Raw genomic sequence first — 72,089 nt, 5'->3', positions numbered from 1 at the left:
ATCCCATGAGCCTCTTGTTTTGTGCATCACACCACGACAAGGTGTAGTTCAAGGTGCTATCGTGTGATGAAGAAAAAGGAGGCCCTGTGAAAAAAAGTAATTGTCTAGGCTCACATAATGTGGTCGAGTGGAAGCCGGGATTCATGCAAGGTTACCGGGTTTCTTATGTTGGGCAATTCAGCCTCTACATGTCTATCTTTCTCTCTCTTCCATTTTAAAGCAAAGTACAATGCTTTGTGTTTAATTCTTTGAGTTACTAAATCAGTGCTCAGTGTTGCATTCATCTGTTTTACATAATCGGTGGTAATAGTGCTTTGGGAGGGTGATGTTGTTACGCAGGTCGCCTTGTGGGTGCACTGGGCTTCTAGACACAACCATTTAAGGGAAGCCAGGCCTAGTTTGATCTGATTGACTTTCCAGGCAGGTCAGTAATTGGCTGCATTCTGTGTACGTTTGGTCTTTGTGAGACCAGCAAATAATGCATTAGCATATTGAATTCTTGATATGACCCCGTCCATCAGATTGACTAAATACATCACTTAGGAACCTCTAGGGCAGAAGTCTTCTAACTGGGGGGTGGGGGAAGGGGCTTAATTGATCCCAAGGGGGTGACAGACACTGGTCAGGGAAAGCATCATGCTAATAACAGTACTTTGTAGTGAAAAAAAGAGCGTCAGTCAGCAAATGGGCGATTACTAACATCTTATGTCATTGATATCCTGGCTGGGGGTTGGTGTCAAAGGGGGAGGGCCTCAAACTCAGGGGTATATGTACAAGGACTTAACACCGCCATAGCGCCAATTATTAGACGTTGCGGCAGCTTTTTTTATCGCCTTATTTACAAGTTGCTGCTAACAGGAGTTATCGGCACTTTTCCTGGGAAAACGTGAATATTAAAGATAGGGACTTCTGTTAGCGAGAGTTAACGAAAATGAGATGCAAGGTGGGCGTTCCTCTGAAAAAACTGCAGCTAACCCCACTTTGCGATATTTACAAGGAATTCTTTGTATGGTGCAAAACCCCCAAAACTGCCTCTAAGTTCAGTATGAGGCAGTTTTTAAGACCAGAAAATAGCTGGTCTTAACATCGGTGCAAACACTTGGGGCCTCATTTCAGAGGTTTTGGTGCTGGACAGCGCACCAAAGAATATTGCTGCGCTGCACCGAGACAAAAGCTCAGGAATGCGCCCCACAATAAGATATTGCACAGTCCTGGGTCTCATTCATGAAAAGTGTTGCATCGCTGCAACAAAACAGTGTTGGCACACTTGTGCCTGTGCCCTCCTTGCGACACCATGGATGCGCCATATTTAATGTACGGCGCTCCATGTCACTAGTATTTACAGATGTCAGTATTACTGACCTTTTTTCACACACGGAGAGTGAGAGAATGAGTAGGACAGTTGCGTTCTCCCAAAACAAACCTTTTTATCACTAGAGGCAACTGTTGCCTGAAACTGTGAAACCTCCGGGGGCTACAGCTTTTTACGAGAAAATTCTTACAATATTATCTCGGTCAGGTGGAATATCAAAGATATTGAAGGAAAAGCCTCACTCACATAATAGTGACATGCTTCATCATAGGCGTTTCCTCCACACCCAGGTAAGATGGTACTACCTGGGCGGACTCAACCAAAGATCTAATGGGAGTTCTTATATAAGTAGGTTACTGGTTAAGCAGGGAACCAAAATTTTATATATATAAGCTAAAAATACCTACAAGTGTACCCCGTCTCAATCCTTTATTCTGAGGCACTTGTGGTATCCTTAAAATCCATATGTAAGGGTTGTTTTGAACATTAATATATTCAAATATACCCTCAGATAAATGCCAACATGTTTCGGCCCTCTTTAAATAGCCCACGCGGGTCTGGGGCCTTCGTCAGGGCGTTGTGTTTCTGTACCTTGATTTAAGGTCCCTGCTGTGGCTTATCGCATATACTTCATGCACACCATTTGTGAGGCCTAATGCACTCACCTGTATTTCTTGTGTTCGAACTCCAGTAGTAATTTTCTATAAGAGATAAAAACACGGGTATATCCTCTAGTGTATAGTTATATGCTACATTTCATCTGTGCCTATAACATGCTTTTGTTCACTATAATGGTGTTTGAGTGTATATATGCCACCCGACTCAGTGCTCACTATTGAAAAGGTTGTGGAATCTTTTATACCACTTCCTGTGTGCTCACCAAATAGCAAGTTTCTTTTCACCACATCCAGTGTTATCCAACTATAAGGTTTGTATGTTAGTTAAAGAGATTCTTTGTTGTTTATGAGCCATATAATTTGTATACCCATGGGTTCTTGCGTCGCTACTTCAAAAGTGTGAAGGACAATGTCTAATCCTGATTGGTAACAAATGCATTTGTGCTCTTTTTAAATTATATGGGTGATTTCCGTGCTCATCATAATCAAGCGCTGGTAAATCAAAATTGTGAAGGACAACGTGTGCTCCTATTTAGTATCAAAATGCATCCGTGCTCTTTCTTGAACTCTATAGGTGATTTCCGTGCTCATCATAATCCATTAGTAAATTTGATTGTATGGACCCCCTGATTATTTTTGTTTTCTCACCTACTGGTGGATGCTATTACGCATCATGCAGGAATCGTGTGTCAGAGGTGGCATCCTGTAGTCACACACTTAAATAAAATAAATGTTTTTTTGTCACAAACCAGGAACATGTCTGTTAAGTTCTATTGATATATATCTCTATGCAGGTCACAACTTGGTCATTTCAGCACAACGGGGGTTACATATTTCTATCTATGTTTCTCATTAGTGTCACTCCCGTATATTACTGATACTTATCCCTTTTTAATAAGCTACTTCTCCTATGCTCTTAAACATCACAAACGCTCTACCGGTTTTGTATGGGGAAGGCATTTCTTTTTTACCTACTCGTAACCGGGTTGTCGATGGGATCAATATTTGTCGTGTGCCCTTTCTAATCCCAACATCAGATTTTTGTATGTCCCCTCATGTTATTGTCTGGTTATCCATTTTCAGAAGAACAAGATCAATGGCGCACAAACCGTTGTTTTACATGCTCGTATTTACTCGGTTTTAGCCCGTCCCCGCCTTACTACTTCCCATTGTTTAGAAGTATAAGTTTTCCTCGGTAGAGTAATTCAGGGGTTGTTTCACATTGCATGCATACATATGAGCCCTACAATCTGTTGTTTGTCATTCCGCTGTCAATTATGTATTCATTTTTCCACTAAAACATGTGAGTGTAGATGCTATTGAGTGAAGTGTTCAGTTATGTCAGCGATGTCCATGGTATTTCTTCATTCAGGCCTTGTGTTGTACTAGAAAGGCGATAGATCCATCTTTGTTCCAATTTTAGTAGTTGGCTTTCAGTGCTGTTATTCGGTAATTTTTCAATTACTGTCCATGTGAAATCATTTTCACTATGATTGTTGGTTTGGAAATGGCGCATCATTTTCGTGATTGTTTTACCGCATCTGAAAGTGCTTCGATGTTCATTGATTCGAATTTTGACTTTGCGGGTGGTCATTCCTATATACATCCGTTTACAGGTGCAAGTCATCAAATAAACTACATTCTGGCTGTTGCAATTACTGAAGGTGCGTTGTTCCCAGGGAGTTTTTAGACCCACATCGATCGCTTTACTGGTTGTTGTTAGCCGGCATACGTTGCATGAACCACACGGGAAATGTCCCACTACCTCCGGTAAATTCCATAAGGTATTTTGTTGTCCTGTCTTTGTTTTTTTCTTTTTCGGACGAGTATGTACAACAGAGTCTTTGATCGATTTCCCTCTTTTGAAGGCGAACATAGGTTTCTCAAGGCCCAGGCCCCCTGAGTTCAAGGTTTTCCAATGTCGTAAGACGATGCTTTTTATTTTGTTGGGGACCTACATTCATAGTATTGGGTATGATCAAATTAAGGGTGAGTCACCGCATGTCATTGCATTGTCAGACTTTGTAATAATGGATCTCTCAATAAAGTTGAACAATTTTTTTTTTTAATAAAACCCTTTGCCTCGACACAACAAACTACAATACCCACAATTCTGTGGTATACGTAATGGAAACACCATTTTGTAGCCCACAATTCCCCAAAAGAACATTAGAGGCTTCACGCCAGTCTTCTGACAATTTGGATCGTCAGGCATTACTTCGCTATTTAACACGGCCAGCAGTACGTCACAACATTCGACGGCGGGCGATGTGTCGAGTAGGCGAACAAGCGGTGGCAGTACCTTGACGAAGTAAGTCAAACCCTCCCCCCCCCCCCCCCCCCCCCGTTTCAGGCACCCCCCTAATGGTGTAATGTGAAACAACCCCTGAATTACTCTACCGAGGAAAACTTATACTTCTAAACAATGGGAAGTAGTAAGGCGGGGACGGCCTAAAACCGAGTAAATACGAGCATGTAAAACAACGGTTTGTGCGCCATTGATCTTGTTCTTCTGAAAATGGATAACCAGACAATAACATGAGGGGACATACAAAAATCTGATGTTGGGATTACAAAGGGCACACGACAAATATTGATCCCATCGACAACCCGGTTACGAGTAGGTAAAAAAGAAATGCCTTCCCCATACAAAACCGGTAGAGCGTTTGTGATGTTTAAGAGCATAGCAGAAGTAGCTTATTAAAAAGGGATAAGTATCAGTAATATACGGGAGTGACACTAATGAGAAACATAGATAGAAATATGTAACCCCCGTTGTGCTGAAATGACCAAGTTGTGACCTGCATAGAGATATATATCAATAGAACTTAACAGACATGTTCCTGGTTTGTGACAAAAAAACATTTATTTTATTTAAGTGTGTGACTACAGGATGCCACCTCTGACACACGATTCCTGCATGATGCGTAATAGCATCCACCAGTAGGTGAGAAAACAAAAATAATCAGGGGGTCCATACAATCAAATTTACTAATGGATTAGGATGAGCACGGAAATCACCTATAGAGTTCAAGAAAGAGCACGGATGCATTTTGATACTAAATAGGAGCACACGTTGTCCTTCACAATTTTGATTTACCAGCGCTTGATTATGATGAGCACGGAAATCACCCATATAATTTAAAAAGAGCACGAATGCATTTGTTACCAATCAGGATTAGACATTGTCCTTCACAATTTTGAAGTAGCGACGCAAGAACCCATGGGTATACAAATAATATGGCTCATAAACAACAAAGAATCTCTTTAACTAACATACAAACCTTATAGTTGGATAACACTGGATGTGGTGAAAAGAAACTTGCTATTTGGTGAGCACACAGGAAGTGGTATAAAAGATTCCACGACCTTTTCAATAGTGAGCACTGAGTCGGGTGGCATATATACACTCAAACACCATTATAGTGAACAAAAGCATGTTATAGGCACAGATGAAATGTAGCATATAACTATACACTAGAGGATATACCCGTGTTTTTATCTCTTATAGAAAATTACTACTGGAGTTCGAACACAAGAAATACAGGTGAGTGCATTAGGCCTCACAAATGGTGTGCATGAAGTATATGCGATAAGCCACAGCAGGGACCTTAAATCAAGGTACAGAAACACAACGCCCTGACGAAGGCCCCAGACCCGCGTGGGCTATTTAAAGAGGGCCGAAACATGTTGGCATTTATCTGAGGGTATATTTGAATATATTAATGTTCAAAACAACCCTAACATATGGATTTTGAGGATACCACAAGTGCCTCAGAATAAAGGATTGAGACGGGGTACACTTGTAGGTATTTTTAGCTTATATATATAAAATTCTGGTTCCCTGCTTAACCAGTAACCTACTTATATAAGAACTCCCATTAGATCTTTGGTTGAGTCCGCCCAGGTAGTACCATCTTACCTGGGTGTGGAGGAAACGCCTATGATGAAGCATGTCACTATTATGTGAGTGAGGCTTTTCCTTCAATATCTTTGATATTCCACCTGACCGAGATAATATTGTAAGATTTTTCTCGTAAAAAGCTGTAGCCCCCGGAGGTTTCACAGTTTCAGGCAACAGTTGCCTCTAGTGATAAAAAAGTATTACTGACCTATCTGTTGACTCTAAAGTCACGCATTGCTGCAATTTTGTCGCAAGCATCACACAACTCCAGCAATGCATGTGGCAGGCCTAGCCCTATGGCACTGCCTCACCCTTACGCCCGCCATGAGGCAGGTGTAAGATTTTGACTCAGTGGTGTCCTAGAATTGTCGCAGTGAAATCTCAGAGATTTCACTGCGCCACTCCTACGAGGCTTTGTTGCGTGGGACGCCAACCCTGCATACATCCTACCTGACCAGGTATACTGTGGGATAGGGGTTCACAAGATCACGTATATGCCTAGATTTATCCCTTTGTACAGAGTCTAGTTTGGCATCCAGGGTGTCCGCTGTCACCTTCCCTGGTGGCCAGCATGTTGGCGCTGTTGGAGCTCGGCCGGTGGAGTTTGCGCACTGGGATGTTGGCGTTGGCAGACTGGTGGTGCTGAGGGAGTTGCTGAAAAGTTCTTTAATAGTCTTGATCCACCTGCGGCTGGGTGGGCGATGATGGCGGTGGTGTACAGTGGGAGTGGTGAAGGTGTGTTGTATACTATTATGGTTGGTCCAGGAGAATTCGTGGGTGTGGCTGTAGTTGAAGTTCCTGCTGGCGGAGAAGACAGGGTGGAGCATGTGTACGGCTATGTGGGTTGTTGCGGTGACTAGTTGTTTGAGTCCGATGTTGTAGAGGTTCACCAGGAGGGTGGTGGTGTTCTGGTCACTGGGGTAGTCCAAGTGGAATTTGAGGTGTCCGAGTAGGATGTAGTCAGTGGATGGGAGAGCCTGGGGTACAATGAGGTCTACAATGGCATTGGTGAATGGGGGTTTATGGACTGGGGGACCTGTAGACGAGGGTGCTGCGGAGGGTGGAGTTGCGGTTGGTCCGGATCTGGAAGTGGGCGTGTTCCATGATAGCCGTGGGATCATTAGAGTGCATGATCAGTCGAAGTGTGCTTTTTTAAACAATGGCAATGCCTCCTCCTGGGCACTCGCTGTGGTCCGTGCGATTGAATTTATAGCCGTCGTGGATTGTGATGGCGATGTCTGGTCTGGAGCAGAGGTTGGTCCAGGTTTCCATGAACAAGGTGATGTCTGAAGAGGTGGCGTTGAGAAGGTCCCAGAATTTCTGTTGCGTGTTTGTGAAGGGACCAGACATTGAGGAGGATGCAGTTAAGCCTGTTCACCTTCTGCGGTCAGCATTAATGATGTTTGAAAGGCTGGTTTTGATTTTCAGGTTGGTGTGCACTGCTGAAAAGTGGAATCTAGAGCAATGAGGGTCAGGTTCTTTTGACAATTCTACATTAGTGCAGTAGGACGTGCTCACAGTACTCACCTAAGTGATGTGTTGAGATTCCCACCTCAGTAGGCCCCAGACAATGCCCTGCATGCATTGAGCAGGTGGAGGCAGCATGGCAGGCAATGACTGTTGTCACAACATAGGGAGTTTTTGCTCTTCACCATCGTCCATGCACTTTATAGGTGCAGCAGTGAGACGAGTTTGCATACTGGGGGGTGCACTCTTTATGCCATGGGGTATCTCGAGGAGGGGCACAGTGCTGCCTGTATGGAAGCCACAAGGAGTACAGGATAAGGCTCTCTTGTGCTCTATCCCAGTCAAATACCGGTCTTAAAAAAAGTAAGTCTACTCCTGAATTGCAAATATTTCTACTATTGTTATTGTGCCCAGTAAGAATGTAGCCATGCACTCACCAATTCGTCCATCCATGCACTCACTCACCTATTCATTCATCCATGATTTGACTCACTTGTTCATTCAATCAACCATTCATTCATCCATCCATGTAGTCAATTCTTCACCCATCGATCCACCCACTGACTGATTTTTGCATTCCGCCACCCACCCATCCAACTGGCACCCATCACACAGATTGCGTTGTGTTATGACTTCTGTAGGTCCTGTAGTGGGGGCCCCTTTGGGTAGGTCCTAATTGGGAAGGCCTCACTCTGGCACAGTTAATGAATGGAAGCACCACGCACAGTGCTGGAAACGTGCAGTTACTGCGAGCGGTGGCCGCACATTTATTTATCCATTCAGGAGCGAGCCTGGCCCCAAAAGTGTAATCTGCAACATATTACAGTAGTGGCTAAATGGCTCACTACATACCTCATAACCTTTAATAATAATAATAATAACAAAAATAGTGGAATGACCACAAGAAATACAGAACAATGGGAGGGCCTGACACAGTCCCAGTAACGTCCATGGTCCTCAGCACATAAAGTCTTTCACCTCTGGCTAGGTCTGGGATTTTCTCTCAACTGATACAGATGTCCTCGCTGGATTGCAGGTACTCCTCCAGTTCTGGGCATGCTGACTGAGAGACTGGGGTGGCTTGCTTCAGCTTCCTCTGGATACTACTCATTTCACACTGTCTCCCCCTGGGCTGGGCATCTCCAGCTCTTCCTCCTCAAGACTGGGCTCCATCGGAAATGTCAGAGCCCCTGTGCTATTACTAGTATTGTGAGTCGATGTGATCTTTTTAAACCAGGAAGCATTCCTCAATATCAAGCGCTCGCATCTTTTGACAGATATTATTGTTACTTTCACGTTGACTCCTCCCCATGGCTTACGCTCAAAGGGTATCCTAAATTTCTACCCAGGATGCTATTCCTTTGATTAATACCTGGTCTCCTGAGCAGATTCCTACATCGTAAGCATTCCTGTTCCTGCTAGCCATGTCATTGTTCTTTTTCTCTTGGTCTGTGCAGCCACGCCATCCAACTCTCCTGGTACCCACTTGGCATTCACAGGAACTAGATCACATACGGGCCTCCTCATATTCAGCTCATATGGTGAACAACCAGTGGTACTATGCGGTGTTTGTCTGTATGCTCTCATGAATTGCTGAAGACACCCCTCCATATCCACACCTTGATCAATTCCAATCCGTAGTGCTTTTTAGAGTGTTCTCATGAATCTTTCAACCTCCCCATTGACTTACGGCCACTGGGGGTGGTCACTCGCCTATGTCGGATGTTTAGATGATGAAGATAGTCTCTAAATTCCTGGCCATGAAAGGGCGGACCATTATCCATCTTGATTTCAACCAGCAACCCTAAAATGGCAGAAATCTTGTCTAGAGCAGGCTTGACACACGCAAACGCAGTGGGACGGATTAGTTGCACGGCCGGAAACTTGGAGTACCTTTCAACCGTTACTATTGTAAGGCGAACATCCGGTAAACTCCCTAAGTCCATATTAATGGATGACCATAGTTTGGTGCTGGGATTTCTGTGATTACTGGGATCATTGGGGTCTCTCCCCCTGTAATTAGACAGGAGTGGCACCCCGCACCACTTCTTCAATCATACGGTCCACGCCTGGGAACCACACCTTGGCCCTTAACCTCCCTTTCTTTTTGGCCAGACCCTGATGACCCTGATGGTCGAGCTCGACAGTCTTCCTCCAGAGAGACTTTGATATCACAATTTGTTGGCCGTGTAGTACTAGCCCTGTCATGCCTTCGCTGAGTTCATCCCTGCACCACCATATGCTTGTTCTGGTCTCTCTATCTTGATCCATCGTACGACTTACTACTTACAAACAATTCTTCCACCGATGTTCCCTCAGAGCTTCTTTCACTTTACAAAGAAACTCATCCTTCGTGGTAGTTTAGACTAGTTCTTCGAGTGACAGAGCTCATGGACATGATATTTCAGTGATCAACTTCACGAAACACTCAACACCTCTGTCGATTTCCTGCTGTGCCCGGGGGTATGCTGTCAGAGGGTGATGCGACAGATAATCCATTGCGTTATTGATTCCTGGGCAGTACATCACTTTGAAGTCACACTGCTGAAGGTGTACCGCCCCCGTTCAATTTGGGGTGGCACATTCCTTGCTGTTCCTCTGAACAGCGGCAACAGTGGCTTGTGGTCCGTGATCTCTCTGAACTTGTGCCCACACTAATATATTTTGAAGTGTTGGCAGGCCCATCTGATGGCAAGCGCCTCTCGTTTGATTTGCGCATATCTGGTCTCAACCGCTGATAGAGCCCTGCTAGCATAAGTAATCAGTACCCATTCTCTGTGAGGTCTTGCTACAGCAGCACAGCTCCTAGCCCTACAGGGCTGGCATCTATTATGAGTTCTGTGGGACTTCTTGGACTGAAATATGCTACGGTCACTCCTTTTAACAGTGCCTGAAACACCTGAGACGCTCCACTTGACCATTGCCATGGGGTGTTTTCTTTTGTGAGGGCTGTCAGAGGTTCAGATATGGTTGCTAGATGCGGGATGAACATCCCACAAAAGTTTGTCATTCCAAGGAAGCTGTGCATCTCCGTGGGATTTTGGGGAATAGCCGCCACCCTGATGGCCTCTACTTTCTCTTGATCCACCTGCAATCCCTCCTGGGGTAATTTATACCTGAAGAATTCCACCTCATTAGTATAGAAATCAAACTTATCTGTATGTAGAGTCAGTCCTTGTTTGGCAAGTCTTTGCATGGTCACTCTTAATCTCACATGGTGCTCTTCCAAAGTCTGTGAGAATATTAGGACATCGTCACTGACATTTATGACTCCTACCAATCCAGACAGAGCCTCTCTTATAGCATTCTGGAATACCTCCACTGCCGAGGACACTCCAAAACTAGGCAGTTTGAAACGTCTCAACCCCTTGTGAGTTGAGAAGGTTGTTATATATCGACTTGATTCATTTAGCATGAGCTGGTGGTAGCCGGACTTAAGATCTACATTTCGCCCCATTAATGTTAGTGACAATTTCATCAATCGTGGGGGTAATGTGTCTTTCTCTGCGTATTGCTATATTCGGTAACCACATGTCCACACACAACCTGATCACTCCAGGCTGCTTTGGTTAGGGAGGTGGGCCCAACACTTTTTCAATTACCCCAGCCTTCTCCAGCCTCCCCAACTTGGCTTATACTAGGGGCTGTAGATGAAAAGGTAGCCGTCTATGTCAGAGGGCCACCGGTTTAACCGATCTTTCGATGTGCAGTTTCACCTTGATGCCCTTCAAACATCCGAGCACCTCGAACAGTTCAGGGAATTCCAACATGATCTCTTCAGCATGCGAATGGTGGACTTGTCGTGCATCCAGCACCAGGCCCAAGTCCTCAGCAAAATGACAGCCTAGCAGTATCAGCGTGCCTGAACTGTTCTGGGTGACATGAAATCTGATCTAAGATATTACTTTGCTGTGTGTGACTTCTACTTGGATGACTCCTTGCAAGGGAATGGGTTTAATTCCCACGTATGTGAATATTTTTGCTTTGGTGGCCATCAGTTTTGGACAGGGCTCTAATTGACCATAGTGTTCTGCATCAAGGATGTTTACAGTCGCCCCCATGTCCATGAGAGCAGTTACTTGATTCCCACCAATGTTGATTCTGCCAGCCTCTTTGTTGGGGCCTCACCAAGCGCAGCTCACATGGTGGAATTTTCACCAGCCACCTCACCTTGCTGCCCACATGCGGTGCCTCGGCCTCACCTCTCAAGCAGCACTCGAAGGCCTCCAGTGCGTGTGGGCAAACACCCACACCTTCTGCCGATCCGCAATCAGAGGTACCGCGACACGACCCATTGCAGTGGATCCTTGTTGCCAACAGCCACTGGGTTGCACCACGCAGCAGGGTCGGCCCCCTCATAGCCAATGTAGCGGTGGCCCCTTCAGGTAGGTCCTAATTGGGGAAGGCCTCACCTGGGCACAGCAAATTAATGGACACACCACACAGTGCTGGAAATGCACAGTTACCAAGAGAGGCGGCTGCACCTTTATTTATCCTCTTTGGACCAAGCTGGGCAGATGGCTCACAACAGGTTCATGAAGTCATGGAGCACAGACCAGCTTTCTACGAGTGAGTGTGGTTCAAAGTTGAGCCAGCGTGCCGCACCATATGTGGTGGGCTGTATGGCGAGAGCACCAGGTGTGGTGGGGCTGCAGGACGAGTGCACCAGTTGTGGTGGGGTTGCAGAACGAGTGCACCAGGTGTGGTGGGGCTGCAGAACGAGGGCACCAGGTGTGGTGGGGCTGCAGAATGAGGGCACCGCATTCTAGCTGACATGAATACATTGAAGCCTCACCCCCTCAAACCATGGTGCGGTAGTTGAAGACACCACACCACAGTTTTCGCTCTAAAAGCCAGACCTCTTGGCTTTGCCATTGCTTGTTCTGTAATGGCTTTGGTTTGCACATGTCTCAGGCCACTGTGGCACCATGCGCAGGTTGTTTGTAGTGTTTGTTGGGGTACGAGCCAAGGCTGGACGATGACACATGCATAAGGGGTTAGTTGGGGGATGGAAGCATGCCAGTCCTTGATCTACACGGGATAATGATGTACATTTCATTTTCAGAACAAGAATTGACTGGCAAGTGATTAGTGCCACTCACCAGCCCTCTTGCAGCAACATACGGGTAGCATAAATAAGCAGACAAGACAACTTTTGGTGGAGAAAATTGCTGCAGGTTTATTAGCATACCAAATATGCCAACATGGTGGGTTATCTTACAGGCGATCCAAAGGCAAGCCGGCCCTCGCGGCCTACCACCTGATGGGCCAACTTGCACCGTGGTCTTAGCCAATCGGTGCTTAGCGGTTGTGGTGAGGGGATAGCCCCTCCCCCTTCCGGTGACATCCTGTTCCACCATATAACTCACACTCCCCCCCACGAGGGGCGGAGCGTTCAAGCGACCCCCAGTTGTACAGGGTTCCAACCGCCCATAAGACAGATGGGGCGCCGTCGCACCCCAGGGTCCACCGCACAGACTTCCTGGGGATATTGGGCCTCAGCACCCTTTGTGCTCCAGAAGAGGGTTCCCCTGAGTACCTTTCCACCTCTGGATCGCCATGTAACTCCGCCTGCAACACAAATAAAAAGATTAGAACCTCCTTCCTCCCCTCACCCTGACACCCCGGGTAAGCGGTAGGGAGGGAGTTGGCGTCAGGCGAGGGAACAAAGAGGCCGCCAAGGGGGCGGGGGAGGACAATATACCTTTCCCCGACCCCCCACCAGCCAAAAATGACGTGCAGGGGACCCCAACCGGGGTCTCTGAAAAAGGCTAGACTGCCCAGTGTGCCATCTTGTGGCACTAAAGGAGCTGCCCTCTTATGAGGGTCCCCTGCGGGGACAGTCGGTCAGCCCGCATAGTGCCAATATCAGCCACACTCACCAGCCCTCTTGCAGCAACATACAGGTCGCAAAAATTAGCAGACAAGACAACTTTTGGTGGAGAAAATTGCTGCAGGTTTATTAGCATACCAAATATGCCAACATGGTGGGTTATCTTACAGGCGATCCAAAGGCAAGCCGCCCCTCGCGGCCTACCACCTGATGGGCCAACTTGCACCGTGGTCTTAGCCAATCGGTGCTGAGCGGTTGTGGTGAGGGGATAGCCCCTCCCCCTTCCAGTGAAATCTTGTTCCACCATATAACTCACGCCCCCCCTACGAGGGGCGGAGCATTCAAGCGACCCCCGGTTGTACAGGTTTCCAACCGCCCGTAGGACAGATGGGGCGCTGTCGCACCCCAGGGTCCACCGCACAGACTTCCTGGGGATATTGGGCCTCAGCACCCTTTGTGCTCCAGAAGAGGGTACCCCTGAGTACCTTTCCACCTCTGGATCGCCATGTAACTCCGCCACAGCCCTGGGTGTGGGGACCGTCGCAGCCAGGGCCCCCCACCAAGGCCGGCGCTCCTATTTGCATCCCGCTATTTCTAGGGCCTCCCCTAGGTCAAGGAGGAACAAGTCCATGCCTATTCTGGAGAGATGTTCCCCATCGTCCTCGAAACACCCTATGGATTTCACATGAAGCAAACCATGCCTTATGAATCTGAACCCCATTTGTTCGGTGAATTTACGCATCGCGCAATTGACTCTCCTGCGCGCAGCCTCCATTGCTTCCCCAGATCGCGCTCCCTGTCACAGGAGCTGTGGGGTGATCTCCGACCACCACAGTTTACCTGTCCCTAACTTATTGCTTAATTGGCAAAGAGTGGCTTTCATATCTTGAAGCAATGTCCTCTTGCCTAGCGCCATCAGGTCGTTACCCCCCAGGTGAATGACCAGCACGTTTGGGGGACTCGGCACTCCCCCCAGTCTCTGTTGAAATTTGTACAAACAACCCATTCCATCCATGCCCTGGTAACCCAGCTAAGTTATCTCGGTGTTGAAAAGCCATGCCTCCACTTCCTGCTCGCAGCCCACTGTGCCAATCTGCTGACGCCAGAATGGCCAATCACCCAGACCTTTGTTCCTGGTAAATAAAGAAATGTGATGTTGCAAAACGTTTATTACCAACACAGCACGCCATAATGAAACATGTAAATTACACTAACACCACACTCCTGCCATTACCCGGGAAACCGGTTCCTGCAGGCAAACCAAATAACGTGGCTCATGGCCATACACAATTGCAAACAGAAACTTAAAAACCACACCATGCCTCCGACACTCGCCATGACCTGGCTGTAGAAAGGCCCATAAAGTTTGTGGGCTCATGGACGTATGTACCTTTTGAAACAGTGGGATTGCCAACGCCCCACCTGTTTGATACCCTCGGCTGGCAAGCCTTCCTTAAACACTGTCGTTGCTGCCCCTATGCGGAAGGAGTGGCTGCAGAAACGCTTGCTAGGGTCCTTGTTACCAGATAGCGCCAGACACGCATGCATAATGTGTTCCACCTGGTACTTAGTAAGGGGCGTGCTGTCTGCTGCCGGGCGCAGGGCCGCGTAGGCAGAGAGCAGGCTAACTGGGCAATCCTTCCGTTCCCCAAACTGTGCAGACAGAAAACCCTGCCCTTGCCGCTCTGATCTGACTTTGACCTTCGTAGTGTTACTTTGAGGGAATCCCCAGCGAGAACCACATCCTGCCAATTCAGAGCCACCCCAGACTTATCATTCTTCGCTCTGGCCACCAACGCACTACTGCGAAGTGCCCCAAAGAAAGCCAGGCTGAACGCGGCAGCAAGCAATGCTGCCTCAAACTCTGAGTGAGTGGCCTCGTGCATCCAATCTAGCAACCCTTGGAGTGTCTCAAAGTCTATAGGGGACCTGCTGTCTGGTGCCTTAGGTTTACTCCTGGCCCACCCTTTTAATGCCGCTCTCTCTACAAAAGAACTCGTTAGGTCTGACTCCTCCTTGAGTCTAGCATGGTGGCTGATTGCTGCAAGGTAGCCCGCTATCCAGGAATGGCTCTTCCCATTGTCTTTAGCCCACAATATGAAGGACTGCACTCTGGTTGCTAAAGATAGATCGCCTCCATCCCATGGACCCGTCACTGAACAGAATTTGTTCACACAGGATTTATATCTCTTGTTAGTCCCCGGCGCTAAGGATAACTCGCCCAGGCCCCTCATACGTCTCGCCACTTCAACAGGAACCACAGGTGTGCTGGGAAAGGTGTCCCCTCCTCTCTCGCTCTCAGCCATGCCTCCCAGAACCGGTGCCACTGAAAACGAGAGAGAGCATCAGCCACTGTGTTCTGCACACCCTGGATGTGTTGCGCCCTTCATTCAACATTGTTGTAAAGACAAGCCCGCACCAACTCCCTCAAGAGGCACAGAACCAAGGGACAACTCGCTGACTGTGAATTGATGGCCTGCACTACTGCTAGATTGTCAGACCAGAAAAGGACCCTTTTGGCCGACAGAATTGTTGGCCATAAATGGAAAGCCACCACAATGGGGAATAACTCCAGCACTGTGATGTTGGTCGTGATCCCATTTCTCAGCACACCATTCCCTGTCTAGAATGGCTCAGAATCCTTCCCTGCCTGATGCATCTGTGTGTAAGGCTAGGTCAGGGCTGCCTGTCCAGGGGGCCCTCCAAATTACTGAACCGTTAAAGTTGGCCAAGAAATCCGCCCACATGGCCAGGTCAAGTCTCATGCCTTTACTTAGCTTGACCATGTGGTGCTTTTTTAAGACCCTGGCTGTGGCCCTGGCCAACCTTCTGCCAAATACTCTTCCAGTTGGTATGACCCTCGCTGCAAATTTCAGTTTCCCTAAGAGCCCTTGAATGCATTCTAGAGTGGCCTTGCCCTGCGCAACCACAGACTGAATGTGTTGTGCGAGGTCGCGTACCTTGTCTGTAGGTAATCTAGATTCACCCGAGATGGTGTCTAGCTCTATCCCCAAAAAGGTTAAGACCTGGGCTGGACCCACCGTTTTACCCGGTGCAAGGGGGACCCCCAAGTGCCTGGCCAGCTGTTCAAAATCCTCAAGGGCTTGCTTGCAGTCCTGCGTGCCCTCACTCCCTATGAACAGGAAGTCATCTAGATAATGAGACACCCCTGCCACCCCGTAGGTATCCTGAAGGGCCCATTGCAAGAAGCAACTGAACGCCTCAAAATAGGCACATGACACCACGCAGCCCATGGGCATGCATCTGTCAAAAAAGTACCTGCCGTCCAGCCTGAAGTCCAGCAGGTGATGGCTGCTTGGGTGGACTGGTAGCAAGCGAAACGCAGATTCAATGTCCGCCTTTGCTAACCAGGCCCCTCTGCCTGCCCTCCTGACTAGCTCCAATGCCACGTCCAGAGTACAATAAGACACAGAGCAGGTGCCCTCCTGTAGCCCATGGTTGACTGATGCCCCTTCTGGGTAAGAGAGGTGGTGAATGAGTCTAAAAGCCCCTGGGTCCTTCTTGGGCACCACCCCCAGGGGAGAGACTACAAAGTTGTTGAGCGGGGGTTGCAGAAATGGACCCGCTACCCTGCCCAAAATCCTCTCCTTCTCTACCTTTGCCCTGACTACCTCCGGATGCTCTCTCGCAGACCTGAGGTTGTCGGCCTCTCTCCTGCCCAGGGGGCCCACGTAGGGGATTTTAAAACCTTCATGGAACCCCAAAAGCAGTGTGCGGCTATCTGTTGTGTTGGGGTATCTGTGAGAAGTTGGCCTGATATGTAGTGCTCACTATTCTAGTGATCACTGTGTATCATTCCAAACGACCCTTATTGATGATTGGTTGTAAGTCAACCTTTTAGACCAGCTATCCTAGTAGCGTGGATACGAGCAGTCTTAGGCTAAACTCTAGAGGGCGTGTTAAGCCAGCTGTTTACCATCACATATACCCCTTGAACACCAAGTGAAAGGACACCACACAAGTTGTTATGAAAATAAAAGGGTATTTATTTATAACAAGACTACCCTGGCTCTTTATGAGTCAGGGAGCTAAGCACACTACAAAACTCTTAGGAAAATACTTCAGTTGCACAATTTACACAAATGCCCGAGGGGCACGAGAAACCATCTACACTAACAGTGAAATGCGAATGGTTAGAGTCTGGAGGTACTGATTCCGGAGTGTTCCGATCAGTGGGACTAAACGAAAAAGGAACTGGACACTTGTAGAGCGAACCTGCGATGGAGCACCGAGATGCTCGATTTACCTAGCCCGGAGGCTGCGGCTGCGTGAAGTTCGTCAAGATGTCGGGAGTCCTCGTGTAGTCTCAGGAGCCTGAAAGAAGAAGTTGCTGGCAGGCGACCAGTGACGATGTTCAGAGCGATCCAAGCCTGGATCTGTGATGAAGGAAAACCTGAAAGCAGAGGGGACTCAGTTCTCAACCGCTAGCCAGCGATCGTGTGGGTACCAGGAGGGTACCGGCTGAAGTCACCTCGACCAGGTGAGTGGGTGACGTCGGACTCGGCTGTTCCTCGGACCAGGAGGCGCGGCGGCGACCAGGATGGAGGGCGAGCTGTCCCACGAAGGTGTCTGCTGTCGATGATGCTGGGCCCAGGAGGGGGCAGCGGATCTTGGCAGTGGCCACCCAAGCGGGGGAGTCAAGATGGCGTCGGGAGTGGACCAGGAGGGTCCGGGGTACTCCTCTGTTGAAGGGGAGCAAGTGCCAGTCTGGAGCAACCAGACTAGTGATGAAACATAATCTTGGAGCGTCGTGAAGAGGGCCACAAGCCGGTCGGCAAGTGGTCGGACAACGCGGTGAACAGCAAGGAGCGGAAGGGCCCCCCACGCAGATCTCGCGGATGCTGGGGAGACAGACTTCGATGCTGGAGCTGCTCAGGGTTTAGGGCTTCTCAAACCCTAGGTGCACTCACTCGAGGGTCCCTCGGTGGGCGTGCTAGATAAGCGTCGTGCAGGTTCTGAAGATAGCCGGTCCCGCAGGTCTCGTCACACCTACGACTCTCAGCTGAGCTGATGAGGGAGGTAAAAGGTCAGAGATGGCAGGGAACTCGGGTCTCGTCGAGCTGGGCAGTCTTGATCCGTAGGAGAGACTTACAGCAGACCGCAAGCGCTTAGTTGGTGCCTGCTGGTGCAGGGTGGCTACTCCTTAGCCACAAGGGAGAGTCTTCAGAAATAGTCAAGAGTTCCTTTCGTGGAAAGTGGTTCGTGATTCGGAGGTATCCGATTATCTGATTATCCAATTTGGGAAGGGGACTCGCTCCTACCTTTATTCTAAGAAAAAGGGGTTGGCCCGTGACTAGGTTCTACCTATGGGTGGAGCCAGGAGGGGGGTGGTTACACCCCTATCCTTTGTCCGGCTTCGCGCCAGCTCAGGGGCTGGTGTGCCCCCGAAACTGGTTTGAGCCGGGCTATGCACAGTGAGCACCGGGGTGCCACTGGCAATCACCTTCCTTTCAGCCCTGCCTACCTGGGATACACAAACCCTGTCTGGGACGGTGCTAACACCGCCCTCGACAGGAAACCCTTTGTCCAAACTCCCTTCGCTGGAAGGTCCCCCAGCAGCAGGAGGTCAGACTTGTGTCTGGTGGCAGCATCCATTTTGTGATGCTGAGGCTTGAGTCAACTTTAACCGGGGTTCAGGGTTACTTCCATGTCGTGCCCCTCTAGAAGGGGGGAATGCTAACCCCGTCGCCAGAACTAGCGAGGGGTTCGTATTCCAATTCGTATGACACCTTACGCGACATGTGTAGGTGATGCGATGCCAAAGTTAGCAAATAGTTGGCCCGCGTCACCATGGAACGGCTATTAGGACTTGGTTCCGCAAGCCGTCGACGGGCTCGGCTCGCGCCAGAGCGCCATCCCACATGCCTCCCCGCACTCTGCCTTCAGGATTGATAAGGCCTGCCATAGGAGTGACTGATAGGAGTCCATGTGTCCATTTTAGGGTTAGGTGTAGGAATACTACACCTACAGCAACGGGTGATTACACCACGTGGCCCCAGCTGTCGTGCAGCCAGTTGTGTCAGATTTGGGCGGCCATTCCAGGGGTGGCATAATACATGCTGCAGCCCCTGGTAGGCCCTGGGTACACTGATGCCCTGGATACCTGTGGTATGCTGAGACAGGGACTGACAAGGCGGCCCAGTTCCAATTAGTGGATGCACCTAACGTACATGTGTGTTAATTTCGAGAGAGAACAGCTAGGCTGTGGGTCTGATTGGCAGGCCCACAGCCGGAGGAAGTCGTAAACCAATGAAGCAAAAGCAAAAAATCTGGGTGATCATAGGATTGCAGACCCTACTCTCCTACATGACCCCCCCCCAAACTTTGGGACAATAAGCTAACCTTGACCAGGTGAGTCTTCTTGCTCTAAGTGGAAATACCTGGAGAGCCCATCTGCATTGCCATGATCAGTGCCAGGTCTATGCTCCACTGTGAAGTCCATCCCCTGTAGGGAAATGGACCACCTAAGTAGTTTGGGGTTTTCACCCTTCATTTGATTTAGCCACAAGAGGGGCTTATGGTCGGTCTGAATCTTGAAGTGAGTGCCAAACAAGTATGGCCTCAACTTCTTCAGGGCCCAAACCACAGCAAAGGCCTCCCTCTCAATAGCTGACCAATTCTTCTCTCTGGGGGTCAGCCTCCTGCTAATAAAAGCTATGGGCTGGTCATGACCATCAAAATTCAGTTGCGATAGAACAGCTCCCACACCCAGCTCCGAAGCGTCTGTTTGGACAATGAATGGTTTGGAGTAGTCTGGACTCTTTAGGATAGGTGCTGTGCACATGGCCTGCTTTAGGTCATCGAATGCCTTCTGACAGCTTGCTGTCCACTGAACTTTTTTTGGCATCTTTTTACTTGTCAGGTCGTTTAGCGGGGTCACAATAGATCCATAATTTCTGACAAATTTCCGGTAATAACCAGTCAGGCCCAAGAAAGCTCGAACCTGAGTCTGGGTGGTTGGAGGAGCCCAGTCCTGTATGGCCTGTATTTTGCTCTCCAACGGTTGAACCTGACCCCCTCCTACAAGGTGGCCCAGGTATACAACCTGTGTCTGCCCTATCTGGCACTTGGTGGCCTTGATAGTGAGGCCTGCCTTCTGCAGGGCCTCTAACACTTTCCTCAGGTGGACCAGGTGATCCTCCCAGGTGGAGCTAAAGACAGCGATATCGACCAGATACGCCGCACAGAAGTCGTCCAACCCAGTGAGAACTTGATTCACCAGCCTTTGGAAGGTGGCAGGTGCATTTTTCAAACCAAAGGGCATTACCACGAACTGATAATGCCCACCCGGGGTAGAAAATGCTGTTTTGGGCTTGGCCTCCTCAGCTAACCTGATTTGCCAATACCCAGCTGTCAGGTCAAACGTACTTAAGTAGTTGGCCGAGGCCAACCGGTCGATAAGTTCGTCTGCTCTTGGTATCGGGTGGGCGTCAGTCTTAGTGACTGCATTGAGACCTCTGTAGTCCACGCAGAACCTCATCTCTTTCTTACCGCCCTGGGTGTGAGGTTTCGGCACGAGCACTACGGGACTAGCCCAGGGGCTGTCCGAGGGTTCAATGACTCCCAGCTCCAACATTTTCTGCACCTCTGTCTTGATGCAGTCTCTGACGTGATCAGGTTGCCGATAGATTTTACTCTTTACGGGTAGACTGTCTCCAGTGTCGACCTCATGGGTACACCAATTGGTCTGACTGGGTGTCAGAGAGAACATATGTCGAAAGGATTGAAGAACCTGTTTACAATCCTTTTGTTGATGTCCAGAGAGGCTGCCACAAAAGACAACACCATCTACTGATCCATCGTCAGGGTTCTGAGAGAGCAGGTCCGGGAGAGGGTCACTCTCCTCCTCCTGTCCCTCATCTGTGGCCATGAGCAAGCCCATGCCCTCCCTGTCGACATATGCCTTGAGCCTGTTTACATGGAGCACCCTGTGGGGGCTCCGGGGAGTTCCCAGGTCTACCAGGTAGGTGACCTCTCCCTTTTGCTCAATGATTGTGTGGGGCCCAGACCATTTGTCTTTGAGTGCTGCTGGGGCCACTGGCTCCAGCACCCACACCTTCTGTCCAGGCTGGTACACAGTCAGGACAGCCTTTTGGTCGTGCCAAGCTTTCTGTAATTCTTGGCTCGCCTCAAGGTTTTTAGACGCCTTTTCCATGTACTCCGCCATCCGCGAGCGGAGACCGAGCACATAGTCCACAATGTTTGATGCCGGCTTTCTGAGAGGTCTCTCCCATCCTTCCTTTACCAAACAAAGGGGTCCCCTTACAGGGTGTCCGAACAGAAGCTCGAAAGGGCTGTAGCCAACCCCCTTCTGCGGGACCTCTCTGTAGGCGAACAAGAGGCAGGGTATCAGGACATCCCATCTCCGCCGAAGCTTTTCAGGTAGTCCGTGAATCATCCCTTTTAGGGTCCGGTTGAATCTCTCAACCAGCCCATTGCATTGTGGGTGATAGGGTGTGGTGAACTTGTAGTTGACACCACATTCCTTCCACATAGCAGTCAGATATCCCGACATGAAGTTCGCACCTCTGTCTGAGACGACCTCCGTAGGGAAGCCCACTCTGGAGAACACTCCAAGTAGGGCCCGTGCCACCACAGGTGCTGTAGTGGTCCTAAGGGGAATAGCTTCAGGATACCTGGTGGCGTGGTCCACCACCACCAGTATAAACTTGTGCCCTGATGCTGTCTGGGGTTCCATTGGTCCGACAATGTCGATCCCCACTCGCTCAAAGGGTACCCCCACCACTGGTAGTGGTATGAGGGGGGCCTTTGTTGTGCCACCTGACTTACCACTGGCTTGGCAAGTGACACAGGAGCGGCAAAACTCCTTCGTATCCTCGGACATGTGGGGCCAGTGAAAGTGTGGAACAATTCTGTCCCAAGTCTTATTCTGGCCTAAGTGACCTGCAAGGGGAATCTCGTGGGCCAAGGTAAGAAGGAAACCTCTCAGAGACAAGGGGATGACCAGCCTCCTGGTCGCACCAGGTTTGGGGTCTCTTGCCTCAGAGTACAGGAGTCCATCGTCCCAGTACACTTTGTGGGTACCTGTGGCGTTCCCTGCGGCCTCAGCAGCAGCCTGCTGTCTGAGGGGTTCAAGTGAGGGGCAGTCTAACTGTGCCTTCCCCAGGTCTTCCCTGGAGGGTCCCCCTGAGCCCAGAAACTCAACCTGACCAGGTTCAAGCTCTTGCGGCTCAGTTTCCCTCAGTTCCTTAAGGTCAGCCTCCTCGGAGACTTGATCCACAACCTGGGGCAAGGGGGAAGGCGAAGCCTTACCCTTACTGCTCCTTTTCTTGGAAGGTGTCTGGTCCGTTCTTCCAGGATCCAGCACCTGTTCAGTGGGGCATCTTTTGGCCTGTGACCTGGTCACAGCAAGGACATGTGCTGGCAAGCCTAACATCTCCATGTGAGTCCTCTGCTCCACTTCTGACCATTGTGACGTTTCCAAATCATTGCCCAACAGACATTCTACGGGGAGGTCTGAACTAACCACAACCTTTTTCGGGCCACTTACCCCTCCCCAGGAGAAATCAACAACTGCCATACTGTGATTGGTAGTGACGTTGCTGGCATTGGTCACTAGGTAATTGGTACCTAGCATGATCTGTCCAGGGTCCACGAAGTTAGGCGTCACCATGGTGACACTGGCACACGTGTCCCTGTAGGCCTGAGCCACTTTTCCATTGATCAAAGGTGTCTGTCTGTATTTGCCCAAAGTATTGGGACTGGCATCAGGGGACATATCCATATCCCCTGTACAGACAAGGACGGCCTGAGTGAGCGTGCCGACTAAGTCGTCACTCCCCTCGGTTCCCAAGGTTAACCCAACTAATGCCTTGGGAGGCGCACTACCACTGCTGACTGTACTAGGGGGCGCAGGTGCCTTAGGGGCTGCAGTGGTAGGAGTTTGCCCTCCTTTCTTGGTGCACTCACTAAACCAGTGAGTCTTACTTTTACAGTATTGGCACCACCTTTTTGACTGGCCTTCGAGTCTTCTTCTTCTGTGAAGCCTGACCCCCACCCTCTTTGGTTTGTTGGGGACCTATCGAAGACTTCTGGTCATTTTGTTCGTTCTTGTTACCCTTTTGGTCTGCTTTCTTCTGACCACCCTGGTTCTGATTCTGGTTCTGCTTGACCCTTGTTCTGACCCATCTGTCTGCCTTCTTTCCCAATTCTTGGGGAGAGGTCAGATCCGAGTCGACAAGGTGCTGATGCAACAATTGGTTCTGACAGTTGTTTAAAATCTGTTCTCGCATGATAAGATTGTACAATCCTGTGTAATCAGTAACCTTGCTACCCAGTAACCAGCCTTCCAAAGCCTTAGTGGCACAGTCAACAAAGTCAGTCCAATCCTGAGACTGAATTTTCTGGGTGTCCCGGAACAGCACCCGGTACTGTTCCGTGGTTAAGCCGAACCCATCAATCAGTGTGTTCTTCAGGACTTGGTAGTTGTTAGCATCCTCAGCTCTAGTAGTGAGGAGCTTGTCCCTTCCTTTACCTTCAAAGGAAAGCCACAGTATAGCTGCCCACTGACTTGGGGGGACGCACTGGACAGTGCAGGCCCTCTCCAAAGCAGTTATCCACTTGTGGATGTCGTCCCCTTGTTTAAAGGGGGGCACTATTTTACTCAGGTGTCTAGTGTCTATACCCCTGTCTTTCTCTCTATTGAGACTGCTGCCACCAGTGGGATCTAACCCACTTAATTTCTGCTCTCGGGCCAGGGCAAGTCTTTCTTTGGCGAGGGCAAGTTCTTCCCGCTCGATCCTTAGATTGACTTCCCGCATCTTCGCTTCATGCTCCCTCCTCTGAGGGGAAGTCATTCCTCTCTGAGAGGATGCCTGAGAGACATGTGTATGAACCGATCTGCCGGAGCCTCTGGAGAGAGACCTAGCTCGTCCGTTCCCAAGGTTAAGCCTGCTTGAGCGTGGGCCCGGGGCTCCCCCAGTTCCATTCTCATGCCTGCTTAAGTTGGTCCTTGTAAGCCTGCTGACTACCACTGGACCTTTGTCTGCCTCGTCTCCCGATAACTCGTCCTCGTCCTCCTCCTCTGTGTGGAGGTCGAGGTCGGGGTCACCGAGGGTTCCCTCTAAGGGAGGCATGTTCCCATCTGCACTGGGGGGACCTGTGTTAGAGGACCTCCTAGCATCGTACGCCTCTAAGAGACCTATCAGAATTGCGATGGTAGGGTTAGAACCCTGGTTTAGCTTCCTGGAGGCACATAGTTGCCGCATCTCCTTGAAGCTAAGGGTTGCATATCGTGACACGACCTGTGGAGGGTCACTGACCACTAAGGGAGTCTGCGAGGACTCTCCGTGGACCGACATGCTTGTCTAGTGCGGTGTAAGTGTTGCACCTACCTACACTATGTGTTTGCCTACTGATCCCTTGCTAGGAGTTGTAGTCAGGGTGTGCTAAGCCCTGTTACACTACAACAGCCGGTTCAGTAGAACTCGGAGTATTCTAAGTTAAGTTATATGTACCTGGGTACTTATGTGATCTTTCACTGCGATATTCTTAGGATACGTGTGTGGTAAAACAACAGCAAGCTCAAATCCCAACCGCTGCTCACCAATGTGAGAAGTTGGCCTGATATGTAGTGCTCACTATTCTAGTGATCACTGTGTATCATTCCAAACGACCCTTATTGATGATTGGTTGTAAGTCAACCTTTTAGACCAGCTATCCTAGTAGCGTGGATACGAGCAGTCTTAGGCTAAACTCTAGAGGGCGTGTTAAGCCAGCTGTTTACCATCACATATACCCCTTGAACACCAAGTGAAAGGACACCACACAAGTTGTTATGAAAATAAAAGGGTATTTATTTATAACAAGACTACCCTGGCTCTTTATGAGTCAGGGAGCTAAGCACACTACAAAACTCTTAGGAAAATACTTCAGTTGCACAATTTACACAAATGCCCGAGGGGCACGAGAAACCATCTACACTAACAGTGAAATGCGAATGGTTAGAGTCTGGAGGTACTGATTCCGGAGTGTTCCGATCAGTGGGACTAAACGAAAAAGGAACTGGACACTTGTAGAGCGAACCTGCGATGGAGCACCGAGATGCTCGATTTACCTAGCCCGGAGGCTGCGGCTGCGTGAAGTTCGTCAAGATGTCGGGAGTCCTCGTGTAGTCTCAGGAGCCTGAAAGAAGAAGTTGCTGGCAGGCGACCAGTGACGATGTTCAGAGCGATCCAAGCCTGGATCTGTGATGAAGGAAAACCTGAAAGCAGAGGGGACTCAGTTCTCAACCGCTAGCCAGCGATCGTGTGGGTACCAGGAGGGTACCGGCTGAAGTCACCTCGACCAGGTGAGTGGGTGACGTCGGACTCGGCTGTTCCTCGGACCAGGAGGCGCGGCGGCGACCAGGATGGAGGGCGAGCTGTCCCACGAAGGTGTCTGCTGTCGATGATGCTGGGCCCAGGAGGGGGCAGCGGATCTTGGCAGTGGCCACCCAAGCGGGGGAGTCAAGATGGCGTCGGGAGTGGACCAGGAGGGTCCGGGGTACTCCTCTGTTGAAGGGGAGCAAGTGCCAGTCTGGAGCAACCAGACTAGTGATGAAACATAATCTTGGAGCGTCGTGAAGAGGGCCACAAGCCGGTCGGCAAGTGGTCGGACAACGCGGTGAACAGCAAGGAGCGGAAGGGCCCCCCACGCAGATCTCGCGGATGCTGGGGAGATAGACTTCGATGCTGGAGCTGCTCAGGGTTTAGGGCTTCTCAAACCCTAGGTGCACTCACTCGAGGGTCCCTCGGTGGGCGTGCTAGATAAGCGTCGTGCAGGTTCTGAAGATAGCCGGTCCCGCAGGTCTCGTCACACCTACGACTCTCAGCTGAGCTGATGAGGGAGGTAAAAGGTCAGAGATGGCAGGGAACTCGGGTCTCGTCGAGCTGGGCAGTCTTGATCCGTAGGAGAGACTTACAGCAGACCGCAAGCGCTTAGTTGGTGCCTGCTGGTGCAGGGTGGCTACTCCTTAGCCACAAGGGAGAGTCTTCAGAAATAGTCAAGAGTTCCTTTCGTGGAAAGTGGTTCGTGATTCGGAGGTATCCGATTATCTGATTATCCAATTTGGGAAGGGGACTCGCTCCTACCTTTATTCTAAGAAAAAGGGGTTGGCCCGTGACTAGGTTCTACCTATGGGTGGAGCCAGGAGGGGGGTGGTTACACCCCTATCCTTTGTCCGGCTTCGCGCCAGCTCAGGGGCTGGTGTGCCCCCGAAACTGGTTTGAGCCGGGCTATGCACAGTGAGCACCGGGGTGCCACTGGCAATCACCTTCCTTTCAGCCCTGCCTACCTGGGATACACAAACCCTGTCTGGGACGGTGCTAACACCGCCCTCGACAGGAAACCCTTTGTCCAAACTCCCTTCGCTGGAAGGTCCCCCAGCAGCAGGAGGTCAGACTTGTGTCTGGTGGCAGCATCCATTTTGTGATGCTGAGGCTTGAGTCAACTTTAACCGGGGTTCAGGGTTACTTCCATGTCGTGCCCCTCTAGAAGGGGGGAATGCGAACCCCGTCGCCAGAACTAGCGAGGGGTTCGTATTCCAATTCGTATGACACCTTACGCGACATGTGTAGGTGATGCGATGCCAAAGTTAGCAAATAGTTGGCCCGCGTCACCATGGAACGGCTATTAGGACTTGGTTCCGCAAGCCGTCGACGGGCTCGGCTCGCGCCAGAGCGCCATCCCACATGCCTCCCCGCACTCTGCCTTCAGGATTGATAAGGCCTGCCATAGGAGTGACTGATAGGAGTCCATGTGTCCATTTTAGGGTTAGGTGTAGGAATACTACACCTACAGCAACGGGTGATTACACCACGTGGCCCCAGCTGTCGTGCAGCCAGTTGTGTCAGATTTGGGCGGCCATTCCAGGGGTGGCATAATACATGCTGCAGCCCCTGGTAGGCCCTGGGTACACCGATGCCCTGGATACCTGTGGTATGCTGAGACAGGGACTGACAAGGCGGCCCAGTTCCAATTAGTGGATGCACCTAACGTACATGTGTGTTAATTTCGAGAGAGAACAGCTAGGCTGTGGGTCTGATTGGCAGGCCCACAGCCGGAGGAAGTCGTAAACCAATGAAGCAAAAGTAAAAAATCTGGGTGATCATAGGATTGCAGACCCTACTCTCCTACATGACCCCCCCCCAAACTTTGGGACAATAAGCTAACCTTGACCAGGTGAGTCTTCTTGCTCTAAGTGGAAATACCTGGAGAGCCCATCTGCATTGCCATGATCAGTGCCAGGTCTATGCTCCACTGTGAAGTCCATCCCCTGTAGGGAAATGGACCACCTAAGTAGTTTGGGGTTTTCACCCTTCATTTGATTTAGCCACAAGAGGGGCTTATGGTCGGTCTGAATCTTGAAGTGAGTGCCAAACAAGTATGGCCTCAACTTCTTCAGGGCCCAAACCACAGCAAAGGCCTCCCTCTCAATAGCTGACCAATTCTTCTCTCTGGGGGTCAGCCTCCTGCTAATAAAAGCTATGGGCTGGTCATGACCATCAAAATTCAGTTGCGATAGAACAGCTCCCACACCCAGCTCCGAAGCGTCTGTTTGGACAATGAATGGTTTGGAGTAGTCTGGACTCTTTAGGATAGGTGCTGTGCACATGGCCTGCTTTAGGTCATCGAATGCCTTCTGACAGCTTGCTGTCCACTGAACTTTTTTTGGCATCTTTTTACTTGTCAGGTCGTTTAGCGGGGTCACAATAGATCCATAATTTCTGACAAATTTCCGGTAATAACCAGTCAGGCCCAAGAAAGCTCGAACCTGAGTCTGGGTGGTTGGAGGAGCCCAGTCCTGTATGGCCTGTATTTTGCTCTCCAACGGTTGAACCTGACCCCCTCCTACAAGGTGGCCCAGGTATACAACCTGTGTCTGCCCTATCTGGCACTTGGTGGCCTTGATAGTGAGGCCTGCCTTCTGCAGGGCCTCTAACACTTTCCTCAGGTGGACCAGGTGATCCTCCCAGGTGGAGCTAAAGACAGCGATATCGTCCAGATACGCCGCACAGAAGTCGTCCAACCCAGTGAGAACTTGATTCACCAGCCTTTGGAAGGTGGCAGGTGCATTTTTCAAACCAAAGGGCATTACCACGAACTGATAATGCCCACCCGGGGTAGAAAATGCTGTTTTGGGCTTGGCCTCCTCAGCTAACCTGATTTGCCAATACCCAGCTGTCAGGTCAAACGTACTTAAGTAGTTGGCCGAGGCCAACCGGTCGATAAGTTCGTCTGCTCTTGGTATCGGGTGGGCGTCAGTCTTAGTGACTGCATTGAGACCTCTGTAGTCCACGCAGAACCTCATCTCTTTCTTACCGCCCTGGGTGTGAGGTTTCGGCACGAGCACTACGGGACTAGCCCAGGGGCTGTCCGAGGGTTCAATGACTCCCAGCTCCAACATTTTCTGCACCTCTGTCTTGATGCAGTCTCTGACGTGATCAGGTTGCCGATAGATTTTACTCTTTACGGGTAGACTGTCTCCAGTGTCGACCTCATGGGTACACCAATTGGTCTGACTGGGTGTCAGAGAGAACATATGTCGAAAGGATTGAAGAACCTGTTTACAATCCTTTTGTTGATGTCCAGAGAGGCTGCCACAAAAGACAACACCATCTACTGATCCATCGTCAGGGTTCTGAGAGAGCAGGTCCGGGAGAGGGTCACTCTCCTCCTCCTGTCCCTCATCTGTGGCCATGAGCAAGCCCATGCCCTCCCTGTCGACATATGCCTTGAGCCTGTTTACATGGAGCACCCTGTGGGGGCTCCGGGGAGTTCCCAGGTCTACCAGGTAGGTGACCTCTCCCTTTTGCTCAATGATTGTGTGGGGCCCAGACCATTTGTCTTTGAGTGCTGCTGGGGCCACTGGCTCCAGCACCCACACCTTCTGTCCAGGCTGGTACACAGTCAGGACAGCCTTTTGGTCGTGCCAAGCTTTCTGTAATTCTTGGCTCGCCTCAAGGTTTTTAGACGCCTTTTCCATGTACTCCGCCATCCGCGAGCGGAGACCGAGCACATAGTCCACAATGTTTGATGCCGGCTTTCTGAGAGGTCTCTCCCATCCTTCCTTTACCAAACAAAGGGGTCCCCTTACAGGGTGTCCGAACAGAAGCTCGAAAGGGCTGTAGCCAACCCCCTTCTGCGGGACCTCTCTGTAGGCGAACAAGAGGCAGGGTATCAGGACATCCCATCTCCGCCGAAGCTTTTCAGGTAGTCCGTGAATCATCCCTTTTAGGGTCCGGTTGAATCTCTCAACCAGCCCATTGCATTGTGGGTGATAGGGTGTGGTGAACTTGTAGTTGACACCACATTCCTTCCACATAGCAGTCAGATATCCCGACATGAAGTTCGCACCTCTGTCTGAGACGACCTCCGTAGGGAAGCCCACTCTGGAGAACACTCCAAGTAGGGCCCGTGCCACCACAGGTGCTGTAGTGGTCCTAAGGGGAATAGCTTCAGGATACCTGGTGGCGTGGTCCACCACCACCAGTATAAACTTGTGCCCTGATGCTGTCTGGGGTTCCATTGGTCCGACAATGTCGATCCCCACTCGCTCAAAGGGTACCCCCACCACTGGTAGTGGTATGAGGGGGGCCTTTGTTGTGCCACCTGACTTACCACTGGCTTGGCAAGTGACACAGGAGCGGCAAAACTCCTTCGTATCCTCGGACATGTGGGGCCAGTGAAAGTGTGGAACAATTCTGTCCCAAGTCTTATTCTGGCCTAAGTGACCTGCAAGGGGAATCTCGTGGGCCAAGGTAAGAAGGAAACCTCTCAGAGACAAGGGGATGACCAGCCTCCTGGTCGCACCAGGTTTGGGGTCTCTTGCCTCAGAGTACAGGAGTCCATCGTCCCAGTACACTTTGTGGGTACCTGTGGCGTTCCCTGCGGCCTCAGCAGCAGCCTGCTGTCTGAGGGGTTCAAGTGAGGGGCAGTCTAACTGTGCCTTCCCCAGGTCTTCCCTGGAGGGTCCCCCTGAGCCCAGAAACTCAACCTGACCAGGTTCAAGCTCTTGCGGCTCAGTTTCCCTCAGTTCCTTAAGGTCAGCCTCCTCGGAGACTTGATCCACAACCTGGGGCAAGGGGGAAGGCGAAGCCTTACCCTTACTGCTCCTTTTCTTGGAAGGTGTCTGGTCCGTTCTTCCAGGATCCAGCACCTGTTCAGTGGGGCATCTTTTGGCCTGTGACCTGGTCACAGCAAGGACATGTGCTGGCAAGCCTAACATCTCCATGTGAGTCCTCTGCTCCACTTCTGACCATTGTGACGTTTCCAAATCATTGCCCAACAGACATTCTACGGGGAGGTCTGAACTAACCACAACCTTTTTCGGGCCACTTACCCCTCCCCAGGAGAAATCAACAACTGCCATACTGTGATTGGTAGTGACGTTGCTGGCATTGGTCACTAGGTAATTGGTACCTAGCATGATCTGTCCAGGGTCCACGAAGTTAGGCGTCACCATGGTGACACTGGCACACGTGTCCCTGTAGGCCTGAGCCACTTTTCCATTGATCAAAGGTGTCTGTCTGTATTTGCCCAAAGTATTGGGACTGGCATCAGGGGACATATCCATATCCCCTGTACAGACAAGGACGGCCTGAGTGAGCGTGCCGACTAAGTCGTCACTCCCCTCGGTTCCCAAGGTTAACCCAACTAATGCCTTGGGAGGCGCACTACCACTGCTGACTGTACTAGGGGGCGCAGGTGCCTTAGGGGCTGCAGTGGTAGGAGTTTGCCCTCCTTTCTTGGTGCACTCACTAAACCAGTGAGTCTTACTTTTACAGTATTGGCACCACCTTTTTGACTGGCCTTCTTGAGTCTTCTTCTTCTGTGAAGCCTGACCCCCACCCTCTTTGGTTTGTTGGGGACCTGTCGAAGACTTCTGGTCATTTTGTTCGTTCTTGTTACCCTTTTGGTCTGCTTTCTTCTGACCACCCTGGTTCTGATTCTGGTTCTGCTTGACCCTTGTTCTGACCCATCTGTCTGCCTTCTTTCCCAATTCTTGGGGAGAGGTCAGATCCGAGTCGACAAGGTGCTGATGCAACAATTGGTTCTGACAGTTGTTTAAAATCTGTTCTCGCATGATAAGATTGTACAATCCTGTGTAATCAGTAACCTTGCTACCCAGTAACCAGCCTTCCAAAGCCTTAGTGGCACAGTCAACAAAGTCAGTCCAATCCTGAGACTGAATTTTCTGGGTGTCCCGGAACAGCACCCGGTACTGTTCCGTGGTTAAGCCGAACCCATCAATCAGTGTGTTCTTCAGGACTTGGTAGTTGTTAGCATCCTCAGCTCTAGTAGTGAGGAGCTTGTCCCTTCCTTTACCTTCAAAGGAAAGCCACAGTATAGCTGCCCACTGACTTGGGGGGACGCACTGGACAGTGCAGGCCCTCTCCAAAGCAGTTATCCACTTGTGGATGTCGTCCCCTTGTTTAAAGGGGGGCACTATTTTACTCAGGTGTCTAGTGTCTATACCCCTGTCTTTCTCTCTATTGAGACTGCTGCCACCAGTGGGATCTAACCCACTTAATTTCTGCTCTCGGGCCAGGGCAAGTCTTTCTTTGGCGAGGGCAAGTTCTTCCCGCTCGATCCTTAGATTGACTTCCCGCATCTTCGCTTCATGCTCCCTCCTCTGAGGGGAAGTCATTCCTCTCTGAGAGGATGCCTGAGAGACATGTGTATGAACCGATCTGCCGGAGCCTCTGGAGAGAGACCTAGCTCGTCCGTTCCCAAGGTTAAGCCTGCTTGAGCGTGGGCCCGGGGCTCCCCCAGTTCCATTCTCATGCCTGCTTAAGTTGGTCCTTGTAAGCCTGCTGACTACCACTGGACCTTTGTCTGCCTCGTCTCCCGATAACTCGTCCTCGTCCTCCTCCTCTGTGTGGAGGTCGAGGTCGGGGTCACCGAGGGTTCCCTCTAAGGGAGGCATGTTCCCATCTGCACTGGGGGGACCTGTGTTAGAGGACCTCCTAGCATCGTACGCCTCTAAGAGACCTATCAGAATTGCGATGGTAGGGTTAGAACCCTGGTTTAGCTTCCTGGAGGCACATAGTTGCCGCATCTCCTTGAAGCTAAGGGTTGCATATCGTGACACGACCTGTGGAGGGTCACTGACCACTAAGGGAGTCTGCGAGGACTCTCCGTGGACCGACATGCTTGTCTAGTGCGGTGTAAGTGTTGCACCTACCTACACTATGTGTTTGCCTACTGATCCCTTGCTAGGAGTTGTAGTCAGGGTGTGCTAAGCCCTGTTACACTACAACAGCCGGTTCAGTAGAACTCGGAGTATTCTAAGTTAAGTTATATGTACCTGGGTACTTATGTGATCTTTCACTGCGATATTCTTAGGATACGTGTGTGGTAAAACAACAGCAAGCTCAAATCCCAACCGCTGCTCACCAATGTGAGAAGTTGGCCTGATATGTAGTGCTCACTATTCTAGTGATCACTGTGTATCATTCCAAACGACCCTTATTGATGATTGGTTGTAAGTCAACCTTTTAGACCAGCTATCCTAGTAGCGTGGATACGAGCAGTCTTAGGCTAAACTCTAGAGGGCGTGTTAAGCCAGCTGTTTACCATCACATATACCCCTTGAACACCAAGTGAAAGGACACCACACAAGTTGTTATGAAAATAAAAGGGTATTTATTTATAACAAGACTACCCTGGCTCTTTATGAGTCAGGGAGCTAAGCACACTACAAAACTCTTAGGAAAATACTTCAGTTGCACAATTTACACAAATGCCCGAGGGGCACGAGAAACCATCTACACTAACAGTGAAATGCGAATGGTTAGAGTCTGGAGGTACTGATTCCGGAGTGTTCCGATCAGTGGGACTAAACGAAAAAGGAACTGGACACTTGTAGAGCGAACCTGCGATGGAGCACCGAGATGCTCGATTTACCTAGCCCGGAGGCTGCGGCTGCGTGAAGTTCGTCAAGATGTCGGGAGTCCTCGTGTAGTCTCAGGAGCCTGAAAGAAGAAGTTGCTGGCAGGCGACCAGTGACGATGTTCAGAGCGATCCAAGCCTGGATCTGTGATGAAGGAAAACCTGAAAGCAGAGGGGACTCAGTTCTCAACCGCTAGCCAGCGATCGTGTGGGTACCAGGAGGGTACCGGCTGAAGTCACCTCGACCAGGTGAGTGGGTGACGTCGGACTCGGCTGTTCCTCGGACCAGGAGGCGCGGCGGCGACCAGGATGGAGGGCGAGCTGTCCCACGAAGGTGTCTGCTGTCGATGATGCTGGGCCCAGGAGGGGGCAGCGGATCTTGGCAGTGGCCACCCAAGCGGGGGAGTCAAGATGGCGTCGGGAGTGGACCAGGAGGGTCCGGGGTACTCCTCTGTTGAAGGGGAGCAAGTGCCAGTCTGGAGCAACCAGACTAGTGATGAAACATAATCTTGGAGCGTCGTGAAGAGGGCCACAAGCCGGTCGGCAAGTGGTCGGACAACGCGGTGAACAGCAAGGAGCGGAAGGGCCCCCCACGCAGATCTCGCGGATGCTGGGGAGACAGACTTCGATGCTGGAGCTGCTCAGGGTTTAGGGCTTCTCAAACCCTAGGTGCACTCACTCGAGGGTCCCTCGGTGGGCGTGCTAGATAAGCGTCGTGCAGGTTCTGAAGATAGCCGGTCCCGCAGGTCTCGTCACACCTACGACTCTCAGCTGAGCTGATGAGGGAGGTAAAAGGTCAGAGATGGCAGGGAACTCGGGTCTCGTCGAGCTGGGCAGTCTTGATCCGTAGGAGAGACTTACAGCAGACCGCAAGCGCTTAGTTGGTGCCTGCTGGTGCAGGGTGGCTACTCCTTAGCCACAAGGGAGAGTCTTCAGAAATAGTCAAGAGTTCCTTTCGTGGAAAGTGGTTCGTGATTCGGAGGTATCCGATTATCTGATTATCCAATTTGGGAAGGGGACTCGCTCCTACCTTTATTCTAAGAAAAAGGGGTTGGCCCGTGACTAGGTTCTACCTATGGGTGGAGCCAGGAGGGGGGTGGTTACACCCCTATCCTTTGTCCGGCTTCGCGCCAGCTCAGGGGCTGGTGTGCCCCCGAAACTGGTTTGAGCCGGGCTATGCACAGTGAGCACCGGGGTGCCACTGGCAATCACCTTCCTTTCAGCCCTGCCTACCTGGGATACACAAACCCTGTCTGGGACGGTGCTAACACCGCCCTCGACAGGAAACCCTTTGTCCAAACTCCCTTCGCTGGAAGGTCCCCCAGCAGCAGGAGGTCAGACTTGTGTCTGGTGGCAGCATCCATTTTGTGATGCTGAGGCTTGAGTCAACTTTAACCGGGGTTCAGGGTTACTTCCATGTCGTGCCCCTCTAGAAGGGGGGAATGCTAACCCCGTCGCCAGAACTAGCGAGGGGTTCGTATTCCAATTCGTATGACACCTTACGCGACATGTGTAGGTGATGCGATGCCAAAGTTAGCAAATAGTTGGCCCGCGTCACCATGGAACGGCTATTAGGACTTGGTTCCGCAAGCCGTCGACGGGCTCGGCTCGCGCCAGAGCGCCATCCCACATGCCTCCCCGCACTCTGCCTTCAGGATTGATAAGGCCTGCCATAGGAGTGACTGATAGGAGTCCATGTGTCCATTTTAGGGTTAGGTGTAGGAATACTACACCTACAGCAACGGGTGATTACACCACGTGGCCCCAGCTGTCGTGCAGCCAGTTGTGTCAGATTTGGGCGGCCATTCCAGGGGTGGCATAATACATGCTGCAGCCCCTGGTAGGCCCTGGGTACACCGATGCCCTGGATACCTGTGGTATGCTGAGACAGGGACTGACAAGGCGGCCCAGTTCCAATTAGTGGATGCACCTAACGTACATGTGTGTTAATTTCGAGAGAGAACAGCTAGGCTGTGGGTCTGATTGGCAGGCCCACAGCCGGAGGAAGTCGTAAACCAATGAAGCAAAAGCAAAAAATCTGGGTGATCATAGGATTGCAGACCCTACTCTCCTACATGACCCCCCCCCAAACTTTGGGACAATAAGCTAACCTTGACCAGGTGAGTCTTCTTGCTCTAAGTGGAAATACCTGGAGAGCCCATCTGCATTGCCATGATCAGTGCCAGGTCTATGCTCCACTGTGAAGTCCATCCCCTGTAGGGAAATGGACCACCTAAGTAGTTTGGGGTTTTCACCCTTCATTTGATTTAGCCACAAGAGGGGCTTATGGTCGGTCTGAATCTTGAAGTGAGTGCCAAACAAGTATGGCCTCAACTTCTTCAGGGCCCAAACCACAGCAAAGGCCTCCCTCTCAATAGCTGACCAATTCTTCTCTCTGGGGGTCAGCCTCCTGCTAATAAAAGCTATGGGCTGGTCATGACCATCAAAATTCAGTTGCGATAGAACAGCTCCCACACCCAGCTCCGAAGCGTCTGTTTGGACAATGAATGGTTTGGAGTAGTCTGGACTCTTTAGGATAGGTGCTGTGCACATGGCCTGCTTTAGGTCATCGAATGCCTTCTGACAGCTTGCTGTCCACTGAACTTTTTTTGGCATCTTTTTACTTGTCAGGTCGTTTAGCGGGGTCACAATAGATCCATAATTTCTGACAAATTTCCGGTAATAACCAGTCAGGCCCAAGAAAGCTCGAACCTGAGTCTGGGTGGTTGGAGGAGCCCAGTCCTGTATGGCCTGTATTTTGCTCTCCAACGGTTGAACCTGACCCCCTCCTACAAGGTGGCCCAGGTATACAACCTGTGTCTGCCCTATCTGGCACTTGGTGGCCTTGATAGTGAGGCCTGCCTTCTGCAGGGCCTCTAACACTTTCCTCAGGTGGACCAGGTGATCCTCCCAGGTGGAGCTAAAGACAGCGATATCGTCCAGATACGCCGCACAGAAGTCGTCCAACCCAGTGAGAACTTGATTCACCAGCCTTTGGAAGGTGGCAGGTGCATTTTTCAAACCAAAGGGCATTACCACGAACTGATAATGCCCACCCGGGGTAGAAAATGCTGTTTTGGGCTTGGCCTCCTCAGCTAACCTGATTTGCCAATACCCAGCTGTCAGGTCAAACGTACTTAAGTAGTTGGCCGAGGCCAACCGGTCGATAAGTTCGTCTGCTCTTGGTATCGGGTGGGCGTCAGTCTTAGTGACTGCATTGAGACCTCTGTAGTCCACGCAGAACCTCATCTCTTTCTTACCGCCCTGGGTGTGAGGTTTCGGCACGAGCACTACGGGACTAGCCCAGGGGCTGTCCGAGGGTTCAATGACTCCCAGCTCCAACATTTTCTGCACCTCTGTCTTGATGCAGTCTCTGACGTGATCAGGTTGCCGATAGATTTTACTCTTTACGGGTAGACTGTCTCCAGTGTCGACCTCATGGGTACACCAATTGGTCTGACTGGGTGTCAGAGAGAACATATGTCGAAAGGATTGAAGAACCTGTTTACAATCCTTTTGTTGATGTCCAGAGAGGCTGCCACAAAAGACAACACCATCTACTGATCCATCGTCAGGGTTCTGAGAGAGCAGGTCCGGGAGAGGGTCACTCTCCTCCTCCTGTCCCTCATCTGTGGCCATGAGCAAGCCCATGCCCTCCCTGTCGACATATGCCTTGAGCCTGTTTACATGGAGCACCCTGTGGGGGCTCCGGGGAGTTCCCAGGTCTACCAGGTAGGTGACCTCTCCCTTTTGCTCAATGATTGTGTGGGGCCCAGACCATTTGTCTTTGAGTGCTGCTGGGGCCACTGGCTCCAGCACCCACACCTTCTGTCCAGGCTGGTACACAGTCAGGACAGCCTTTTGGTCGTGCCAAGCTTTCTGTAATTCTTGGCTCGCCTCAAGGTTTTTAGACGCCTTTTCCATGTACTCCGCCATCCGCGAGCGGAGACCGAGCACATAGTCCACAATGTTTGATGCCGGCTTTCTGAGAGGTCTCTCCCATCCTTCCTTTACCAAACAAAGGGGTCCCCTTACAGGGTGTCCGAACAGAAGCTCGAAAGGGCTGTAGCCAACCCCCTTCTGCGGGACCTCTCTGTAGGCGAACAAGAGGCAGGGTATCAGGACATCCCATCTCCGCCGAAGCTTTTCAGGTAGTCCGTGAATCATCCCTTTTAGGGTCCGGTTGAATCTCTCAACCAGCCCATTGCATTGTGGGTGATAGGGTGTGGTGAACTTGTAGTTGACACCACATTCCTTCCACATAGCAGTCAGATATCCCGACATGAAGTTCGCACCTCTGTCTGAGACGACCTCCGTAGGGAAGCCCACTCTGGAGAACACTCCAAGTAGGGCCCGTGCCACCACAGGTGCTGTAGTGGTCCTAAGGGGAATAGCTTCAGGATACCTGGTGGCGTGGTCCACCACCACCAGTATAAACTTGTGCCCTGATGCTGTCTGGGGTTCCATTGGTCCGACAATGTCGATCCCCACTCGCTCAAAGGGTACCCCCACCACTGGTAGTGGTATGAGGGGGGCCTTTGTTGTGCCACCTGACTTACCACTGGCTTGGCAAGTGACACAGGAGCGGCAAAACTCCTTCGTATCCTCGGACATGTGGGGCCAGTGAAAGTGTGGAACAATTCTGTCCCAAGTCTTATTCTGGCCTAAGTGACCTGCAAGGGGAATCTCGTGGGCCAAGGTAAGAAGGAAACCTCTCAGAGACAAGGGGATGACCAGCCTCCTGGTCGCACCAGGTTTGGGGTCTCTTGCCTCAGAGTACAGGAGTCCATCGTCCCAGTACACTTTGTGGGTACCTGTGGCGTTCCCTGCGGCCTCAGCAGCAGCCTGCTGTCTGAGGGGTTCAAGTGAGGGGCAGTCTAACTGTGCCTTCCCCAGGTCTTCCCTGGAGGGTCCCCCTGAGCCCAGAAACTCAACCTGACCAGGTTCAAGCTCTTGCGGCTCAGTTTCCCTCAGTTCCTTAAGGTCAGCCTCCTCGGAGACTTGATCCACAACCTGGGGCAAGGGGGAAGGCGAAGCCTTACCCTTACTGCTCCTTTTCTTGGAAGGTGTCTGGTCCGTTCTTCCAGGATCCAGCACCTGTTCAGTGGGGCATCTTTTGGCCTGTGACCTGGTCACAGCAAGGACATGTGCTGGCAAGCCTAACATCTCCATGTGAGTCCTCTGCTCCACTTCTGACCATTGTGACGTTTCCAAATCATTGCCCAACAGACATTCTACGGGGAGGTCTGAACTAACCACAACCTTTTTCGGGCCACTTACCCCTCCCCAGGAGAAATCAACAACTGCCATACTGTGATTGGTAGTGACGTTGCTGGCATTGGTCACTAGGTAATTGGTACCTAGCATGATCTGTCCAGGGTCCACGAAGTTAGGCGTCACCATGGTGACACTGGCACACGTGTCCCTGTAGGCCTGAGCCACTTTTCCATTGATCAAAGGTGTCTGTCTGTATTTGCCCAAAGTATTGGGACTGGCATCAGGGGACATATCCATATCCCCTGTACAGACAAGGACGGCCTGAGTGAGCGTGCCGACTAAGTCGTCACTCCCCTCGGTTCCCAAGGTTAACCCAACTAATGCCTTGGGAGGCGCACTACCACTGCTGACTGTACTAGGGGGCGCAGGTGCCTTAGGGGCTGCAGTGGTAGGAGTTTGCCCTCCTTTCTTGGTGCACTCACTAAACCAGTGAGTCTTACTTTTACAGTATTGGCACCACCTTTTTGACTGGCCTTCGAGTCTTCTTCTTCTGTGAAGCCTGACCCCCACCCTCTTTGGTTTGTTGGGGACCTATCGAAGACTTCTGGTCATTTTGTTCGTTCTTGTTACCCTTTTGGTCTGCTTTCTTCTGACCACCCTGGTTCTGATTCTGGTTCTGCTTGACCCTTGTTCTGACCCATCTGTCTGCCTTCTTTCCCAATTCTTGGGGAGAGGTCAGATCCGAGTCGACAAGGTGCTGATGCAACAATTGGTTCTGACAGTTGTTTAAAATCTGTTCTCGCATGATAAGATTGTACAATCCTGTGTAATCAGTAACCTTGCTACCCAGTAACCAGCCTTCCAAAGCCTTAGTGGCACAGTCAACAAAGTCAGTCCAATCCGGAGACTGAATTTTCTGGGTGTCCCGGAACAGCACCCGGTACTGTTCCGTGGTTAAGCCGAACCCATCAATCAGTGTGTTCTTCAGGACTTGGTAGTTGTTAGCATCCTCAGCTCTAGTAGTGAGGAGCTTGTCCCTTCCTTTACCTTCAAAGGAAAGCCACAGTATAGCTGCCCACTGACTTGGGGGGACGCACTGGACAGTGCAGGCCCTCTCCAAAGCAGTTATCCACTTGTGGATGTCGTCCCCTTGTTTAAAGGGGGGCACTATTTTACTCAGGTGTCTAGTGTCTATACCCCTGTCTTTCTCTCTATTGAGACTGCTGCCACCAGTGGGATCTAACCCACTTAATTTCTGCTCTCGGGCCAGGGCAAGTCTTTCTTTGGCGAGGGCAAGTTCTTCCCGCTCGATCCTTAGATTGACTTCCCGCATCTTCGCTTCATGCTCCCTCCTCTGAGGGGAAGTCATTCCTCTCTGAGAGGATGCCTGAGAGACATGTGTATGAACCGATCTGCCGGAGCCTCTGGAGAGAGACCTAGCTCGTCCGTTCCCAAGGTTAAGCCTGCTTGAGCGTGGGCCCGGGGCTCCCCCAGTTCCATTCTCATGCCTGCTTAAGTTGGTCCTTGTAAGCCTGCTGACTACCACTGGACCTTTGTCTGCCTCGTCTCCCGATAACTCGTCCTCGTCCTCCTCCTCTGTGTGGAGGTCGAGGTCGGGGTCACCGAGGGTTCCCTCTAAGGGAGGCATGTTCCCATCTGCACTGGGGGGACCTGTGTTAGAGGACCTCCTAGCATCGTACGCCTCTAAGAGACCTATCAGAATTGCGATGGTAGGGTTAGAACCCTGGTTTAGCTTCCTGGAGGCACATAGTTGCCGCATCTCCTTGAAGCTAAGGGTTGCATATCGTGACACGACCTGTGGAGGGTCACTGACCACTAAGGGAGTCTGCGAGGACTCTCCGTGGACCGACATGCTTGTCTAGTGCGGTGTAAGTGTTGCACCTACCTACACTATGTGTTTGCCTACTGATCCCTTGCTAGGAGTTGTAGTCAGGGTGTGCTAAGCCCTGTTACACTACAACAGCCGGTTCAGTAGAACTCGGAGTATTCTAAGTTAAGTTATATGTACCTGGGTACTTATGTGATCTTTCACTGCGATATTCTTAGGATACGTGTGTGGTAAAACAACAGCAAGCTCAAATCCCAACCGCTGCTCACCAATGTGAGAAGTTGGCCTGATATGTAGTGCTCACTATTCTAGTGATCACTGTGTATCATTCCAAACGACCCTTATTGATGATTGGTTGTAAGTCAACCTTTTAGACCAGCTATCCTAGTAGCGTGGATACGAGCAGTCTTAGGCTAAACTCTAGAGGGCGTGTTAAGCCAGCTGTTTACCATCACATATACCCCTTGAACACCAAGTGAAAGGACACCACACAAGTTGTTATGAAAATAAAAGGGTATTTATTTATAACAAGACTACCCTGGCTCTTTATGAGTCAGGGAGCTAAGCACACTACAAAACTCTTAGGAAAATACTTCAGTTGCACAATTTACACAAATGCCCGAGGGGCACGAGAAACCATCTACACTAACAGTGAAATGCGAATGGTTAGAGTCTGGAGGTACTGATTCCGGAGTGTTCCGATCAGTGGGACTAAACGAAAAAGGAACTGGACACTTGTAGAGCGAACCTGCGATGGAGCACCGAGATGCTCGATTTACCTAGCCCGGAGGCTGCGGCTGCGTGAAGTTCGTCAAGATGTCGGGAGTCCTCGTGTAGTCTCAGGAGCCTGAAAGAAGAAGTTGCTGGCAGGCGACCAGTGACGATGTTCAGAGCGATCCAAGCCTGGATCTGTGATGAAGGAAAACCTGAAAGCAGAGGGGACTCAGTTCTCAACCGCTAGCCAGCGATCGTGTGGGTACCAGGAGGGTACCGGCTGAAGTCACCTCGACCAGGTGAGTGGGTGACGTCGGACTCGGCTGTTCCTCGGACCAGGAGGCGCGGCGGCGACCAGGATGGAGGGCGAGCTGTCCCACGAAGGTGTCTGCTGTCGATGATGCTGGGCCCAGGAGGGGGCAGCGGATCTTGGCAGTGGCCACCCAAGCGGGGGAGTCAAGATGGCGTCGGGAGTGGACCAGGAGGGTCCGGGGTACTCCTCTGTTGAAGGGGAGCAAGTGCCAGTCTGGAGCAACCAGACTAGTGATGAAACATAATCTTGGAGCGTCGTGAAGAGGGCCACAAGCCGGTCGGCAAGTGGTCGGACAACGCGGTGAACAGCAAGGAGCGGAAGGGCCCCCCACGCAGATCTCGCGGATGCTGGGGAGACAGACTTCGATGCTGGAGCTGCTCAGGGTTTAGGGCTTCTCAAACCCTAGGTGCACTCACTCGAGGGTCCCTCGGTGGGCGTGCTAGATAAGCGTCGTGCAGGTTCTGAAGATAGCCGGTCCCGCAGGTCTCGTCACACCTACGACTCTCAGCTGAGCTGATGAGGGAGGTAAAAGGTCAGAGATGGCAGGGAACTCGGGTCTCGTCGAGCTGGGCAGTCTTGATCCGTAGGAGAGACTTACAGCAGACCGCAAGCGCTTAGTTGGTGCCTGCTGGTGCAGGGTGGCTACTCCTTAGCCACAAGGGAGAGTCTTCAGAAATAGTCAAGAGTTCCTTTCGTGGAAAGTGGTTCGTGATTCGGAGGTATCCGATTATCTGATTATCCAATTTGGGAAGGGGACTCGCTCCTACCTTTATTCTAAGAAAAAGGGGTTGGCCCGTGACTAGGTTCTACCTATGGGTGGAGCCAGGAGGGGGGTGGTTACACCCCTATCCTTTGTCCGGCTTCGCGCCAGCTCAGGGGCTGGTGTGCCCCCGAAACTGGTTTGAGCCGGGCTATGCACAGTGAGCACCGGGGTGCCACTGGCAATCACCTTCCTTTCAGCCCTGCCTACCTGGGATACACAAACCCTGTCTGGGACGGTGCTAACACCGCCCTCGACAGGAAACCCTTTGTCCAAACTCCCTTCGCTGGAAGGTCCCCCAGCAGCAGGAGGTCAGACTTGTGTCTGGTGGCAGCATCCATTTTGTGATGCTGAGGCTTGAGTCAACTTTAACCGGGGTTCAGGGTTACTTCCATGTCGTGCCCCTCTAGAAGGGGGGAATGCTAACCCCGTCGCCAGAACTAGCGAGGGGTTCGTATTCCAATTCGTATGACACCTTACGCGACATGTGTAGGTGATGCGATGCCAAAGTTAGCAAATAGTTGGCCCGCGTCACCATGGAACGGCTATTAGGACTTGGTTCCGCAAGCCGTCGACGGGCTCGGCTCGCGCCAGAGCGCCATCCCACATGCCTCCCCGCACTCTGCCTTCAGGATTGATAAGGCCTGCCATAGGAGTGACTGATAGGAGTCCATGTGTCCATTTTAGGGTTAGGTGTAGGAATACTACACCTACAGCAACGGGTGATTACACCACGTGGCCCCAGCTGTCGTGCAGCCAGTTGTGTCAGATTTGGGCGGCCATTCCAGGGGTGGCATAATACATGCTGCAGCCCCTGGTAGGCCCTGGGTACACCGATGCCCTGGATACCTGTGGTATGCTGAGACAGGGACTGACAAGGCGGCCCAGTTCCAATTAGTGGATGCACCTAACGTACATGTGTGTTAATTTCGAGAGAGAACAGCTAGGCTGTGGGTCTGATTGGCAGGCCCACAGCCGGAGGAAGTCGTAAACCAATGAAGCAAAAGCAAAAAATCTGGGTGATCATAGGATTGCAGACCCTACTCTCCTACAGTATCGTCTAAGAAGAGGCGTGATGTAAGCCAGGCTGACAGGGGAAGGGCCTTTGGAGAAGATCCCGAGGGAGGTTGGACTGACTGCGGGGAGAAGACAAGTGGGGAGGGGGGGGCATGGAGATGTTGTACTCGGTAGTGTTCCTGCCTCAACTTTATTGCCCGCCTTTGTCGGCTGGCTGCTTATCCCGCTTGGTATGGCAGGAAACCGCTGTGTGGGGCCCGCCACATGTGCTACACGCATGCTGGAACTTGCAGGTCTTGCCCCAGGAGCAAGATCCATTGTTAAACAGGCGGCATGTACCCGGGGGGACCTCCTGAAACCTCTCCTCTGTCCCCTTTCCCTACGTGTCCCGCGAAATGACTGTTTGCCCCTTCCGTTTGTTGGGAATGACCCCTTGGAAGACGATTGTCCCCCCTGTGTATTTCCCTGGGGGCCTACACTTTGCTGTGAATGGGAACTCATATGATCCATCCGAAGCTGGACCTCTTTTTGGTCCCTCCCCATCTCCGGGCACTGAGACATCTTCCTTCTGAATTCCCTGTCATAGTTCAGCCATCCAATGCCACCCCACCTCATAGCCTCGTTATGTATGGTCCTGGAGTACTGCACCAAACCTGGCCCCTGTTGCAGAAATTTCTCCATGGTGACGGATGCTAGGATGGAGAAAGCCTCTAGCCAGTTAGCTATGTTCTTCTCCGGCCAGGGCTGGTATTTTACTTTTTTGTCATCCTCCTTTGCCCCCATTTTCCTGGCGTCTAACCCCTCTTGACCCAGCATTAGCAGGGTGAAAATGTCCACAAAATCCCTCCTCCAAATTCCTTCTTTGGCTGCCTGGGGCATTTGCCAGGCTAGAGAACAACGCCCAGACATCAGCGGTGCAGTTGTTACTTGCTGTACCAAGTTGGGCAAGGGAGCGGCTGTGAGAGGAGTCGTAGGATGTGGTACCGAGGTGGGCAAGGGAGCGGGCGAGATGGAAGACAAAACAGCTGTGGCCCCCAAACTTGTATTGACTGTCATAGTACTTGGGCTGGCCGCTATGGAGGGGAGCGAGACAGGAGTTGGCGCTGTGCTAAGCACCCCAGACGTAGGTGTGGGAGGAATGCCCACTACCGGAGGATGTCTAACCTGCCCCCCTGCCTCCCCCACACCTCCAGCCCATACACTTGTCGCAGCTAGAGCGGCTGCTTCCTTAATGCCCCCACTGGGGCACAAAAGTGCGGGGCTGGTGGACACAGAACCTGCTTGAAGCTGAGTCATGAAACTGTTCAAAGTGTTCAAGAGTTTGGCATGCTCGTCCCTAGTGGCGTAGTTACCTTGGCCCGCGGTACTGTCCAACGGGGGGAGTGGCCCCGGGGGCGTGGACGCAGCCAGCGCTGTAACGACCTCCTTGGGGGCCTGAACTGCTCTGCTCCTGGGTGGTGGCAGCGGATCTGCCGGGAAATCCCTGGACGTGGGTTTGCAGACCCGCTTGGGCCTAGATGGGCCTGCCTCTGCACCGGGCTGTTGTTCCGTAGGAGGAGAATCGCCGACGATCCCAGAGTCCTCCTGATCGTGGATGTTCAGGATGCCCATTGGCCCAGTCCAGGCCTTTGCTCTTGGCCATCTCAAAGAAATTGGCCCACTGTGCGTCCTGCGAATTGCCCGGCATCGTGTCGTTCACCTGGGATCTCTCCGGAAAAAGGGGGGGTGAGCCCTGGCTATCCATGGCGATCTTCGACTCCACACAGGGCCCTGGTCTGAGGAGATAAATGTATGGGATCACAACATGCTCATGCTTGGTTGTTTATTGCGGACACCTCGAGCCCTCTGCTTCCCCAGATGCTCTTGCCCCCCAAATTCCCTATACTTACTTATTGAGCGATAACGGTAGTGGACCTGGGGCGTGACGCGCCCGAAGACTGCTCAAAGATTAGCCCTGCGTGTGCTGGTGAAGTGGGAGTGCTGGGGTGAAAAAAGGAAACGTTAGCAGGAGACCCTGGTGCGTGCACGAGAACCTAAACGCACGCCCCCATAGGTCCCGGTGGTCCCCCGTGGGACCCGGATCCATCCCTCCTGTTTCCACCCGAAGGTGTGATCCCTGACCAATACCTTGTTTCTAAAGCTGTCCAACCTTTTGCGACAAAGACCCCTTGAAACGTTGCCTCCAAAAGACTTTCTGACCAGGAATGAAGAAAAGATTAATTAATGGACACTGGACGAGGCCACCGTCAATGACCCCTCGCGCCCTGTCATATCTTCACTGCAGCCCCCTGTGTCCCCTGGACCCCGCTGCGGCCGTGGACCCATCGTACCACCGTTCAGCTGTACCCAAATGAACGACACAGCACCTGAAAAGGAGACACATTAATCATTCCCATAAATATGTAAAATTGCTATTGCGTCCCACCACTATGTCCATGCTGGGTGGGGGGGGGGGGAAGCCAGGTGGGCGTAAAAGCCCTGCTCCCACCCCCTGCGTAAGCCCCTTCCCAGAACTGCCCTTGACAAACACATGACATAGCGTTCCTAAATAACATAACATTTTTTTTTTTTTTTCTTGTGGTGACCACCGTATTTCAAGCCAAAGGGCGCCCCCTGGGTAGGGGTGGGCGGAATTTGTGAAATTTACTTTCGCAAATTATCGCGAAAATGTTAAACAACTCCGCAAACACGTGGAAATATCGCGAAGATGCGGACGGTTTTTTTCCCGCCCGTTCGCGGTATTTTCTGCGTGGTCGCTGCTCGCCCACTTACCCATGCAGTTGCTCGCGGGCGCGGCCATCTTGTTTTCACTTGTCTCGCGGTGCATGATCGCGAGAAGAAAGACGTGATCGCGCGACGCATGACGTTACTGCGGGCGCGAACTGTCGCGAGACAGCGCAAATGGCTACTAACAATCCAACATCTCGTGGAGAACGCGACCGGATCGGGAAAACTTGTCGGCGAACGCGGGGATTCAGGTAAGGCGATCGCACGCATGCGAGAAATTATTATTTTTAGCACGAGCAAGAAACAAATTATCGCTAAGCTGCGGAATGCGGAAATTTTGACATTTTCGCGCTTTCCGCGGAACGCGAAAATGCCAAATTATCACAATTTCCGCAAACGGAACGGAATTTTGGCCGAGGCCTACCCCTGGGTTCTGTGATGAGCGGAGACCAAGAACATGGACCCTTTGTAAGATTTCGGGGCTCTGTGTCATCAAGGAGGCCTCTCAGAAAATGCAAAGATGGGAAAAGATCTGAAAAAAAAGGAATGTGAGGAAATATCAAAACGAGGGCAGAAGCGGCCATCCCTCTCTAACGGTATCACAGAGGCTCTCCCTGTCCCGCTCTTACTAAATAACAGGCATTCTCAATTTATTCCATAAATTAGCAGGCTAATTGGGATGCAGCCGAGGCGCAGATCGGAGTTTAGAGAATCACTTCTCCAGTGAACCCATCCTCGAGCGGGGGTGGGGTGGGGGGGTGGATTGGGGGGGAGGCAGTCACGTCACGTCCTGCCCCTTGTAACCCGGCTTCTGCTGGGAGATCCCCGGGACTGTGAGGCCGCACGAGCGGTTTGGTAAAGACCCCTTTTCACCTTGGGCAGAACATGTTGAATGGTGATATATATGCGTGGCGACAGGCGCGCAACACCCATTGGACGCAAAGGGCTTAGCCCCCGCCCCCCCCCCGTCGTGTGTGGCAGCCCGAGATGAGACAGCTTTTCGGGCACGCACACAGCCGCACCCGAGCAGTTCACAGGTCTTTAAAAGACCTTTTGCATGTTAATGAGGCCTCGCTGTTGTTTCACCCCTTCTAAGAGCCCCTGCAGCTCCACTCTGACTATTGCTTAAAGTTCAGCCTCCCCCGAAACAAAGGGGAGGGGGCCTCGAGGAGCTAGGAAGCAGAACCCCCTCGGCTGATGATATTCATCTTTTTATTCTAGTAACTTTTCTGGTAATGAGAAGCTCGCCTCAGAAGGTTTCACTCTCTTCCGCTGGGCAAACAATGCTTGGGGTGGGGATAAAGAAGCAAAACCGAGACTTCGAAGAAACACCCGTCGTCTAGACAACAAGAAGCCATTCTTAGCACTTTTATTTATTCGTTTGAGGTTTACTACAGATAGTAAAAGACACAGGGCTGTCAGAGCGCTTTACATCGTCACTGAAGGTGATGGACATATTTTGAGAACTTGAAAGGTGGCTCACAGCACGTATGCCTGACAATCACTGGCAAAGCCAATAGGTCTCGCTCATAACTGAAAGTCCCAGGATTCTTCCACCGCAGCTGTCGCTCGTTCATCCATCTGGTGACCCTGTGGTCATGCGCTTCCCATGTGCTCACTCGTCCTTGAGCGCATGCATCTAGTGATCCATCCATGATTTGCTGGATTGTGAGGGGTGTGAGGTAGTGTGCGACTGCTATTATGTGAAGCATGTGGGAAGGCCTTCAGTAGTGCGTGCCTGTACTATGAGGCATGTGAGTGTGCTTCTGATAGGTGTAACATCTAAGATATGAAGGATTTCTTAGTACTCTTAGAATGAGAGGTATTTTGGGGCATATTATCAAGAACGGTGTTAAAATTATCGCCGCTTTAGCGGCAAGAAACTGCAGCTAACACGGAGATAATGGGCTTGATAATATGCCACAAAGAATTCCCATAGAAGCCCAGGTTCCCACCAGAACATGGGCTTCTATTGGAATTCTCTGCGGCATATTAACAAGCCCATTATCGCCGCTTTAGCTTTCACTATAAGAACTTTAATTGCCCCCCCTGTGTTTTTGTTGAGGCCCTGGATGAAGACAGGTTGTTTAGTTTTTTAATGAAGAATGTGCCTTACTTTTGAAAGAGTTAGAACTAAGGGCAAACCCAATAATCACTGGGACCTGGGTAACAAACAGTGGAATAGAAGTGGTCCCAGAGTATACATAGAGATTGAGAAAGATCAACAAAAAGAAAAATTGCAACAATTTTAAGACAAAACCATAGTGTTATTTAATCACACTAGGAACAGGCATATAAATGCATAAAGTAAATCACACTATTTACAAATGTGCAGGGTGCCACGGGGAAGGGGAGGGAGTGAAGAATTGGGTAGGGTAGTAGAATAAGTGACTTAGACAAGTTCAAAGCAATGGTACAAATCAATTGTTGGGCACCTTAGTGTCGTGCCAAATATTCAAGAGTCATTCATTGACAAAATCAAATATTATTGCCAGGAGGCCATATACAAGTGAAAGTTCACAGTGCTCGACGCACTATTGAGGGTACTGGCATGATGGGATGTCGACGTTTCGACCCCTCTTCAAAGGTAGGTAGATTAAATCCTTACAGGTGGGGTCTTCCTCAGGACAAAGAGGATGGTGAACCGGGGAAGGTAGGCACCTATGCAAAGATATGGGTGGGAGTTAAAAAAGAGAGAAATAGTGCCAAGCGGAAATTCAACTGTAGGACTGGATAAGGATATGACTGCCGTAATTACCAGAAAAAGAGAGGACATCAAGTCAGTGACGGCTTGGCATCTGGGCACAGAAGGCTCAAAAAATCAGGTGGGAGTGAAAGTCACCTAAAAATTAATTTAAAAGCGACAGTAAGGTCAACAATGCAGTTGGTTTTAAAAGCGGGAGGTGGGTGATGACTCCAAATAAATCTAAACTCACGTGTATTTATTGAAAAAAGGGAGGAATAGAATACTCCATCAAAAACACACCGCTGTGTAATCGGTATGTAGGGTGAGACGAATCACCGAGGAAACAGCCTCTAAAAACAAATGGAGAAAGCGTTCTATAAATGAGTGAAACAATAGGTGGTCCTACAATAGAGAAATACAGAGCTAACAGGACCAGGTCACCCACACCGTATACTAAGATGTCAGAAAGCGGGACTAACAAGTCCAGTCAATAGCAAAACTGAGAAAATGTATAATTAATGAGTCGAATCCAGCAGGAATAGCTTATACCCAAAAAGTAAACAAAAGGGCGATTAATCGTGTTGTGCACGAGGACTAATTAACCGGACTGAAGTTTGACCAGAAGCACGTACAGGTGAAAAACCATAGCAATAATGAATAAGGCAAAAAATGACTATGAGTGAAACGGGGGACTAAACATATGGACAGGGACAAAAATCTGGGTCAAATTAATCAAAGTAAACGGAGTGTCTTCCAAAAAGTTCCCTTACCTTGAGACGGCGTGCAAGACTGAACTCGCTCGACTCTACCGGCTAACTGAGAACGCGGAGCGGCTCCCAGATAAGGAGAACGCTGGAACCGCGTGACGTTAAACCGGGTGCAGCAGCAGGATGCTGCCAATAACTGGAGAATAGAAGAAAGACCATTCGAGTAGTTCAAATGCGAGGTTAGAAGATAGAAGGTGGGTAAATGAAATCCCGGACAAAATAAATAGAGTAAATAGAATAATGTCAGATTAAATGTGTTAATGAATGTCATTTAATAGAATGCAAGACTGAAAGGGCCTCGTCGGGGCCCGGGGGATCAAACTAATCAACGGATTGGGGTTGAGATGGTGAAATATGCACGTAGGGGATCACGTAAAAGTAATGAGAAAGGATCTCATTGATTTACAAACGATTGTGCACTTTAGGATTGCAAAATTACATATAATAAAGAGCGTACAGTAAAACTCGTGATCAATTAAGTAAACACATAAATGAAATGACTGTTATACAATGAATGCATTGGTTCGAAGCGTCTCAAGGTTGAAAAATGACACATTAAACCGGCACAGCATATTAATGAAAAAGGCAACCAATGGTTGTTAAAACAGACATATGAGCTCATATCGGTCAACATTTTCAGATGAGGATGCAAGAGAAAATAGAAGGTGATTACATTGAAAAAAGACGTCAATTGGTCATGTCGATACATGTGAATGGATACAAGCTTGCTGGATATGACAAAGTATGGTTCCAGTGGGAAAAAAACAATCAAAAATGCATGTGCATAATACGTACATTGGTCAAAAAGGCTCATGGTCAACATCATACAATGTCTCAGAAATAACGTTAACCACAGGTTAGAAAATGGGCTGGGGAGAACAGAGCAAAAAAGAACCTTGTTCATGAGCTACCGAGGGTAGCTAATTGGGCATTACTCGGGTCTTGCTCATTTAAACCAGTTAGAATCGTGTCAAAGCGGATCATCATTTTTGACTCTCTAATAAGCAGGATAGAGGATATATTACCTCCCCGAGGTCCCAGTCTGTTTTTTCCAAAACAATCCATTTCATTTCTTCGGGGTGGTGTCCCAGTTGGTGATAGTGATCGACTAAGGGTGCACCTGTCACATTACATCTGATTCGACTTTGGTGTTGAAGGATTCTGGCCTTGACTTTCTGCTGTGTCTGGCCAATATATAGTCGGTCACATGGACACAGGATCCCATAGATGACATTGCTAGAATTGCAGTTGGTATGTGATTGTAATGTAATGGTCTGATGCTTGTATTCAAATTTCTTTGATTGCATAGTTGTGGGGCATGCTTTACACAAACCACACTTGAAGTGACCTATGATTGGTGGTAAACTCCAGAGTGAGCGAATCGTTGGTTCAACCGGGTCCTCAAGGAAAGAATGCACCACATGGTCCTTAATGCTCATTGCTTTCTTAAAAGAATGCATCGGTGGGTCAGGTTGGTCAATCTCTGTGGATATAATGTTCCAGTGTTTATTGATGATCTTTTTCACTGCATTACTGCGTGTGGAGAATGTTGTAACACATATCATTTTGTTATTTTGACGTGATGTATTGGGATGTTTGGGTGAGAGCAGAGTGTCCCGTGGGTTGTACCATGCCCTCTTCCGGGCCCTCTTAACCAGGCGTTTTGGGTAACCTCTTAGTATTAACCTGGCTGTTAGGTTCTCAGACTCTGTAGTGTAGTCCGATCGTTTCGTGCAGTTCCTGCGGATCCGCAGGAACTGTCCCACTGGGAGATTGTCGCGCAAGCCGCGCGGGTGGTGGCTACTGTATCTCAGTAGCGAATTTCTTTCCGTTGGCTTCCTATATAGGGTAGTAAGAAGTTTATCATCTTCGTGGAAGATTTTTAAATCGAGGAAGGGTATCTCCTGATTGCTGGACTGCATGGTGAACTGAATGTTAGGGTCGCACTGGTTTAGCCATTGGTGGAACAAATTGAGTTGGATAGTCTCACCCTTCCAAATCATCAATATATCTCTTCCAAGTGTTGACATGTGCCAAAAAGGGGTTGTTGGTGAGGACGAACCGCTTCTCAAAGTTATCCATATATAGGATCGCTAGATCTGGAGCGAAGGCAGCCCCCATCGCGACTCCTTTTGTTTGTACATAGTACTTTCCTTGGAAGTAAAAGAAATTCTTTTTCATAGCGATGGTCAGGAGAGCTATGATAAAATCTGTAGGTACCCTTGTTGGTGCTGGTCTTAGATCCAATACTTCCCACATAACTGCCAGTGCAGGCTCCTGCGGAATGCTGGTGTATAGCGAGACTATGTCACAGGTGACAAGTAACTGCTCACATGGGTTGAAAGGTTGTTGATCAATCATTGCAATAACTTGCATGGTGTCTCGAAGGTATGTTTCTGTTTCTTCTGCCAATGGTTTCAAGAAAATGTCTATGTACTTGCATAGGGGTTCCAAAAGTGATCCGCAGCCAGATACTATAGGGCGACCTGGTGGATGTAGGATATCCTTATGTATCTTGGGTAACGTATAGATGGTAGGTAGTCGTGGATGTTGTTGATTCAGATAGTCGTATTCCAATTTACTTAGAAAACCACAGTTTAAAGCGTCCAGAGTTATTAAATGGATTTCCTCCATCAGGTCCTTCGTTGGATCAGACCTCAACAGAGAGTAACTGACACCGTCTTGTAATTGCCGTAGAATCTCCGATTTGTATGCAGTCGTATCTTGCACCACTATAGCCCCGCCCTTGTCGGCAAGCTTGATCACAATATCTTTGTTATTTCGGAGGGTTTGGAGAGCCGCTTTCTCAGACTTACTGGTATTCGGTATGGTGTGTTTGTATGTTGAAAGTAAAGTACCAACATCGTTCAGAACCATGCTCTCGTAAGCCAAAATCCTGCTACTCATAGCATTGGCAGGTGGAAAAAACTTCGATGGAGGCCTTAATCCAGTGACCGACTTGGGTAGACTGTCTTCCTTATTTTTAAAAAAATACCTGAGACGGATCTTACGAAAAAACCCTTGGAGTTCAGTTTTAAGGTTGAATGAGTTCGGATGGGCAGTTGGGACGAAAGACAAGCCCTTGCAAAGTACCGCCTGTTCGTCAGCGTTGAGGTTATATGCAGAGATGTTGACCACCGGACTGTCACTGGGCTCTACCATCTGTAGACTTTGCGCCTCGTCGATATCTCTCCGTGGTTCTCTTGCTGGAATCGAACTTGTTTCGGGGTTGTCCCTCGGCCTCTGTCCCAATTGGCGCTCGGTGGATTCTGCTGGCCTCTCGGAGGCCCTCTTGGCCAGTTGCCACCTCGTCCTCGCGGTGGTCTCCATTGGCCTTCCCCTAAAAAAGGGAAATAACCTTGGGGGGGGTACCAGTTGTCTCGGTAGTTATAGTCGTAACTGGGGCCAGGAGTCTCTGGATCACTGTCAGAACTAACCGTAGAATCGGAAAAAGTGGTGTAATTCCTTCTTCCTCTGAAGGCCCCTCGTCCTCTGCCTGTGAAGCGGCCAGAGGTATCCTGTTTGTAATAGTCTTCGTTGAGATAGGGATATGTGTTCTTTTTCTCATAGAACCTGATGTCTTTGGAGAGTTTATCTAATTTTTTATTCTGCGTAGTGGTTTCAAAGTCTTTAAGTGATTTTACGAGATTCTCAAGAGCACTTTTAGCGTTGGTCAAGGTTGAATCCCCTGCAATTTCTTGTTTGAGGGCGGCTATTTCTCTGGTCAAGGCCTGAACCTGTTCAGCCGCAGTTTCTACTCCGAGAACCATCCAATGTCGCGAAGCATTGTTAGCAATGAAACTAAAACCTTCTTTGAATTTTGGTAGATCTACAAAAATAGCAGGTTCATTTCTTATCTGTAGCCCAACTGGTATTATATTCGCCTGTAAATATTTGGTAAGTAAATGGCCATGAAGTTTTGTACGAATTAGTTTCTTTTCCAAGCGTTCGAGTTTAGCTATTTTGTCATTGAGTGTGAAATCAATATTGGGTGTATCGGATGACAGAAAGAGATTCCTGGGGTCCTGTAGCAGCTGGTTAATGTATTCCTCAGTATAGGAGAGGGTTTCACTCTCCACCATTTTATAGAGAGAGGAAGAATTCACCAAGAAAACCTCGCAGGTGTGCACCTGCTCATTAAAGCGTTAGAACTAAGGGCAAACCCAATAATCACTGGGACCTGGGTAACAAACAGTGGAATAGAAGTGGTCCCAGAGTATACATAGAGATTGAGAAAGATCAACAAAAAGAAAAATTGCAACAATTTTAAGACAAAACCATAGTGTTATTTAATCACACTAGGAACAGGCATATAAATGCATAAAGTAAATCACACTATTTACAAATGTGCAGGGTGCCACGGGGAAGGGGAGGGAGTGAAGAATTGGGTAGGGTAGTAGAATAAGTGACTTAGACAAGTTCAAAGCAATGGTACAAATCAATTGTTGGGCACCTTAGTGTCGTGCCAAATATTCAAGAGTCATTCATTGACCAAATCAAATATTATTGCCAGGAGGCCATATACAAGTGAAAGTTCACAGTGCTCGACGCACTATTGAGGGTACTGGCATGATGGGATGTCGACGTTTCGACCCCTCTTCAAAGGTAGGTAGATTAAATCCTTACAGGTGGGGTCTTCCTCAGGACAAAGAGGATGGTGAACCGGGGAAGGTAGGCACCTATGCAAAGATATGGGTGGGAGTTAAAAAAGAGAGAAATAGTGCCAAGCGGAAATTCAACTGTAGGACTGGATAAGGATATGACTGCCGTAATTACCAGAAAAAGAGAGGACATCAAGTCAGTGACGGCTTGGCATCTGGGCACAGAAGGCTCAAAAAATCAGGTGGGAGTGAAAGTCACCTAAAAATTAATTTAAAAGCGACAGTAAGGTCAACAATGCAGTGGACCCCACCTGTAAGGATTTAATCTACCTACCTTTGAAGAGGGGTCGAAACGTCGACATCCCATCATGCCAGTACCCTCAATAGTGCGTCGAGCACTGTGAACTTTCACTTGTATATGGCCTCCTGGCAATAATATTTGATTTTGTCAATGAATGACTCTTGAATATTTGGCACGACACTAAGGTGCCCAACAATTGATTTGTACCATTGCTTTGAACTTGTCTAAGTCACTTATTCTACTACCCTACCCAATTCTTCACTCCCTCCCCTTCCCCGTTGCACTCTGCACATTTGTAAATAGTGTGATTTACTTTATGCATTTATATGCCTGTTCCTAGTGTGATTAAATAACACTATGGTTTTGTCTTAAAATTGTTGCAATTTTTCTTTTTGTTGATCTTTCTCAATCTCTATGTATACTCTGGGACCACTTCTATTCCATTACTTTTGAAAGAGTTCACCCAGGGCTTTAAGATGGATGAAAACAACTAGGGGGCTCTCTCAAAGGGTCGTGGTTTTGTAATTAAGGGCGTGGCTTAAAATTATATAAGCTAAATATCTGAGCTTATCAAATCGCGCCGCTGACTGGCATTTTGCTGCTTCTGTCATTGCACCCAGATATACAATACAACAAGTAACAATATACCTACAACAAGCCAGGACTATTGGCTTTGTCAATGGTTGTCAGTTGGATAAGATAAATAAGCAACAACAACTATGGCTTCGTTGTATATTATATTTCAAATGATAGTTCCGAAATGATGAGAAAGTGAAAGAACTGTAACAAGCCTCTTTTAAGTTACCTCAAAGGCAGTGAAGGGGGGCACTGCTGCAGAGTTAAGACATTTAAGGGTAAGGGCAAAAATCGAGAGCCCGATAGGGACCCATCTCAGCACCTGCTTTTTAGAACTGACAGTGCTGAGCACTGGCAGGACCCGGCCGACTTTAAGCCCTTAGTGCACCAATCCTTCCTGAGTTTGATGGATAAAGCTGCTCCGCCATCAGGAAGGGTCAGTAATATTATTAAGTCTGGGCGGAGTTCCGTAATGTGCAAAAAAAACTCTGCCGTGCTACGCGGAGCTCCGCAAGCGGCACCATGCACAGCGAGTAGATTCTTACTTGAGTGACAGTGTTGTGATGTGCTTATTATCTTTACACTCTCCCTACTCTGGCTCTCTGCCTGCCTGCTCAGCCTTTGATGAGGTGTGATAGAATGTTGAGGGTGGTTGGGATTCTAGTGTGATCAGTTGGTGAGAAGGGGCTGAGCAGGGAGGACGCTGCTCCTGGTGGGGCATTAAGAAGGAACAGAACATCTCCTGATAACCTGTAACATAGGATTTGGATCTGAAGAATAAATCATCATATCATCTATACAAGACCATGCCTGCGCCCATTCATTCCTTTTAACAGACAGCTTTCTCAACTTGAACTGACAGTTTCTCAACGCCAGCAGTCGCGAGCATACGCGACCACTCGCAATGAGAAATCTTACCGCACGTGTTGAGAAATCTCGGCAGGAGGTTGATTTTCCCCACTCGCTATCACCAACTTGATGCTGACGATTTTGAATGAGGAAAAATTTCGCCGGGGGGTGGATTTTCCTCGCTTGCGCTCCCCAACTTGACATTGCTGAACGCAAGTGAGGAAATAAACTCCGCTTCACATAGCGGAGCGGAGATTTAAGGGACTCTGCGAGCTCCGCGTAACACAGAGTGCGGAAAACTCCGCAAACTCTGCGAGCGGAGCAGAGTTCACCGCCCAGACTTAGTCATTATACTGCATATGTTGTGAAGTGTAGGCACCCCTGCATGCACCACACACCTTCATACTTGTGCACTAGAAAACCAGTACAATGCAACACAGAGCTCATCACCACACCTTCACCCACTGGGATACAGGAACAGCAGCCTTGGTGATGCCCAACAGCAGTCAGATCGATAGATGACATGACCACTGCTGGAGAAGAGGCATCCCGCAGAGCTCAGCTGTTTGTTTATTTACTGTAATACGCACTGCCCACCAGAACACTCCATTCGCCACGGCGTCATTACGTTAGGACACGGAGGCCATTTTAGTAGTGAGCAATCCACAGCGCGTCATTCTATGTTGCAGCAGCCCTGTTGCTGCTGTTGTATGTAAATTAATGTACTATTGCCAGGGCCACTGGAATTATGCGATTGTGCGGCCGCTGCGATTTTTGCAAAATTATAGATTTGCGGCCTTTGCCACATAATCCATCATCTGCTGCATAATCTGCAGATTTTAACCCAAAAAATTACTTGCTAGCTCAGACGGTTCAAAAGTTATTAAAAATGCAATGATGTGTTGCCACGCAGTGGTAGGCTGTTTGCAAAGCTGGACTGGTAACCGTTCTGCTGCTTGTCACTATATTTGGGGGTTAAACTGGTACTAATGAGGAGCAATCAATGCCCCAGAGCATATTACCAAGGTTAAAAATGACAAAATAATGAAGTAATACTATTGCAAAATGTGCTGCATTATGCCACATAATTTTGCTTTTCTTGCCACATAATTTACTCAACCCTGCCACATGATTTAGGCATCTCCTGCCACATAATTTCAGTGGCCCTAATTATTTCTGTTTTTTCATTGGCGGCTTTTGAGAGTCACAAAGGAGGCGGTAAACGGTGCTGGGGAAGCTGAACAGTATGAGCGATGGTTTCTTCTGGGACATATCCAATAACAATGCACCTCCACTACCGTTCATGTGGCAATGTGGTCGGGTGACCAGACGGACAGGGACAGTCCCTGTTTTCTGAGGACTATCCTGATATCCCGACGCTTTTATTAATCTTAGATACATGTCCCTGTTTTAAGGGACAAAGGTCAGGTCATCCTGCGAAGAAGAGTTGAAAGGTATCGCCCCTTTCACAGGTGCCTCTGAAGTCTAAAATGATTTTAGTGTTTCTGCCAGGCCGCACAGGAGGAGGCTGCTGTCTGCTCCCATCAGAGAGACAGAATGGGATGAGGGGGCAGGGGCACACAGGGTGGAGGTCCTGCCAGTACTAAGGGTGTGTATGTGTAAACCTAGCCATGTAAACGGGATAGGCCATGTATAGAAGTAAGACTAAAGGCTTTAGTCCTGCTTTTATGTCAAACCTGTCCCGGTATTTGATTCTCAAAATCTGGTCACCACGCAATGTTTGAGTTTTAGGGTTCCTGGATCAATCAGGGGTTATTGGGCTGCAAGTCTGACAATTGGAGTCCTTTACCTCTGGTGTCCTGGGGCCACCTCAGTGAGGGACCATCAAGACCACCTGAGCACTTGACAATCAGGGTAACTACGCAGAGCAGTGGAAGAATTACAAAGAGAGGAGGTGTGGGTTAGAAGCTCAGAAATCCTGCAGCAACAAATAGCACTTAATGTAGTACTGTGCAGACAGTGCATACACGTTTACAAAGAAAAAAGTAATTTAATTCACACAACTATATACTAAACATAAAATTACAAATGCACACAATGAGAACGAGAGGTCAAGCTTTGGACAAAGACATTGACCCGAAGACAATTCCTCCTGCCTCAGAGTCTTTCCAGAGGTATCGAGAACTTGAAACCCTGACAAGAGAAAGAAGGATCTCAGGGGAAGGGGAAGAGAAGACACAGGAGCTCCTACTGTGACGGGTCATCAGGAAGTGTTGCCCAGTCCGACTTCTAAGAGTTGACGGGAGCAGCGACTGACCCTCAGGCAGGAAGTGACGTGACTTCTAGGTAGATTGTGTTTAAAATACAATCAGCAGGTAATGCAGAGTGAGATGCTTCCCATTGTTAGGGTGAGTATTTTATGCTGATCCAAGGGACACAGGGATGAGACCAGGCTTTGACCAAGATACCAGCCCAATCTCCAGGTTACAAAAGAACTGGAAACGATTGTAACAGCAGCAGGGAGATGGAAGACAAACAACATATCAACAAGAAGACTGAAAATCTGAAGGCAAAAGGGCAAACGCGACGGGATAAGAGGAGGAACTCAGCAGGAGTGGAGATCCAATGCAACTACAAATAGTTGCCAGGCAAGGAGTAGTGCGTGCAGTGCAGTTAAATACATCCTCTATCACTAATGACCCGGAAGTGAAATCCTCAGCTAGGAAGTTCCATAAACACAAAATTCAGTGGTCCAGCGATTTCCAAATGCCATAGCCTAGTCTTCTAGGCTTCCCAGTCCCTTTCCTCTCCGAGGGCCCGATTCACAGAACTAACTTAAGACAAAATCCTAAACTTACTACTTTTGGTATTCACAGAAGTTAGGATTTTGTCCTAAGTTTGACTTAAGACAAACTTAAGACAGACTTAAGACAGACTTAAGACAGACTTAAGACAGACTTAAGACAGACTTAAGACAGACTTAAGACAGACTTAAGACAAACTTAAGACAAAATCCTAACTTAAGTCTGTCTTAAGTTTGTCTTAAGTCTGTCTTAAGTCTGTCTTAAGTCTGTCTTAAGTCTGTCTTAAGTCTGTCTTAAGTCTGTCTTAAGTCTGTCTTAAGTCTGTCTTAAGTCTGTCTTAAGTCTGTCTTAAGTCTGTCTTAAGTCTGTCTTAAGTCTGTCTTAAGTCTGTCTTAAGTCTGTCTTAAGTCTGTCTTAAGTCTGTCTTAAGTTTCTTAAGTTTGTCTTAAGTTTGTCTTAAGACAAACTTAAGACAAAATCCTAACTTCTGTGAATACCAAAAGTAGTAAGTTTAGGATTTTGTCTTAAGTTAGTTCTGTGAATCGGGCCCTATGGGCCCGATTCACAGAACTAACTTAAGACAAAATCCTAAACTTACTACCATTTTCGTATTCACAGAAGGCACTTACTCATTTTGGTATTCACAGAAGACACTTACTCACTTCAGTATTCACAAAAGTGAGGAGTCCTAACTTTAGGACTCCTAAATGCCTTCTGTGAATACCGAAAGTCTTAAAATTAGGATTTTTCTCAGTTTAGGAGTCCTAAAGTTAGGACTCCTAACTTTACTACTACTAAACTGAAAAAAATCCTAGGGCCTGATTCACAGAACTAACTTAAGACAAAATCCTAAACTTACTACCATTTTGGTATTCACAGAAGGCACTTACTCATTTTGGTATTCACAGAAGGCATTTACTCATTTCGGTATTCACAGAAGTTAGGAGTCCTAACTTTAGGACTCCTAAATGCCTTCTGTGAATACCGAAAGCCTTAAAATTAGGATTTTTCTCCTACTCAGGGGAGGTGGTGTTGGCTAGTAATCACCATTTATTGGGCACGCAATACTAACACTCAATAAATGATCGTCCAGTCAGTGCTTTATCTTTATAAAAAGGAAAAGTACATTTATTACTCACACATGACCAAATATTGCGCATTAATTTACAATAAGGCAGATTGAAAATACCCTGGATTACATTATTAATTCACATTTGACAACAAAGGGTCATTGCCCTCAAAATCACAGTGCCCCCACCTACGTTAGAAAACACATAACATTATGGGGGGTATCATTTTGGATAAAACAAGGCGATTGGCATTATCATGGGTTGACGTTTTTTGCAGGAATAACAAACCACATGTTAAAAACACCATAATTTTTATGGGTAAATGCAATGATCAGTAATAACCATGACAAAATACAATAACTATTTTCAATAGTGCAGATCAACCTTCTTCATCAGTAATCTCTGTTAGCATTACTATTTCAATAAAACATTTTAAAATCACATCACATGTTCGTGTGCTTTTTATATACTTTCCGGACACATAAAAACAACCTCTGAAGGGTGCCACTTTCAAACTACAGAAAATGCAGCCATAGAACAAGCCCCCAGAGAGCGCTACATTCTATGTATCTTCTTTATACATCATACGGTACCACAAAATTCAGCCAGAACACTGCACCCCATCTATAGAGGAAATTCCTAGTAATATAATGAAAATCCTGGAGGGGTCATAATTGTCTTGACTCTGCAAACATACGGCCAGTATCTTAAAAAACCTGTGCGGGGGCAGCTGCTGCCCTCCTCCAGCCCCCCCCCCACTTTCTTTTCAATATTTGTGGCGCCCCTGCAGCCCTAGGGCCACCACAAGACAAGCAAAGTATGCTAATAAGCAAGCCCCGCAGGGTATTATGGGATGCTGCAGCCATCAGCAGTGAATATTTGAGCTGCAGATCTCCCTCTGTGCTGGGAACCAGCGCATGCCTTTGGGTTTCCTTTTCCTTTCTCAGTTTTTAGGTCTCGGCTAGCGTGGCTGCGCACATGTGCAGCACGCTCGGCGAGATTTAATGATTCTGAGGGAATTCTGTAAAGGGTTTCAAGCCCCGCCCCTCTTTCCCATTGGCTGGCTTCACCGTTTATGCTAAACGGTGGCCAGCCATTGCGAAAGATGTGTGATGTAGACTTTTCCACTTTTGAGAAGGCCCACTTAGACGGGCTCGTCTGACTTCCTCCTGCCGCAAAAGGTTTCTTATCTTTATGGGGCCATGTGTATCAAACACATGGCCCCATAAAGACAAGCTCCGCCGCGTGTTTATTTTTGCATCTTGCTAAACCATGGCTGCCTGGCGAGCGCACACTCCAGCCATCATAACCCCTCTCCTTCACTACCCGACACCCCCCCGCGACTTCCCCCGTCTCGGACAACGCAACCGACAATAGTAAATTTTGCTGCTGCAAAACCGGGATCGCAGGCAGCTCCGCCAATTCACCTCACTCCACTGCTACAGTTATACCAATATTTCTCACAAAGAGTGTGGCTCTCTCTTGCAATGTTCACCAGTGTTCTCTATTATTTATATAATGTGTAACATAACTGGTGCTCATGTAAAGCGCTCTGCCTGGCGAGCGCTTGTTTCCCACAGTCCCCGGGCAGCGCACCAGGGCCAGGGGGGGGTGAGAACTCTGCCCCAGGATCCCACTGGGCTCATTGCTAGGAGCAGGGCGAGCCTGAGAATCCCAGCACCCCCTCTGCGCGGACTGTAAACACGTGTGACGGGGGAGTTACAGGCCCGACCACCACCCCTGTGCAGGGCAGCGACGTCCAGGATGGGCTCGAGAAAGGCAGGCAGCTGTCTCCCAACACTCCAGCTATCTTAACCCCTCTCCTCCACTACCCGACACGCCCCCGCGACCTCCCCCGTCTCGGACAGCGCAACCAACGATAGTACATTTTGCTGCTGCAAAACCGGGATCGCAGGCAGCTCCGCCAATGCACCTCACTCCACTGCGTATTGCTACAGTTATACCAATATTTCTCACACAGAGTGTGGCTCTCTCTTGCAATGTTCACTAGTGTTTTAACTATTTATATAATGTGTAACGTAACTGGTGCTCATGTAAAGCGCTCCAATACCTTCGGGCCGAGTTCGCGCTATTTAAAAATGCAAAAAATACAAAAAAAATACAAAAAGTGATCATCCTAACACTGCTTTGTCAATCCACGTCACGTAAATAATGCCTTGTTTCACTAAAAGCATCACTTAGGGCATAAAAAGGTCTTCTCAGGCGCTTCACTTCAGTAACTTCGTTTATACGTATAATCAGTTCCCTCAGAGCTCTCCCAAAGCACCTCCGTTTACAACTTCAAAATTCTACCGTAAAGAGAACACTCAGCTCTGCAAATGCACCTCACTGTAATGCCTTCTGCTGTTAATACACTGTGACCACACACTGGTCATAGAAAGACCTTCACGTTTTTGCGTACACTCTACGCTCTGCACGGTCTGGGACTTCCATTCTGGCTCCGGTTAATCTATACTGCACTATAAGGATGAAACATTCATGGTGCGCCACGCCTCACTGCTGATCATTATGGCCGATCACACTTTACATGGGTACAGTTGGGTGGATACATCCGTGAAGAATTCCTTCTCTAAATTCGTGATCCAACCAAACTAACGCATCTTTTACACTCTCGATGTGATGCTGACGTGGGGATCTGCACTTAAAATTTCTTTCGGGGGTAGTGGTTTAGCAGCGACACCCTTCATACTCGCTCTTAAGTTCATGTGCGAGGGGGCTTTTCATCAGCCTATCAAGCAGCATGAGGGGGTTCTCTTCTTTCTACCCCGCAAGGCAGTTTACGTGTGTGGTATTTTACAACACGTGTGCCCTTTCGGTCCTCTTGAAGCGAGCACGGGTACCTTCTTCTTCCCAATTTAAAGCAGTGATTGGGCGTGATACTCCCAACACGTAGACTGTGTAAAAGGCTTCCCTCTTACAACCTCACTCGAAGCAATGTTGGGTAACTTTCCTCTTACGTTTTAACCGAAGCAATTTGTTAGGGCCCATCTAAGCAATATTTGGTGTAAGGAGCCCCCCTTCCCCAGGAGTGTGTGTGTCTGAGGCTCCCTCTTCCAGCTCCCCAATTCTCCATTCCTCCCGGCAGTTTGGCTTGACGGCCGACTTTGAAGCAGGGAAACCAGGTTTGAGTCTTGGCGGGAGACTCAAACATCTTGTGATTCTGTGTAAATAACATAATTTCCCCGTTCCTAACAATAAATGAAAGTGTGCGTCTGTGATACAACTATACACCAAGTTCGCATTATATAACAGTACTGCAAAAAAGAAAAAAAAATACATTTACTGTGAGAAGGTGGCCTGATATATGCTGTCCACTAGTTCTAGTGGGCACCTTGTATCAGTCCCAACAACTCCTTATGGTGATAGGTTAAAGACAGCCTTTATTGAAAGCTATCCTAGTGGTAGCTATGGAGAGCAGCCTTCAGGCTCAGTCTTGATGGAATGTAAAGCAGCTTGTTTTACCAGTCTATAATCTCTTGAATGATCAAATGAAAGGACAACCACACCAGGTATATATTTAAAATATATGTATTTAGGTTAACACACACCCCTCTAGTCTCTTTATGAGACTGGAGTTCAAAGTACATAAGTTACAAGATAGCAATCTTCAGTAACAGCACAAATACATGTTTGGGCCCTAGGGGCGTACCAAACCATATACCACAAAAATGGTATAAGAACCACGACTGGAACAGGCACTAGGCCTATTGCCTCTAGAATCGCTGGGACCCCAAGGAATCACCCAAGGTAGTGACACAGGGGACCCACGGGGACTGTGTACAGTGTGTAAACACAACAGCGGGTTCCTATTATCTTCTATGGGCAATGTCGCGGTTGGAAATTTAAAGATTAGGGACACTTCTAATCGGGTCTGAAACAAACCCTTTTGGATTTAAGAAGTTCTAGGGCTAGCACCCACGTGAGCACCGGAGTACTCGAGTTACCTCACCCAGGGAAGCCGGGTGCATAAGTGTCTTTTGGTGTAGGGTCGCGTCATCGATTTCAATGGAAGCCTGCAAAGAACTGCTGCTGCCGTGAAGAGGAGAAGTGTCCGAAGAGATCCAAGCCTGGATCTAGGATGTAAGGAACCTGAAAGCAGAGGGGACAGAGTCTGGCTCACTAGCCAGTGACCGAGGGCAGGATGGACCAATGCCCACAGATGTCGGGTGCTTCAGGTGAGTTGATGGGTGTCTTGACTCTTCAGCCACGAGGTCCAAGAGGTGTTGACGAAGTCCACGAGCCGGATTCCAGCTGTCCCACAATGTCTGTCGAGTGCTGCGGTGTCGGCGACCAGAAAGGACCCAACAAGCCTTGGCAACGGCAAGTCACTGGAATTTAGAGAAAGGACTGCGGTGCAGACCAGCCAGGTCTGAGGGACTCACCCAGCAAGGGTAAGTCAGGGTACGTCTGGAGCAACCAGAAAAGCCCAAGCAGAAGAGGAGTTGCCTTCGTGGGGACCTGCTAGCCAACGGGCTAGTGATCGCAAAGGAGCCTCAAGCGGTTGCACTTGAAGCTGGGCCACGGGTCACTCGTGGAGTGGGAACAAACAATCTTCAGTGCAGGAGGTGCTCAGGACTGGGGCTACTCGGAGGCCAAAGCACAACTTCAAGGAGGACCAGAAGATAGTGTTGCTGCAAAAGTTCACGGTGTCCAGGGGTCACAGTTCCACGTCACCCACGATAGCCACGGGCCTCAGCTTTGCTGTGGACTCAGGGTAGCTTCGGGGAAGTTTGGAAATCCACCTCTGGTGATGCAAAGACTTCGGCATCCAGAGGGAGCTTCAGCAATGCAGACAGGTCAGTTGCTTCTTTGGTGCCTGCCAAGCAGGGGAGTCACTCCTTGACCCCAAGGGAGATTTCTTCAGTCTTCTAGTTAAAGTAGAACATCGAAGGTCCAGGATATATGTTGCAGAGTTTCTTCCAAGGTAATCTAAAGTCCTAGGGACTGGATTCCTATACTTATAGTAAGTTTAGGGGATGGACTAATTCTAAGGCCCCACCTATGGGTGGGCCAGGAAAGAGGGGTGGTTACACCCATTTCCTTTGTCCAGTTTTGCGCCAGAGCAGGGGCAGGTGGCCCCTGCAACCGGTTTGAACTGGGCTATGCACAGGGACACCAAACGTGCCCCCAGTGCAGGACTTCAAAGCACAAAAGAGTGCTCCCGCCCAGCCCCAATACACATCAGTCTGTCTGGGGAGGTGGGAACACCTCCCCTTGACAGGAAACCTATTGTCCAGGCCTCCCCTGCCGGAGTTTCGGTCAGCAGCAGGAGGCCAGACCCGTGTCTGTGGCAGAGGCATCCATTTTGTGATGCCAGGGCTCAGGAAAGTCCTACCGGGTTTAGCCAGTGTGAACATGTCTCTCCCTCTGGAAGGGTGGAATGCTACCCCCGCCGTCAGAATTGGCGGGGGGTAGTATTCCAAAGCGTTTGACACCAAACATGACATGTTTTGTTGCAGCCATCCCAAAGTTAGCATTTACCGCGAGGTTATAATGCACTTAAGAGTATATGGTATGGCTGTATCACAGAACACATGAAAAGAGATGGCCCGCACCTTGCAGGTCATCAAGCGAGTTGCACAGCCATATGAACTTTGGTATTTTAATAATACGCTTTAACCATAATTTTTCCAAATTTTATCCATTTTATTCCATATTTTATCCAAGTTTCATTGTCACGCCAAAGCAGCGAAATTCCTTTTTACTTATGCATGTATTTACTTCATGATTGCCAATCCAGGCCTAAACATGAGCATTTTCCGAATCTCGAGTCCTCCAAATTATTCATGACAACATCACACCCAATGCATTTCGGTATCACAGAACAGCCATAAGGAAGTATTTCCGAAAGCTGCAGAGGGGCTCAGCTCATGCTTGGGCACCCTCTCACACAAAACCAAGCACTCTGCCTTCAGGATTGTCAAGGCCTGCCATAGGAGTGGCTTATAGGTTTATATGTGTCTGTATAAGGTAGTGATATAGGTAGCCTATACCACTGCAAGGGGTGCAAGTACACCCTTACCCAGGCTGCAGTAGCAGACCTGTGGTGCCATTTTGAAGTGCTTCCCAGGGGTGGCATAATACATGTTTTAGCCCCTGGTAGGCCTCTGAGGTACCTATGCCCTTGGTACATAGTATACCATATACTAGGGGCTTATAAGGCACTCCAGAATCCAATTTGATATGTACCTAAGGTACACAGAAACCATTTTAGAGAGGAAGCAGCTAGGCTGTGGTCCTGATTAGCAGGGCCACAGCCAGACTAAGGTTGAAAAACAGTGAAACACCAGCAAAAAGTGGGGGTACCCATGTGAAGCAGATCCTACTCTCCTACACCCCCCCCCCCAAATGCAGGGACATTAAACTAACCTTGACCAGTTGAGTCTTCATGTTCTAAGTGGAAATACCTAGAGAGTCCATCTACATTGGCATGGTTACTCCCAGGTCTATGTTCCACTGTAAAGTCCATCCCCTGTAGGGAAATGGACCACCTAAGCAGTTTGGGGTTTTCACCCTTCATTTGTTTTAGCCATAAGAGGGGCTTATGGTCTGTCTGAACACGGAAGTGAATACCAAACAAGTATGGCCTCAACTTCATCAGAGCCCAAACCACAGCAAAGGCCTCCCTCTCAATGGCTGACCAACGTTTCTCTCTAGGGGTCAGCCTTCTGCTTATGAAAGCTACTGGCTGATCCTGACCTTCTTCATTCAATTGTGACAGTACAGCCCCAACCCCCAATTCAGAATCATCTGTTTGAACAATGAACTTCTTGGAGTAGTCAGGACTCTGCAGAATGGGAGCAGTACACATGGCCTGCTTCAGGTCATCAAATGCCTTTTGACAGTTAGCTGTCCACTGAACCTTTTTGGGCATTTTCTTAGAAGTTAAGTCATTCAAGGGTGTCACTATTGATCCATACCCTTTGCCAAATCTCCTATAGTTAGTACCCAGCCAGGCCTAAGAAGGCTCTCACCTGAGTCTGGGTGGTTGGAGCAACCCAGTCCATGATGGTATGGATCTTGCTCCGCTATGGTTGAACCTGGCCTCCACCTACAAGGTGACCCAGGTACACAACCTGACTCTGCCCTATCTGGCACTTACTAGCCTTGATAGTTAGGCCTGCTTTTTGCAGGGCCTCCAAAACATTCCCTAGGTGGACCAGGTGATCCTCCCAGGTGGAGCTAAAGACAGCAATATCATCTAGATATGCTGCACTAAAGACTTCCAGGCATGTGAGAATTGTATTCTCCAACCTTTGGAAAGTGGCAAGTGCATTTTTTAGACCAAAAGGCATTACCACAAATTGATAGTGCCCACTAGGGGTTCAAAATGCTGTTGTTGGCTTTGCATCATCAGCTAGTCTGATCTGCCAGTAGCCAGCTGTCAAGTCAAATGTGCTGAGGTACTTGGCTGAGGCCAAAGTACCTATGAGCTCATCTGCCCTTGGTATTGGATGGGCATCAGTCCTAGTGACTGCATTGAGACCCCTGTAGTCCACACAAAACCTCATCTCTCTTTTCCCACCACTGGTGTGAGGTTTTGGCACAAGGACCACTGGACTAGCCCAAGGGCTATCTGAGGGTTCAATAACTTCCCAAATCCAACATTTTCTGGACTTCTGTCCTGATACAGTCCCTGACATGGTCAGGTTGCCTATAAATCTTATTTTTAATAGGCAGACTGTCCCCAGTGTTCACTTCATGAGTGCACCAGGTAGTCTGACTTGGAGTCAGTGAGAACATGTGTCTGAACTGATTGAGAACCTGTCTGCAATCAGTTTGCTGCTGGGCAGTGAGGCTGTCTGCCAAGGCTACACCATCAACTGACCCATAATCAGGGTTCTGTGAGAGGAGGTCAGGGAGTGGGTCACTCTCTTCCTCCTGTCCCTCATCAGTTGCCATGAGCAAGCCCATGTCAGCCCTGTCCACATATGGCTTCAGCCTGTTGACATGGAGGACCCTATGGGGACTCCTGGGAGTTCCTAGGTCTACTAGATAAGTAACCTCTCCCTTCTGTTCAACAATAGTGTGGGGTCCACTCCACTTGTCCTGGAGAGCTGCTGGGGCCACAGGCTCCAACACCCACATTTTCTGTCCTGGCTAGTAAACAGTCAGTACAGCCTTTTGGTCACGCCAGGCTTTTTGCAGTTCCTGGCTAGCCTCAAGGTTTTTGTTTGCCTTTTTCATGTACTCAGCCATCCTGGAGTGGAGACCAAGTACATAGTCCACTATGTCTTGCTTTGGGGGCTTGAGAGGTAACTCCCATCCTTCCTTCAGCAAACACAATGGACCCCTGACAGGGTGACCAAACAAAAGTTCAAATGGGCTGTAGCCAACCCCCTTTTGAGGCACCTCCTTGTATGCAAATAAAAGGCAGGGCAAGAAGAGCAGGTCCCATTTTCGCCTAAGCTCTCTGGGAGTCCTTTGATCATGCCCTTTAAGGTTTTGTTGAATCTCTCAACTAAACCATTGCATTGTGGGTGATAGGGTGTGGTGAATTTGTAATTCACTCCACTCTCCTGCCACATAGCAGTTAAGTAACTTGACATAAAGTATGCATCTCTGTCAGATATTACCTCCTTAGGAAAGCCTACTCTTGAGAACACACTCAAGAGAGCTCTTGCCACTACAGGTGCTGTAGAGGTCCTAAGGGGAACTGCCTCTGGGTACCTGGTGGCGTGATCCACCACCACCAGTATAAATTTGTGCCCAGATGCTGTTTGAGGATCCATGGGACCAACACTGTCAATCCCAACCCTCTCAAAGGGAACCTCCACCACAGGTAGTGGTATCAGGGGGGCCTTTGTAGTCCCACCTGCTTTGCCACTGGCTTGGCAGGTTAGACAGGAGCGACAAAACTCCTTTGTGTCTTCTGACATATGGGGCCAGTGAAAGTGAGGAACAATTCTGTCCCAAGTCTTGTTCTGGTCCAGGTGCCCTGCTAGGGGAATATCATGGGCTAGTGTCAATAGGAAACCCCTAAACTTCAGAGGTATAACCAACCTCCTGGATGCACCAGGCTTGGGGTCTCTACTCTCTGAGTATAGGAGTCCATCATCCCAATAAACTTTATGGGTGCCACTAGCATTCCCAGCAGCCTCATCAGCAGCTTGCTGTCTGAGGGTTTCTAGAGAGGGGCAGGTTTTCTGCTCCTGGCTCAGATCAGACCTGGAAGCGCCCCCTGTCCCCAAGAACTCAACCTGGTCAGGTTCAAGCTCCTCTGGGACAGTTCCTACTGCAGGCTCAAGATCATCTCCCTGAGGAGACTGATCAGTATCCCGAGACAGGTGGGAAGGCTCTGCCTTAACCCTTCTGCTCCTCCTCTTGTGAGGCACCTGGTCCATTATTCCAGAATCCAGGGCCTGTCCAGTGTTAGACATTTTAGTCTGTGGCCTAGTCACAGCAAAGACATGTGCATGGATCCCTAACATTTCTGCATGTGTCCTGAGCTCCACTTCAGCCCAAGCTGAAGTTCCTAGATCATTGCCAAGCAAGCACTGTACTGGTAGGTCTGCACTTACCACAACCTCCTTAAGGCCAGTTACCCCTCCCCATGAGAAGTTAACAACTGCCAGATAATGGTCTGTTCTGACATTGCTAGCATTGGTCACTTGGTACATTTCACCAAGTATAATCTACCCAGGATCCACAAGATCTTTTGTCACCATTGTGACACTTGCTCCTGTGTCCCTGAATGCCCACGCTTCTACTCCATTAATTAAAGGCGGCTGTTTGTATTTGCCCAGGTTGCTGGGGCTCACAAAGGGGGACATATCCATGCCCCCATCACTGACAAGCACAGCCTGAGTTGGTACTCTGACTAGGCCAGAGTCCATCTCAGAACCCAGGGTCAACCCTACTACACCCTTATTCTGTGTATTCCCACCACCAATTGTAACTGTACTAGGGGGAGCAAGTGCCTTAGGGGCATTGGTGGGGGCTGGAGTATTCTCTTTGGCCTTGGTGCAGTCACTAGTCCAGTGAGTTTTCTGTTTACAGATTTTGCACCAAGGTTTCTTTTGGCCTTTTAGCCCCTGGTAGGCCTCTGAGGTACCTATGCCCTAGGTACATAGTATACCATATACTAGGGGCTTATAAGGCACTCCAGAATCCAATTAGATACGTACCTAAGGTACATGGAAACCATTTTAGAGAGGAAGCAGCTAGGCTGTGGTCCTGATTAGCAGGGCCACAGCCAGACTAAGGTCGAAAAACAGTGAAACACCAGCAAAAAGTGGGGGTACCCATGTGCAGCAGATCCTACTCTCCTACTTTTACCACGCGCACATTTTGAAAATCCGATCATGTCTCGCATTTTATTAAGTTAAAGGCCATTTGCTTTGCTATACAATACCATTAGCAAAGCAAATGGCTTTAACTTAATCAAAGGTGAGACCTATTGCATTTTTAATGCTTGTTTTTTCAAGGAGGGGTGCATGGTCCCACCCGGACACTCCCTCACCTTCCAACTTTCCTTTCCCTGCCTGCTCTGTGTGGGCTTGGTGTAGCATTGCCCGCTTCCCCCAGACACAGGCAAGGGGAGCGTGTGTGAAGCCACTGCCATGGGCGGGGGCCTGAGGGCACTCCCCCGGTCTCGTTTGGTGTTCTGGGGCACGTACTTGGGATCCCGGGCTTCTTGTTTGGGGCAGACCCTGGGGAGATGGGGCCCATAGGAGCAATAAAAGATGAGGGAAGTGGGCTCCATGCACACCTCTTCCTGGTGCAATTAAATACATTAATTCTGCACCAACCTCCAGGCCCTGAACCATCCCGGGGGGAATTCTTTCACCCGGGGGCAGCTCACCACATGTTTGATCCTCACTGGGAGGGGGGTCAAAGGTCACCACCCTTAAAACAGTCATAACTCTGACCCCTTTGGGCCAATTCAGATGATCCTAGGCTCACGTTACTCCTGGTGGTGAGCTCTAGCCACCAGGAGCAGTTCCAGCAGGCCTTTTCACCTCCAAGGTGGTTAAATATGCAGGGAGCTGGTTCCATTGGCTCCCTGTACCAGCTCCACTCCTGGTCCTTGTCTCTGGGCACAGAAGTCCAGATCTTTTCCCCAACTGGTCCTCAAGGAGTGTAAGGGGGCAAACCTCACTAACCCTTGGAGAGGCTCCCTGATCCTGGTGCCAACTGGGACAGAGTCCTTGGTCCTTTTGAGCATCCAGGGGTTTCTTGTTCCGATGGTCCATTGCTGTTGCAGTCCCGGCATTCAGCAGCGAAAAGCACAAACAGCACCAACAGCTCTTTCTCTCCCTTGTGCAAGAGATTTTAAAATGGGTTGGAAGGTTCCAGAAGCTAGGAACCCTTGGCCAAGGGTATCACATCACCTCTCCACCTCTGTCCCAACCCTCCTGCGCAGCAGGCTGAGACAGTTCAAGATGGTGTCATCCAGGAGTCACTGTTTTCATCTGCTCTTGGGGTCACAGCTCCACCACTTTATGACATCATCACTGACAGGCCTATCCCACCAAAACTTCAAAGAGGTTGTGTGTTGGCTCCAGCAGTCTGGGCATCTCCCTTTGTTCAGTGGGCCTGGGACGTCCCCAGTCCTGGTACAGTTTGAGAGGTACTTAACAGATGCAGATTTTCACCCCGACCCCTTCCTCCTCAGGAGCTGAGGGAAGCACTGTTTGTTGCTCCTTTTGTGTGGGGCGGCCTTTGTTCCCTCTGCTGGAGAGAAATGTAATTAACCTGTTCCAGCAGGGTGACAAAAGGCCTGGGTTCTGATCCTCAGCCGCGCCAAAGAAATATGACAATTCTGTATGACCTATAAAATGTACACTTATGGGCTTGGGACCCGCAAATATGAACTGAGCTTATCTTTTGCACCCCAGCTTCGTACCACACTGGACTTTGTAAGCCTAAGAGAGGAGAAACAGCACTCTGTAGCAGAATTCACCCATTGTATATAATAAAAGTGTCTCTGCCGAAATAACTGTAAATCACACTGGCTTTAACCATAAGTGCCCACTAATTTAATGAGGCCTATCCAAGGTCAATATTAACCCTGCAGAGTCCCCCTGCCACAGGCTACCTATGCGTTATTATTACCAGGTTGCACATGACAGTAATCTCAAATGCGCAGCCTGCACAGCTGTGCACACATGTGTGCACATGGCTTCCCCCACTGTAAAAAAGTCCAAAACCAGGTGATCCATAAAGCAAAACAATCTGGACATATTAAATGTGCAAAACCCATTTTACAACAGTGAAGCCTTTTTATGTTTGCAAAAGATCCGATTTGCAGAATTGGGCTGTTTAGAGACTGCAAAAAAAGGCTTTTTGTCATGTATGAAAAATGTCTTTCGATAAAACATTTGTTAAAAATAAAACAATCTCTGCTCACTTGCCGCAGAACTGCTCAACCTCCGGAGAAATGTCGCTCAAAGCTATTCTGCTAAACAGCACTGAAGTCTTTAGGAATTGCTCTTCAGACACCAGTCTACTGTTACCAGTTGCAGGGAGCCAGTCCCCTACAACTGCAGTGAAGAACCATAGCAAAATATCCAGGTAGTGTTGGTCTACAGAGGAGTAAAAGGGGAAACTATAGGCAGGGCCACTGGAATTAAGTGATTGTGCAGCTGTGACTTTTTTCGCATAATTTAGGATCTGCCACATTTGCCCCATAATCCATCATCTCCTGCATAATCTACAGACTTTTACAAGAAAATTCTTTCTAGCTCAAAAGGTTCAAAAGCTACAAAAAAAACGCAGTGGATAGCCATTTGCAAGACTTGACTAGTCTCCTTTTATGTTGCTTCTTGCTGTATTTGTAGAGTAAACTGGTACTAATGAGGTAGATC

This window comes from Triturus cristatus, chromosome 11 (genome assembly GCF_964204655.1).
Source record: "Triturus cristatus chromosome 11, aTriCri1.1, whole genome shotgun sequence".
Classification (NCBI taxonomy): Eukaryota; Metazoa; Chordata; class Amphibia; order Caudata; family Salamandridae; genus Triturus; species Triturus cristatus.
The sequence above is the reverse complement of the archived record's forward strand: the minus strand, read 5'-3'. Positions refer to the sequence as shown.